Here is a 72,089-nt window from a genome sequence, read left to right as displayed (position 1 = left end):
ATCATCCAAGTCTTCATAGTGCGGTATGTCATCCAAAAATCATCAATAACATCATAGTACACAATGTAGGTCCAAAAATCATCAAAAATGATATAGTATTATATGGCGTTTGAAAATCATCAAAACCATTATAGTATATTATGTCGTTAAAAAATCATCCAAAATGTTATAGTCAAAAAAAATCATTAAAAATGTAGTCATCCAAAAATCATCAAAAACAATATAGTATGTCATCTGAAAATTATCAAAAACTACAAAGCAGAGTATGTTGTCTAAATCGACAAATCGTCATACTATGGTATGTTGTCTAAAAATAATAAAAACATCATAGTATAGAATGTCGTCCAAAAATAGGTCCAAAGATCATCAAAAATGATATAGTATTATATGGCGTCTAAAAAATCATCAAAACACATAGTATAGTATGTCGTCCAAAAATCATCAAAAATGTCATAGAGTATATCGACAAAAATGTCATTGTATAGTATTTCGTCCAAACATCATCAAAAACATTGTAGTATAGTATGTGGTCTAAAAATCATCAAAAAATTCATAGAATAGTATGTTCTTACATCATCAAAAATGACACAGTATCTCCTCAACCAAAAATGATCAAAAAAGTCAAAGTATAGTCTGAAAAAAATCCGAAACGTCATTATTGTATGTCATCCAAAAATCATCAAAAACAATATCGTATGTCATCCAAAAATCATCAAAAAACTACAAAGTAGACTATGTTTGCTTAATCGACAATTTGTCATAGTATGGTATGTCGTCCAAAAATCATCAAAAGGAATATAGTAATGTATGTCGTCCAAAAATTATTTAAAATTTCATAGTATAGGATGTCATCCAAAAATCATCAAAAACATTGTAGTATAGTATGTCATCTTAAAGTCTTAAAAAACGATGCGATAGTGTGTTGTTCAAACATCATCAAAACCGTCATGGTATATGGTATATATAAATCATCTGAAACGTCATTGTATAGTATGTCGTCCAACAATCATCAAAAACGACATCATATAGTATGTCGTCTAAAAATTATTAAAAAGACATGGTATAATATGTTGTCTAAAAATCATCAAAAAAGTCATAGTATAGTATGTCGTCCAACAGTCATCCAAAACGTCATAGTAAACCATGTCAAGTCAAGTCAAGTCAATTTTATTTATAGAGCCCATTATCATTTACAGTGTACAACATCCCTCTGCCCTTAGACCCTCACATCATCCAAGGAAAAACTCCCAAAAAATAATCCCTGTAACGGGGGGAAAAAAAGGAAGAAACCTCAGGAAGAGCGGTAGAGGATGATGAGGGATCCCTCTTCCAGGACGGACAGACGTGCAATAGATGTCGTAAATAACAAATGAAATACAATCATGGCAAAAAGGAAAGAGAAAGAGAGAGGGGAGGAGAGGGGGGGAGAGGGTGATAGAGGCACAACAATAATAGAAACAGATGCATGTCATATTAAAATAACGATAGGTGTGAAATTATTAATTGCACTCTATGATGATGTTGAGGGTGATGGTAAGAGTCTCATGTGTATATTGATAATATCGTCAAAAATGTCATAGAATATTATTTTGTCCAATAATCATCCAAAACATTGTAGTACAGTATGTAGTCTAAAAATCATCAATAACAACATAGTATAGTATGTCGTCCAAAAATCATCAGAAATTTCATAGTATAGTATGTCGTTCAAACATTATATTGTCCCAAAATCATCAAAAACAACACAGTATCTCCAATCATCTAAAAGTCATAAAAACGTCAAAAATCTTCGGAAACATTATTGTAAATTGTCGTCCAAAAATCATCTGAAACGTCATAGTATATAATGTCGTCCAAAAAGTCATCAATAAGTCATAGTATAGTATGCCGTCTAAAAATAATCAAAAACGACATTGTATAGTATGTCGTCCTACAAAGTGAAATTAGTGCAGTTAGCGAGGTCAGCCAGGGTTTCCTGTACTACAAAGGTGGCTCTCTAATAACTTGGCTGGATCACCATGGTTACTTAACCTGGTTGGGAGCAGAGTTTCAGCTTGAAATCGGCTGAAAAGTGTCTTTCACAGCTTCCTTGAGGTGCGCTACTCTATAATCAGTGTCAGCATGTGAGCCAAAAATGTTATAAATACACTTGATACAGGGCGGCACGGGGGCATCGTCGTTAGCACTGTTGCCTCACAGCAAGAGGGTCCCTGGTTCGAAACCCGGTTGGAACGGGGTTCGGTCCACGGGTGGGGGTCCTGCTGTGCGGAGTTTGCATGTTCTCCCCATGTCTGCGTGGGTTCTCAAAGACATGCAGGTCAGGCTGATTGGTGACTCTAAATTGCCCTTAGGTGTGACTGTGAGTGTGAAAGGTTGTCTGTCTATACGTGTTGGCCCTGCAACAGTCTGGCAACCTGTCCAGGGTGTACCCGCCTTCCGCCCAATGATGGCTGGGATTGGCTCCAGCCCCCCCCAACCCTTACAAGGACAAGCGGTTACAGAAAATGACTGACTGACTGACACTTGATACAATATATATATCTACAATATATATTTTTAATCAGGATGATGTTGATGTCACATTAAATGCAATATAATTCCTTCAAATCATTTCATACCATTACCACTTTTTATGTTTAGGATATGCTTGGTTCTGATTGGCTGAAGTCTGTTTTTACACTGCTGTTATATAATACAGCTGATAGATCAGTCTGCTGGTATTTATCACAGATAAAATTCAATGTGTAAAATTCATTTTACTTTGATTTGTCCATAAGAAACAGGACAGTGTCTGACCTAAATATAGTTCTTGATTAGAATGTTTAAATCTGCTGCATTAAGTTTTACATTTCAGAGCTGCAAAATGAGCAGCTGTCACATTAGAAATAACGGAGTGATATATCGCCTATACAGATCGTCTGTTGGTACTTGTGCTTTCACCATACGTCATTTTCTATCAGCTCTAGCCTTAATTGAAGCAACAGTGTTATTTTGCGCTGTAATACATTTTAATATTCTTCAAAGGCGGAAGTAGGCGGCATGCGATTGATTATTTATGAGTTAAATGATGCGTTCAGTGCGTCATTTGACTCGATTTCTGTGAATGCACACAGGGTTTGAAGCAGAAAGCTTGGATTAACAAAGAAAGTTGATAACCACCTTTGTGGTACCCTGTAAGCTCCGACTGAGGCTGCAGGGTTTGTCGAGCCAGCTCAGTCAAAGAGAGCCTAGCGCCGTTGAACTAGCTTCGTAATATACCCCCCCAGATTTCAGAAATGAAAACCGGGGAAATTTCCAGTTTGGCCATCGATGTATAATTAAAATATCTATTGTTATAATCTAAGAAAAAAAAAGGAGGACATTTACCGTTTCATTTGACCATTGTACATTGTACATTACATTATAACAAACATGATCAATTATTTTTTCATTCTTATGTATTAAGAATGAAAGGCTCCATCTTAAACAGACATCAGGTGAATTTAAGCACATTGTGCTGATAACCTCTCCTGACTGACTTGAACTTCTGCTGTGTGCTATTAATTGTTTTACTTCGGAAAAAATGTTTTGAGTAGGCCATCTTCTTCTATAGCTGCCAACAACCTGCAAACATTCCCAGTTAGAGAAAAGGTGAAAATAAGGCAATGTGCCTGTGACCCCAGGACCCCAAATCACTACATCTGCCCCTGGTAATAATCATGAGGGCTCAGTGCAAGCAGCTGGATTAGACATGTTTCTGAATAATTCCATCCAAAGTCTGACTAAACTTGAAACTAACACAAAGTAGATCATAGAGGTCTAAAGGAGCTACTTTGCACCGCTGAATGTTTGGCTGTTTCAGACACTTTGGTGCTATGAGGACAAGCTCCACTCTGTCTGTCTGTCTCTCTCACTGTGCAGCTGTGGGACCATCAGCTGTTTGTTCTGCGATAAAGAAGCGCTGCTCTGTTATCAAATACTCAGCTGTATTAGAGTCAAAGTCACTTCATTACATGATTGTTCAACACCTTTGCTGTCACAATGATTTGGCATGAGATTTGCTGGGGCAGCTTGAGAGCGTGAAACTGATGGTGAAGGCGTGTGTCACACGCCAGGAGCACGAAAACTGGCAACCCTTTACTAATTTTATGTAACATTAATTTTAGTTGACTCATATGAAAACAAATACATATCTTATCTACTCTACTGACATATTCATCTATGGTCCTTTTAATACAGCAATTAGGCGCTGCACACCCAAATACCAAAGCTGCTGCTGCCCCTAGATGGCTAGGTAAGACAGTTAAGAGATTCTAGAAAGATGGCCAAGTGACCTATACTGTATATTAACCAGTGGCGATGTTAACTTACCTTGTCATTGGTGGTGTTGACGGGATTTTGCTGACAGAGGCTGCATATCTTCATCAGCACACTCTGTCACAAGTCTCTTCACTTCTCTGGGTTCAAGCAGCATGCCAGACCGAGAGAAACGTATTGCTTTGTTTTGCCCGCGCAGAGGCATATCAAGGAAGTGGCCTGGGGTGGCACAGGCCACCCCTGAAATCTGATTGGCCACTCCATGTGCCACCCCATTATGACTGGCTGTCTGTCCAGCCAATTTGAACTGTTTAAAGAGAAAACTGAATTAGTTTAGTTTATAGGTGCAATTCAGCCTTAAACCTGACAAGCGGCATTGTGTCAGAGTGGTGTCTGACTTGACTTATTTTACATTCAAATAAATTGATTACACAGGCTTATTCATTTTAATTTTTTTTTGTACTTTAATTGTTTTGGTGCTTTGTACTTGCTATTGTACTTTTTTCTGTAATAACGTAAGGAAGAGTTATTTTACTTTTGTGTGGTGTCATTCTGATTGGTAGGTGTATTTATCATTTAAACTCAACCATAAACAGGAATGTAAGACACTACAATGTTAGTAATTAAAGTAGCTATGGGTAGAGGAGACATAAATTGTAAATTAAATCTATGCTGACAGGTGTGCCCTCAGCAACACCCATATTTCATGCCACTCCTGCATAAGTCAGTGCCCCATTTGGGCCACCCCGGATAAAAAAGGCTGGACACGCCACTGTGCCCGCGCTCTCGCCTTCCGCACTCTTTGTCTTCTCTAAGCCTGCCACTCTCTCGGTTAGCTTAGTGTTAGCGTCACACCTGTCCAGGTGTTTCTTCAAGTTACTGCTGCTATTTCTTGATGTAGAGACTTCCCTGTGTCCCACATAGATTGCACTTTACTATTATGTTCTTGTCCATCCTGCAAATGAGGAAACCGTCTCCGCAGTCATGTCAACCATCGAATTCCAGCAACAGGAAACACTCCTACTCGCGGGATTTTTTCCGGTGCTGGAATGCCTCGCGATGTTGGTGAATCTTAAAAAAAATTAAATCCCACTTAATTTTGGGTTAAAATGCATTGTAACGCGCGTTATATGAGATTGTAAGGGCTATGATATTACCGATTTTATTAGTAATGCGTTAGATTACTGCGTCACAGCAAAAAGTAATACATAGCCTATTCAAACGGCGTTACTTTGGTAATGCGTTACTCCCAACACTGGTCAAAACCCGTGCCACTATATGTTGATAAAAATATAGTAGGCCTATGTCTGTAAAAATGACATATAGGCCTATGTCAAAAAAAAGTCATAGTATAGCCAGTATGTCATAAAAAATGTTACAGTATATTATGTCGAAAAAAGTAAAAAAAAAAAAGTAAAAAAGTAAAAAAAAAATAAAATATCATATAAATGACCACACAAAAAAGTATAGCATAGTAGAGCATGTCATGAAAAACACAAAAAAATCATAGTAATTCGTTCGCTATCGAAATATGATATGAATATCCATAAAATATGTCGCTTAGTTGGGGGGTCATCAGTTTACTCTGTGACAGAAAAGAAGCCTTTTAAGGAAAAATGAGATGTAGAGGACGCCAGAAAACCTTCAAAGACTGTCTGTCTTCTATCAGTTCAGTATTCTCCAGATAGCCTATACAAGTTATTAAAAAGCAAAACTTTGTCCTGGACTGCAATGGCAAAGCTTTTTTTGAAAATATAAAATATCTAATTCCCAACAGCCTTTAGATACAAAAAGTCCAACTTAGAAGACTCTGTTTTTCTGATAAGATGTGATTTGCTGAAGCAGCTTGATTTAACAATGCACTACAACCGCCTGCTTTGCAGCGCACTGCGCCGTGTGTGTGTGTGTGTGTGTGTGTGTGTGTGTGTGTGTGAGAGAGAGAGAGAGAGAGAGAGAGAGAGAGAGAGAGCAAACTTTATCTAATTTTTTCCTTAAATCAAATTGTGGATATTCGATTTTCTTGGCTTCACAGTTAAAATTCTTGGTCATTATCAGACAATGCTGCGCCTCCACCATTCCCTGCAGGCAGCGTTAAGTCAACAAATAAATATTTTAAAAGTATTCCGAGTGATAACTTGTACACTCTTTCCTCTGCTGCTTAACTCCATCACTTGAAACTTGCTCTTGCCCGTCATAAAGCAACTTCACAATCTATAGAATCATCTTTAGAAAATAAATACATTTCAACCCTATCTACGGCAAGACACCCTGTTTAGCTCAGGCTTCAGAAAAAGATCAAAGGTTACTCAAAAACACCGCGACGTGACGAGTTATATTGTGAAAACCATTATTAATGTGTTGAGCAGTCTTAATTTAAATCCTTCTTTCCCTTGTCCCTAAGAGCGCCAAAATGATTCACAAGTGTATCCACAGAAGAGGAGGATCCACATTTTAACTATAAAGGTGGTCCAACAGCAACAAACTGAAATCCTTTGGAGAGTCATGAAACACTTCAGAGTTGTTTTCCTTCACTCCTCCTTTCTGTCGACACACACACAGCAAATTAGAGGAGAGTGTAGAGCAGGTTTAGTACATTAAATTTCCTCTCTCACACACAGAGAGAGAGACATTAGAGACACTGTTGCTTTAATTGTGCGATACATGTTTTAATGTAAGAACAAAAAACTTCTCCTTTCCTCTAAAGGATCAGGTAAAAAGAAGGCTCGTCTCCTGCCTTCCAAAACGCACTCGTCCCATGTCCATCCCCAACATCACAATTCTCCAACCCATGTTCTCCCTCTTTTTCTTTTTTTCTCCTGATTCCACTGATCTGAGCTTGAAATGCGAAGACAGCAAAGCACTAAGCCTTCAAACGTGTGATTTTTTCAAAAGATCTCTAGAAGCAATCTCTGCCTGACTGACCCCTGACAGCTGCAGATCTCTTTATTTCTCTCTCTGCTGGCACTTCATTTGGTAGAAAAGCTCTCAGATTCACACCTCTGTCAGGCAGCACAAGTGTTTATTATGTGCATACACACAGAATATCTCATATAGTGCATACCTCAAAGGCATGCAGGTTGCAGCCACAAACATCCTGGAAATTCAGGGAGGGAAAACATATAGCAATTTGTTTTTTTTCCCCTCAAATTTATTTATTATACAAAAAATTAGTGCTAAACTAAAAAGGAGTAAATATTGTCATAAAAACACTATTTTTTTATGTTCTTTGCCATGGAGTCAAGAAACGCAGCGTGATCCATGAAATATGTTCCCTTAATACCAACCGTGAACCTCCAATTTATCCTCTGGTTTATCTGCTCCACATCAATTAAAATAGCTTTGACTTCCTCCTCATTTTTTATTTTTTTTCTTATAATTTCACAATGAAAACCAAAAGATTTTACTCTTACAATCACTACAACTCCAGGAATAAACTGGCAGTGGTTTGCTAAATTTGCATTATTGCATGATAACATGGTGCCAAACAGATAATCTTGAAAAACACATAGGCCTCCATACTGTAAGCAGCAGTTACATTTAAATACACTCTCCAATTGTGACAGATTATAAATATCCACACCACAGCTAAAATTACCTGAACAATAGCATGTATTCTTATATGCAGTTTGTCTTGGTTTTATTCTGGCAGCTTTTCCTCCGTCACTCGGAGTGCAGGCTCTGCTGGTGCCTCCCTCTCTGGAAATGAGACTGCAGGCTCTATCATTAGATCGGATGGCAAGTCTTTATGCAAAGTGTTTTGCATAATTACATACCAAAGCCAGAATAGCCACCCTCAAATTTTATGGGTCACAAAGCATCAACAATTGCCGCATTATTGTCCACCAAAGTCCAGCCCCACCAATGACAAGGAACGAAAAAAGAGGAGAAGAAGAAGAGAGAGAAAGAGCTCGACTGCTTAATCTAAGCTTGGGGAGATTGAATTTTCATTCCAATAAAAAAGTAAAGAAGATTATTCCCAAACTGACAACTTGTTTACACATAGTTGTAAAGTTCAGAGGACTGGCCAAGGCTTTCAGGGAGCTTCATCACCGGAGTCCACAACGTTTGAGCATCATGAAGTGGCTCCAGTACAGTCCTTCATATTTCCAAAAGTTTTATTTAGATAAAGTTAGAATTTTGATAGAAAATTAAGAGTTTTTTTATTTATTTCAATTTAAGATTTATTTTGTAGGCGCAAACGCCCAAAAATAATCGAACAATTTTAGCATGAAGTGTGTTAATATGTAATACAGTGGCAGTAGTAATTATACCTAATATTAATTATAATCAAATCAGTTTTATTAAATATGTCGAGCCTGCGGGAGAGATTCGTTTTAGCACCCGTCAGATCAGATGCTCAAGGTTAAAAATATTATCACAGTCCTTAACTGAACCAGTTTAGGTGAGTTTGAAGCTTTAAATTAGGCTACAATCGTTTTTAATTTAGTTAAAATTAAATAAAATAAATAATTAGCTAAATTTTATTTTTAAAAATCCGATTACATTAATTGCATTACCATCTTTGGAGTCTAAAGCACGCAATTAAAAGCGAATTATGAACGAAAATACGTCATAATCATTAAATTTAATTTTCAGCAGTGCCGAATTAAATTATTATTTTAGCAAAAGGCTTAATATCAGTTTTAGGAATAAATAATATCATCGCAATGATTTTTACATTTTGTCAGTGAATATCCGTCGTTAAAAAGCTGTTTTCATTATTACCCCATCAGAAACACACGAGGACTAAAAAAAAAAGATAACCTTATGAAGAAAAGTAAATTAAAACAGTATAAGATTTTTTTGACAGCAGAACGTGTTTTTAATTTAACATAGTGGGAAAAAAGTGTGAAAAAATGTGAGATATTTCGATGCTTTTTGAGAAATACTCCTTCAGTGAACATATAAATTGCTCACCGGTGTTGGAAACGGATCTAATTGACGTGTAAAATAATATTCGATACTTTAGACACAGTCGCATGTGGAAAATCAAAGTGTTATCACTAAATATTTTTTCAAGAGCGTGTGATTTAAAAAATAAATAAATCGAAATATGACCGATAATGACGGCTGTGAAGACTGCAGAGTTTAATGTGCAACACAAAATAACTGGACTTTATTTTCATAGATACTTTTGCGTTTTGGTTATTATTTTTCCCACTAAAACATAGTATTCATTTTTAATGTATCACTGAATAAGTAAAAGAATAAGATATCTTCAAAGTGTACATTGTGAACCAAAATTGTCAATTAAAATATTAAATATTTGAGATCGAATTGTCTCACAGCAGCACTGCGTTGCCATTGCATGTTTGTGATCATTTTTAACATTTTTTTTTAAATTGAGCTATTTCTTAGAAGGACAAAAGAGAAAGAAAGATAGTTAGACGTGTAACACAGAATAAGCAGCCGGGGCACCGGAGCACAGCTGAGGTTAAATGTGCAGAATAGCGCCATCTCGCTGCTGCGGACAGATATTCCTGCACATTTCCCCCCTTGTGCTGAGACCCTCCGTGAAGATTTGTCCTCTCATAAGGTTGACCGATTTCTGTGTGCATAGCCAGCTATGACAACAGCCTGCATGCTGCTGTCTTTTGGCGGCCACCAGTTATATGTGTTATCGCTGTTCATTAGTGCAGGGGGTCCCGGAGCGGGTCCCGGGACCTGCGGGGGTCAGTGAGAGGAGGGAGCGGGAGGAGGAGGAGGAGGAGGAGGGATGCAGCACGTCCCAGGCAACTTGAAAAGTACTGTCATTTCACTATCTAATTCAACAAAATGATCACATGTACACTAGTTCCCAATCTGGGGTCCCGGGACGCGCGTTGGTCACCGAGGGAGATAAACAGGATCCTCCAGAAATCAGAGAAATAATTTAATTTCTCTTGTGGGTCATGATTGGTTTGCAGTTGCACATTTACAGGATGTATAAATTTGGTGATCCTGGATTTCTCGGCTGCTGTCTGTTTATGGACAGTGTGCACAAAATCCCATCTAGCCACATGTCAGATGTGGGACAAAAAAAATCTTATCAAGCGGGAATCCAGGGGCTGCAGCGCGGATCTGCGCGGGCTGTTCTTGACATGAGAAGGTGTGGGAGCTCATGAATTGGAAGCGAAAGAGGCCGAATATTATGGCAAGAGAAGAGTTGTTCACACACTTATTGTCTTTGTAATGCACCATTAGGTTGGCTCGAACATGAGAGAGAGAAAAAAAATATACTTTCTATATTATGAGGATTTTTTTTCCTGCAACAAGCGATTTATAGAAACAAAATCCAGCATTAGTGGAGCTGCGGAGATTCCCTGCGTACTATGAGTGGGTGGCGTTTGGATGTAAGGTCAACTATAAAGTTATTTATTTTACCTTTATTTAAACATGATGTATAACCATACAAGACTAAGATTTTTTTCAAGCAAAACCTGATCAAAAAGCAACTTCTTCAACAATTAAGGCCAGCAGGTCAAATAAACGCAACTAAATCGCGGTCAAAGACCGACAGAAGTTAAGATTTAACTGTATGAAGCCTTTTGTGGAATCTCATATGTTTTCATGTGTGTGTTGTGCGCGCTGAGTTCCCACTAAAATGCCCAATAAGCTCCGTTCTGTCCGTTCTGCAGAAATATCAGGCCATTTATAAAGAAACGGTTTTGTGTCTACGCCGAGGAAATAAATGAATACAACTTCTGATGATAAGACTTTTTTTGGCACACTGGAAAAAAATCAGCATGAAATTGCACATGAGGAGTTTTCTATTAATTTGCAGGAAAAGTTAGAAATAATTTTATCTGGGTTTTTTTCACCTGTAGAATATGTGAACGTGTAGGCAGCTCAATGTGTTGAAAATGATGATGATGAATAACAGTGATGATGATGATGAAGACAGGATGAGAGATAACGCTCAGGGTGTGAGTGTTTTTTGTGTGTGTTTTGTTAAAGCACCTTCCGTCTACCAACAGCATCGACCAGAATTACGCCAAATTAATTTCACACTTTGAGGGAGCTTTGCCAAGTGCGTGTTTGAAGTTTTGGTAAAACACTCACACACACACACACACGCGCGCGCGAAAGAGCGTTTACAGGGAAGAAAATAGAAAACATCAGCGGCGCGCGAGGGCAAAGCCGTGTGTGGAGTGACAAGAGCGAAGCATGGCAGACCTGTCCGCCTAATTAATGCAAAATTGATTAAACATTTAGCACTTATTTGTGCAATTTATGCGGTATTTTACATCCACATAATGTCCACAATATTATCATCACAGAAGCGAGCATCATCAGCGTGTTGGCGTGACGCACGCACGCACCTATGCACGCTCATGTATGTGCACGGAGCACATGAGTAAACAGACCTGCGCAATTGACACTGTCAATTAAGATATCATAATCAGCCATTTCTTAGTGACACACACACACACACACACACACACACACACACAGAGGGGGCGCCACGGCACGCACGTGATCTCTACCTTAATGTGTGCGTAAAAGCTGAGTTGTGGTCACGTTCAGGGTCCTTTCTCCAAGAGTGACGCGCCTGTAGCATTAATACTGCGACCCCTGGAAGACTGACAACTACTGCGGTGCACCTAATGGGGATCTTTATAAAGTATCTATGTACCCCAAGTAACAAATCGATACAAGATGTAGGCCTATATCGATCAATACCTATGAAGTAGTCCTGATGAAATAATGCGTTAGGGTTTTGGGAGGCTGAGGGGGGCTGTCTAATATCCAGGAGAGTGTTTGCGGTCTCTTCAAATCATCCCTCTGGCTCACCGCTCTTCTCGATCCTCCCCTCTGAGTGTGTGTGCGTGTGTGTGTGTGTGTGTGTGTGTGTGTGTGTGTTTGTGTGATCGTGTATATTAAGACAAATCAAACTGCATGTTTTAAAAAGGTGCTTCTCCCTGCTTTAAAGCTCTGGGCATATCGTTATTTCATTTCCACCCACACTTGCCGGCTTCTCCAGGAAAGTTTAGTCCTCTCTCGGCTTGAAATACTTTTTTTGTAAATATAATGCACTATAGCACCAGTGGCCAAGCTTGGATTTATTTGGCATGCAATATTCAAGCTATGATAGGAAATGTTTGGCTGCTCCACTGGCGTCGAGATAGGCTCACCGTGCGCGCGCCTGGGGTTAAAAGAAAACTGGAATAGCCTTCTTAAAACGGGGGGAAATTCAACATTGGGTATATTCACACTCTTTGCACTACATCAGCTGCAGTTGTCTTTATCTCCACCTATTTATATCATCACAAAGCGCTGCGCCCCTTTTCAAAGTCTGGCTGTGTTTTTTCTTTTTTTTTTCAAATGAACTTTGACATGTTGGTGTTGATTGGACCTTGTTTCTTTTTTTTCTTTAATTTTCTCGCAAATGAAAACTCCACAACGAGGAAAGGTTTCGTTTGATAGGACAAATCCATAATATTCATGTTATTATATAGCTATAATGATCACTAGTTTTATGTTGTGGACGGTGTGAACTTATGGGGCCGAGCTCAGTGCCTACAATAATTTCTTCACAGCTTTCAAACCAGCGTATATTCAGTATCAAGGGACAGAAAATGCGCTGATGTTGTCAACAACAAATTATTTATTTATTTATTTATTTTATTATTATTATTTTGCTCAGCGTTATAAATTCTAGCCGTGGGTCACATATGACGTGCAAAAATTTAGAGGAGAAAAAAAACAGGGCAAACCCGTAATGTTATTTTATTTTTAATAAAAGCCTCCCAAATAGATTCACGACTTTTTCCTGCTGCTTCAAACTACATCACATGTGGACTCCCCTCTCGGCAGAGGTGTCCAGTGGCCCTCCACTCTTCACTCCTCTACTCACACAGACAGACGCAGTGGGACGCAGAGTGGATGACAGGTGCTTAAAACACACATTACTTGTAAAGTTACAGCCTAATAGCAGTCGGCAGCTGCTGTCGTGGTTTACGCAAGGAGGCGCCTGCGTGTGCAGCCGCTGGTCGCTTTTCCCTTTGTGTTAAAGTGAGCTGAGGTCTCCAAGGTCTGGGAGTTACAGTTCCGGGGTTAGCGGGTAGATGGCACAATTTTCTTACATATATGGGCAGAAAGCAGGAAGTCTTGTGTACTAAGTAGAAGTGAAGGGCTATTTATTTTAATAACAAAAGATAAAGTGGAAAAATGTTGAGAAAAAATAAAAATAAGACTTTTAAAATCAAGGAAAAATGGGTGGTAATTCAGGCTTTATCACATTTATTGCCAAACTGATACAATAGAAATGTCAATAATAATACAAATATAATATTAGTTTTTTGTTGTTATTATTATTATTTAAAGGCCGGCGTACTAACATAAGGAACAGGTGGCCCATCTTGCTAAGCGTTTATAGGATACATTGTAAATGAGCTGCGGTGCCTCAGCCTATGTATGCAATAAAGCGCATGCTGTATGGGCTAATTTGTCATAGTGATAGTGCCAAGGTGCAAATAATGTGCATATTTGTCGCTTAACAGTGCGGGCGCGCGTGTTTCTGTGTGCGTGCATGTACGTAAGAAAAAGAGGGCCCGGAGGAAGAGCGAGACTGCAAAGCATATTCCTATCTTATTAAACAAATAACCCCACTAATAGCCCGTGAGCCCTGAATAAGTTCTCGGCTTCAGCGTGTAAAGCCCAACAAACGCAGAGCAGCAGCAGCACTGACTCTACTGTACACACGAAGTGGCCCCGCAGCATCCCCTGCAGCCTGCGGGATTTTTTTAGGGTGGTTGAGAGGTGGTGGTGGTGGTGGTGGTGGTGGTGGGGGGGTATTTCAATTTAAATATAGGGCTACCAGCTCGTGTGTCAAAAAGTTCTCACGTCACACAGACGTAAATAAAAGTGACGTCGCAGCGAGTTACACCTCATTAGTCTTTTTGTACAATGTTAATAAATGAGCAGAAGTACAAATTATATAGTCCAGCATGTAAATCACGCCCTGTCAACTAAAATCAGCCCCGGTCAGTGTCGAGATCCATCCAAACCTATTCTGAAGCTCCACTCACTGCGTTCTCATAAGGTTTCAAGCTCCTCGTGCTGAAGCATGTTGGAGTGAGGTTTTATTTTGATTTTTTTTTCTTCATGTAAATAGTTGTTCCCGTGAAGTCATATTGGCTCACTGTCCACCTTTAATTATCAATGTGGGGCTCAGATTGGCCTCAGTGTGATCTACCTCAGAGGCATTTTAGTTGGACAAGCAGTGGGAGTACCAGTGTGTGGATAAATAGCGCTTTCAAAGCAAAGAAGCCGGGGATAAAATACCATCAGCACCACATCATAATCATCATTTTCATCATTATCAACAGCAACAAAAGCACACACTAACACACACACACAGACAGCAGCAGCAGCAGCAGAAACCGTGGCGAAGTTGGCTTCCAAACCCATCCTGATTAAGCTTCTATACAGCAAGGCTAATTCTATTTCAGGCCTAACTCTCAACTAAGCCAATACTACTAATAATTAAAGATGACCCAACGGCAGAGAGCGTCACAATAGCATGCGCATAGAATATTGTCATTTTAACCCATCACATCCATTTCTTTCAGGATTTTCACATATTTCACAATAAATTTGAAAATGTGTAGCGTTCAGCATGTTTGAAGCCGTTGGAAATCAAAAGCAAAGCATAATAACGCAAAGAAAACCCAGTAATAAGCGATTTGATTTCAGAAAATATTTCCCCCCTCCTGTCAATATATTATTTGAATGCTACTATTTATATTATATGAATTCCATTAATATTTATGTGAGCGTCCAAAGGTGAAAGTGCTCCCCGCACATAAAGCGGAGATGACGCTGAGTTTCTCCACTATGTCGGGGTGTGGGGGGTTATAGTTATGAAATATTATTATCTGTTGAGGCAGGGCGCCTTATTACAACTGTTGTATCATATTTCTGAAGTTTAACTGACATCCCCCCAATTATCTTTCAAAGAGTCTGCTAGATTACTCATCGGTATTTTAAAAAATAGAAAATAATCTTAACCTTGAAGCAAAAAAAGTGAAGGCGTTGAGCGGACCTGTTGGCTGATTGATTAATTATTTTGTAATTCATTAATCACTTTCATGGGGCAAAAGGGCAACATCATGCCACAGCAAATTGACTCCACTCCCCCCCTCCAACCGACCACACACACCAAACGCGCACACAAACACACGCACATGCAAGGGCAAGTTTACACGCACGTTTGCGAAGTTAAAAAAAACAAAAAAAAAAACATGGAAAAACTTGTTTTCAAATTCATAAATTATAATTTAATACCAAGAACAAATTTACAGCAGAATGCTTGTTTACAATAAGCTAACACAAACAAACAAGAATTGTGTTCAACTATAAACTTTCACACACACTCACATATATCACTTGCAATTAATAATAATAATAATCATAAAAAAAGTATCTATACGTTATCAATACCCTGCAGTCATATATTTTTATATATTTATATAAAAACGTGGGTCAGTTTAAACTGTTCATAATTACAATCATGTATCATTCTCTGGTCCATATGTGGCCACGAACAGCCAAAGATCAGTGTTCAATCAGTGATCCCTTTTAATTCAACCACAACATGGTGTTTTTTTGTGTGTGGCGAAGAAAAGCCTCAAAACAAGGACAAAATTGCTAGCTTCCAAATACACACACACGCACGCACGCACACACGCGCGCGCACACACGCTCACGCACACCACGGCACCTGTCAAAGACCAAAGGAGCAATAACACTAAAGTTAAAATATCAACTCCTTTTTTTCCCCAAACCTGCTCACCCTGTTTAAGTCTGTAGCCTAATAATGAACGTCGTTTCTTTTCTTTTTTTTTGTTTCTTTAAATACAAGGGCTAGTGTACTGAATGCACAGATTATATCTATACAGTCAAAAAAGAGAGAGAAAACATTTACATTTATATATCAAAGGTAAAATAGGTTAGCGACCTGTGGCCATGCATTCACAGTCTAAATATACATGAAAAAGAAAACATTTGTAGTAATATGTATATACATTAAAAACATAACTTTCAGTGCTACTAGCTAAGTCTGCCACTCAATTTTGAAGACGTTGTATTACCGAGAAAAAAAAGGCAACCACAGATTTTTCTTAATCACATATACTTTGTATAAAGGAAAAACTTGTTGAAATGAATTGACCTATATTTACAAGAATACTGCCTCTAATCAGTGTTTTTCAAGTGAAATACACCACTGAAGTTTCAAATCTAATTGTGTTCCCCCAAAAATGTTGTAGGCCTACTTTAACAACGTTTTGATAAGAAATCACATCATGCTTGTCAGGCACTTAATGCTTGAAGTGAATAAAGGGTGACATTTCAGGGACACTTTAATAATACTGCTATTAAACACTACTCTGGCTAGGCTTCAAACTTTTATGACCCTTGACCTCTCCAAACATTTTTAAAAACAAGTCAGTTATGCTTTCAGTGCAGTTTGAGCCGTTGCAAATGCACATAATGCATTTAAAGCAACCTGTCTCAAATAGCCTAGCAGGATAGGCAACTTGTAAGATTTTATTTTTAAATTGTATCTAATTGGGGAAATAAAGCAAAATATTCAAAGCTGGATCTAATAGGGAAGACTTTTTTAGCAAATAATTTGGAAAATAAACTTCATATTAATAAAGAGCAAAAATGTTTCCGCATGGGTCATAAAGTTGAACATGAACTCAAAAAAAAAAAATCCCTTTTTTTCCAAGATGGTGTTGGTCATCCTAAAGAATATAAGTGCGCTTGCAGCATTAAGCCTAGATTATAAGCCTTTACTCCTATTGCTGTGGTTTTAATTCTTTTTAGAACCTTTTTTTAATTTTTTTTTTTTGTTTTTACACCTTTTTCAAAATAAATCATTGTCTTAGAAAATAACACCACCTGTACTACAGAAATCACATAGGCCGGTTTGGAACCAGAAAGGAGGAACAAAGAAAGTACAAAACACAGCTATACATGGACACAGGACAAGTCATTTGAGAAAAGAAAAATTCACGTTTTCGTATTTTCCCTTTCTCCAGTTTTTTTCCTCTTTTTACCCAAATTATCATTTTAAATGCACTTAATACTTAAATTTTCCTTGTAAAGGATCAACAAAATCCCTTTCCTTTTTTTCAGATTTTCTTCTTTCATTAAAAAAAAATGAATCGAAGCAGGTTGTTCTGCATGAACACTGGGAGCTTGTATCTGCCATTTTGAAAGTTCAGTGGATGTCTCAATTTTTTTTTCTTCTCGTTTTTGGAGTAGGGGGGAATTCACAGTCATTTACGTCAATGTCTTTCTTCATGAAAGCCAGCCCCGAGTAACAGCCGGTTGGTTTTTTATTCCTTCCACAAAAGCAGCTATAATCATTGTAGTCTCACAGCCCCCCCACAACCCCACCTTTTGTTTGTTCGTCTCCTTCTTGGTTTACTGAATTGACATGTAAGGCCAGTTAAAACTGCTCCCCGAAAGCAACATATCCCTGATGAGAGTTTCAATTGGGGTTTTACCTACCAATCGGACGAAAAATAATTGTTCTATGACCGAGGAAGAGACTGTGCGGAGGGAAGGCAAGCGGAGTAACAACTTCCCAAACCGTGTTGGCTGGTTGGGATACTGGCTCCGGACATATTCCTCCAGGGCGCACTGGGACTTCTCCTGCAAACTTTCCACATGGGCCACATCTGAGAGGCCACAAGCATCTGGGAGGGGGGAAAGCAAATAAACATTAATAAAGTGTAACCTGAAGTGTTTCTCTCGCGAGGAGTTTTTTTTTTTTTTTTACCCCTCTGAGGTGATATATGGCGGAAATGAATAGCCTGTCACATTTAGAAAAAAAAATGTTAGGAAATTATTTTCATGCCATTACATGTAAAAGTGCACTTTACTTATCCTGAGGCTTGTTTGAATAAACAGTGCAAATATAGTGTGGGAGAACTGTTTAATAATAACATTGCGCTTAAAAAATAACACCACAGTTATAACTCTGCACTTCTGCTTTAACAATTATATAATATTTTATATTTAAAATATATATAAATATAAATAAAAACTTTGCCACACTCAAGATGGAAATGTGAGTGCTGGTTTGCCACTATATCTTTATTCGCTGTCGCTTCCTTTAACGCGACTGTAAACTCGGGTATTTCCCCCGATAAAGCCACTTAAAAGTGAACTAAATAATTAAGCATATTCATAGCTAAAGACTGTGTTTGAGACGGGCCTGTCTTTCACAAGCAGAGGCAGAGCGAGGAGAAGGAGGGGGGAGGGAGAGAGAGGGAAAGACAGGGAGACCTACTGACCTTTAGTGAGCAGAGATTTAGCTTGGAAAAAAGGCCCCATAGCCTACGGAGTTGCCGTCATACTATACCACCAGAGACGCATAATCACTATCTATGCTGCTGCATGTGGGCGGCTGCTGATTATGTGCCAAAAACGCTTGTACGCGCTTTGGTTAAGTTTGTAAAGTTTATGCATAACAACAACCGAACCACCAAAGTAGCAAAGGCGTGTCATTCAAGATACAACACACAGCTCATGTTGGAGCCTCCGGGACTCAGGTATGGAGGAGATAAATGAAGACATCGTGGCTTCATAATAAAATTCAGTGACCTGAAATGTGACTTTTTTCCCACTTTTTGAAAAGACATCATCATGAGAACAACGGTGAGCTCAAAGAAATGCAGAGGCTAATGGCTTGCAGGATATGATATCATTTCAAAGACATTCACTCCACGCAAAACCTTGTAAATTTCTTCCACGTTCTTTCTTTCTTTTTCTTTTTCTTTTTTTTTTGCATTATTATTATTTTCCCATTTCTTATGGTGGAGCTAATGTAACAAAATAGTTGGGAAGTTTGGGTCATGACCTAATTCTGGAGCAAGTCCAGAGACGCCTTGAAGAATATTTCAGCAAATAAAAATGAAAGCCGCCCCTCCTGTCACTGCTTCATATCACACCATACTGTTAGATACTGACATGTTTGCAATTACAGGGTGTGCATGGGTCCTGCATGCTTTTGTCTCGGACATGTCTGTCCCCTAAATGACGTTGAAACCTGCGCTTTGCTTTTACTGTGTGCAAATGGGACATTAGGCTTGTCTTTCTTTTTTTTCTATTCCCCTCCCCCTCGGAGCCTGACATCATTTATATCTGTCATTCCCTACAAACAAGACGTGGGGTACACACACATTGATAAATGGCGGATAAAAAATATCAAGGTGTAGCAATTCATCTGTAAGCTATTTGGGTCTAAAAAGTGTGTTAATGTGATGCTTAAGGTAATTATTGTGAAGTAATTTAGCTGTAATATTTTAGTCCTCTGTTTTGTTGTAAAATTTATTTTAAAAAATTCCTAACCATGATTTTCTGTTTAGCCGTGTGTGTGTGATACATCAGTTGATTAAATTTGTTTTTATTATATTGTAGCCAATCAAAAAAGCCCTTGGCCATGAGGGCAGCGTGTACATTTAAACAGTGTGTTCATCTAAGACAAGCAACAGCCTCTATAGCATAGGTATATTTAGGTCAGCGTAGACTAAGCGTAGATTTCGCTGATGTCATTGAGCATGTTAGTGACATTCACACAGACTGAACTTGGAGTGTGCCAGTCTATTGTCTTACCTGTGGTGAAGAGCACAATTGCCTTTAAGCAGCTATATTCAGCAGAGTCAACGTGCAAAGCTTTGAGCTTTTCCACTTGTTCTTGAAAGATCCTAATGTGGTCCATAAAGGCCACCACTCTGTCCGCAGACATGGGGGAGGCGTGCAGGCCAGCCGCCGCCAGGAGTGGAGCCACATGCAGGGGCATGGAGCACTGCGCGGCGTTGAGCACAAATAACTCACTCCACGTCAACCTCAGCAGAGCCACCTGGTCGGTGATCTGAAGGTCTGGAAAGAAGGGAATATTCCTGGCCCACTCCACGGCGCTGAAGAGCATCCTGGCTGCTAGTTCACAAATGTTCTCGATGCCCATTATGTTGTTGGGTTGCATGCACTGACTGCCATACCGGGACGTCGGGTAGGGCTCCGCTCTCAACAGAAGAGAGATATATCCGGATAAGTAGGAATGGCAGTGCAGTGGGTCTCCATTTGTCAAGGCGAACTGACCGTGGTGTGGCTGTGTGGGTGGCACCCGTCCCCTTTGCACGGCTGCAGTAAAAAGAGAAACTACAGATATTGAAGCCTGAATTCTACAAATCATCTCACAATGTCACAGTGGACACACACACACACACACACACACACACACACACACACACACACACACACACACACACAGCTGACACACAGTGTAGGCTACATTTTAACAGTGCAGAAAACTGAGCGCTCAATCATAAGCTTACACCTAGATAGAAAATAAATGACACACAGTATGTTTGCTATATCACACCATAACATACGCGCGCGCGCACACACACACACACACACACACACACACACAAAACAAAACACACACATATTGTGTTATTGCATGAGTTTGTAACAATGAGGCTGTGGTGAGACTGAAACAGCAGAGGTGCGCTTTAAACAACAAGACATGCACTTGTCTGCCTTTAAAATGATGTTATTCGGCAACAGCAACATGAGCTGGCTGTGAAGGAACACAAAGAGGGCAAGGGAGACCTTGCATGTTTAACCCTTAACCTACTTAACAATTCATCTCGTTTTACCACACATGTAGGCCTATTTTCGACTAATATTCAGAGAAATTCTGGCGGCTACACGGAGCCTTTGTGTGCATCATTCACTCCGATGTCCAGCTTGAGCCCCAGCGAAGGAGACATGCGGGATAGATGTGGAGATGTAGCCTCAGCACGCTATCTCTTAATTCGATACTCGCCATAATAGCGCAGGAGGCTATATTGTATCATATTCAGTATACAGATGTATCCCGGCGCTCGCGGATTTATCTTAATATAAATTCGATAGCTTTAGCATGAGCAGGGCTCGGATCTTTTTTGTGTGAAATGCAGAGCTGTATAATGCGCTGGAGCTGCAGACTATAACACACAACGGCTAAAAGGAAGATTCGGCGAGCCCCGTCTCAACAGCAGCACAGAGCGGCTCCATGGCGTGCTCCTGCCGCACAGCCTGGGAGGGAAGAGTCGGGAGAAACAACAGACTGTGGGGGCGACATAAGATGGGTTTTTTTTTTCACGTCTTGAGAAGCCCTAAAAGCACAAACACACACATGAATAAGAAAACAAAAAGTCCCAATACCTTCCCGTCTCATGCCGACTTTGAGGCATTTTTTGAGGCGGCAGTACTGACACTGATTGCGGTGGTGTTGGTCGATTGGACAATTCCTGTTGGCACGGCATGTGTAAGTGAGGTTCCGTCGTACGCTCCGTTTGAAGAAGCTTTTGCACCCCTCGCAAGTAAACTGGCCATAGTGTTTGCCACTGGATTTATCCCCACAGACCACACATTCAATGTGCTGTGGCTGTTTCTCCGACTGCTGCGTCGTCTGGTTCGTCGGCGTGGACTGTGTGTTGTTCGGGGGTCCTTGGACCGGAGTCTGGGGGGCGACCTGAGAGGCTGTCAGATTCAACTGGCCTGGTTGAGGGGTGGGTATAGATAGTCCTCCTTGGGTCTGCGAGGAAAGGGTGCCTTGGGTGTCAGCCACATCGTCCTGGGAGCCTCTCCACACTACCATTGCCATATCTATCAGTCAACGTAAAGAAACTTTTTGTCTGCCGTTTTGGTGTCGCGGTGGAGAATGTCTCAAGGAAACGCGGTAAACTGTATTTAACAGCCGGACACACAAAAATTTCAAATCTAGCCTACGTTGAATCCACTCAGAATCTCCCGAAAACTGCCGATTTATTGCTCTTGGAGACGTTGCGAAGCACGTTTTCAAAACTGATGCGATGGCGAGCTGAGTCGCTGCCTTGCGCTTAAAGGCCAAGTCCAGGGGCGCTTACAGTCAGCCATCCAGTACACCCATCAATGGGAAATGTAGGCTAAATATTAAAAGAATCAACCGAGGTAGCATGGACTGTTCAGTGAATGATGGAGCAGGGTTGGTAAGACCGTGCCTGCAGCAGCAGAAAACAATTGGTGAGCACACTGTAGCAGCTACTATCAAGTTCCAGCACAAGTCTTGAAGAAAATCACCAACTGGGTAAAAAAAATGCGTCTTCTCCCTTTTCTTCTTGTGAGGTAGCGCCAGCAAGCGCGCAGCTGAAGCCAATGTTTTTTTGGAGAGCCTGGAATATGAAGACAACTCTCTCCCCAAAAAAGCGAAAGCAGTAAAAAACAAAAAAACAAAAAAACAAAGATCACAACCTACAAACCTCCTCCGTGCACTGAAAAATAATAGGAAAAAGGAGTAGAGAATCAAAGTGATCAAATATGTTAAAAAGGCGGAGGTTAGGAAGTGATTTGCGATTGGTAGGAGCCGGGCTGGCAGAATGCTTTCTCTCTGATCAGCTCACTGAGCTCTCTATATAGTGAACTTTGACACGACTGCTGCAACTTAGCACACGTTACCATGGAGATCAGCTGCCATATAAGGAAGGAGAGTGTGTTTGACTGGTCAGAGCTCAGGGACCTCCCCCTGAACCCCATTGGCTAGTCGGCACTTGTGCTACTTGGTACCTTGCCAGAGCCAGCATGGAGGTCGAGAGGGCCGCTTGGTCCTAAAAAGAGACGATTTTCGGAAAGAAGAATCATTACTAGTCACTCAAATCGCACCAGACTATAGAATATTCCCTGGTAAAGCCTTAGCAGTTGCAAGAAGAAAACAAAATCTTAATGCAATTCTTTGCCTCTGAGCAAGTTGCAGTAGAACAAGCTGAAATATCCAAAGAGATTTTTGTAGCCGGGACACAGGTGCACCTCCTGGACATGATCTCTACACATAAAACTGTCAATCTATTGTGCCCCAGTCTTTATCCCTCAGGTAGACACAATACACATATGCTCACACGCACACAAAGACAAAATATGAATATTGTCCGCGTAATTTAAAACAGCATACGAAGACTTATTTGCGCACATGCACTATACACACACTGAAACCAAATGCTTACAAGGGTCACAATAATAATCGTCTGAATCCCCCCCCAACCCCTCACCCCGCCACATTTCTCCAACTTCCTCTATTTGCGCACACCTATTAGCGCGTCTAAATGGCACCAGGTAGCATTCACCACAATCCACACCTCTTATAAAAATGTTATGATAGGCTACTGACATCATCTGGACACCCGCTGCAGCCTGCTAATCCCTCCCGGCCAGCAAATATCCCCAACACACTAGGTCACAGAGGCCACATCTCAAAAGTCAGAGCTTTTCTTTATGCTTAAAAAAACGCGAATGGCTTTAAATAGGGACTACATTAAAAAATGTCCCTCGAGGTCAAAGGCCGTGCCCTTCACATTAAGGTTAGGATGAAGCCACTTCCCGATAAACAACACAATAAAAGCTGCTTTATTTTTATGTTTTATAATGCATGTCACATGTTGCCTTGTTATACAGATAATGTATAGTTTTGGGGACACGCTGAAGGATGCCATGCGTGCAAAAAAAGGGTTAGTGGTTGCCCAGAGTTGCTGCCTACCTGATTTATATTGTTAATGCTTGTATCTAAATAAGACTGGTTTACTTGACGCCCCAGGCTATCAAAGTTGAACTGCAGGTAAAACTTGGAGATGAACCTATAGCCTGAGCTGTGTGTTAGTCTGCAGAGAGCGGCAGCAGCAGCTTGCATTGTCCCAGGATGTATTACAGTATATGGGTGCCCCCTAGCGTATGAAGTTTTTGCTTCAAATAAGATTCAATTTAGAGGAGCCATCCGACACGGAAACTGCTTCAGTCTCTTCTCCCGCATCGACCAAACTAACGAGCACCATTTTAAACTGATGACTGTTTGTTTAAATTCTGTTTTACATGACTTGGACGGCAAAGCTTTGAGAGTTGCCAAAGTTGGATTTACTTTTTTGCCACTTCAGGCAGTCCCAGCGGTGGTATTTAGACCAATTATGTCTTTATTCTCAAAACAAATGAGCCGATTATATTTTGTCTGCATGACTATTTTGTCGGTTTTATTTACAGAACGCGTGAAAATGGAGAGTCTATAAATAAAAAACACTCCGAAAGGTCTCCATTTATCGAGGACCGAGCCGCTCCAAACGGTGAGTACACATTTTTGCACACTTTATTCGAATAAATCGGCAAAAGTAGCAATGCTTTATTCCTCGGCTGTAATTAAATATAGTTTATATAAGCTGATAGACTAATTTTTTGAATTAAAAAGCATGTACTGCTGCAGACAGAGCATATAATAGCGTACATATACGACGTTTCTGGTGCGCAATGAATACGGGCAACTCTATTTAGTCATTTTCGCTCATATCACCCAAGTTAATTTATAGGATGCTCACAATAAGCTCAACTCGTTCACAAATACCCATTCATAAAGTTATGTGATAGTGATAGAGAGGCAGGAGGCTGTATTCTTATAGTAACAGACCTACCAAATGCATATGTTGCTTCGTCCGTAGCGGGATGCATCTTCTCTCTTATTCAGAATATATTTTCTCTTCTCTTTTTCGACACAGTGCTCAGAATCAAACTGGCAAAGCTTCCTCTCCAACAGAGCGGGATCAAACACAAAAAAGGCACGCTGTTTATTGGAAAATTTGCAAATGTCTGATCATGCGAAAACTTTGGAGAGCCGGAACAAACCAAAATTGATTCACGTCAATGTGTTGCTGAGCGAGGAAATTTGGAAATATAACGCTGAGGTGTCTTCCCCGAGCAGAATATCATTTGACTTGCCTCTGGAAATGACAAGTAGGCTTTACAGCAAAGCAGAGATCCTGTGCGCCTTTTCTCTCCTACAGTAATATGGCCAAAACGCGCTTGTACGCCGCTGCTTTGTGTGGGCTACTGAGGAGAGAGGGAGGGGGTGAAGTCAGAACAGACACCTGTCTTTAAGTGTGTGGCGAGCATGCATTGTTAGAATCTGCATATTACAAATTATATGGAGATAGAAAGTAAAGATGCAATTAAACACGTAAGCTAATTAGAGCTGTAATTTAAAAAAAAAAACTTGCAAAACTGAATTTATAATTTAAAACAAACACCCAGCAAGTAGAGCCTTTAAAAACAACATTGTATTATTCTTATTATTATCATGATAATAATTATCAATTAGCTTTGATTAATTTAAATAATCATAATATACAATTATTGTATCTATTTTATGCATATCAAAGATACAAGCGACTAAATAAATAACAATATTTTTCCTTTTTTAACAGCTTCACCTCCGGCAATTACAAATTACGCAGAGGAGAATAAGAAGGCCTTTATAATGGAATGATAATAGCCTCAGTTTACCTCGCATAAATCTTGCTGAAAATTTATTTTTTTCTACACATAAACATTCATCACCAACACAATTGATTTGCTACCCCCCCGCCCCCGGAAGTCTTGTCTATTTCTTGGGTTTAAAAGTTTCCTCTGTGTGATAAGTAGTTGTTTTCCCCTCAAGCTGGGGATAAAAGCACTATATGCTCCACGAGCCTGCGTGCACACAACAATAGTGGTGCCCAACGGGAGCTGTATTGATTAAGACGAGACAGAGGATGTCGCCTGCACTAAATATTTACTGATCACACACAAATAGCTAGATCTTTAACGATTTCCCATGCTCCGGCTGGGAGAAAGGACTAAATCACTTTATTATTGTTAGTAAAACAAAGCGCACGCGCTGGAACACAGGAGTGGAGATGTGCTGATTGGGATGAGTGCAGTTAAATTAATCGATAGTGAGTAGATAATAGTTGAGATTTACGGGCGTGCAAAGAGAACGCTTTCACTCATGTATCAGGTTAAAACTGACACGTGCACTGCGATTGGTAATTCTTCTTATAGGGCAGCACGCGCGCAATGGTTCAAACAAGGTAGAGGCAACAGATTGTAGACTAAAACACAACTATCATCGTGGATTGGGTTAAAAATTTCGCATGTTACTCAGATTTTTTTTTAAGCGTCGACAAAGATTATAAAAAGAAAAAGATTATTTTTCGGGTGGAAAAAAAATCTCTCACACTTGTATAAAAAGTCAAAAAACTGAAATGAAAGTTGACTTTAATCTCATCTCTGCTTTCACCAAGTCCTTCATGCAGATAGGGTGATACTGACCCCGGGGGTCTCCAAGTTCCCGGCCTGATTAACCCCTACAGACCCACGCAGGAGCAAATGTTGACCAGGCCAATCAACTTCAAGAGTCTGATTGAATTAGATGAGTGTGGAATAAGGACAAACACTAAATTGTCCCATTGTAAAATAAAATAAAAAATAGTTGTGATGATTAACTGAATTTGAATTAACATAAAATATTAAAAACAGTGGGATTAATTAAATATATTACAAGATATAATTTAATTCTTAACGGGCAACAGGTTTAAGCAACTTCCAACATTCAAAACTCTCCTTAACCGCCACAAATTGTTTCCTGCTTGATAAAGATCACTTGATTGATGGTGGTTGTGCCCCATATGTCATAGCAGTTTTATCTGCTGCATTGCATAATATCAATCAGTGCCCTTTAGCAAAGGCTCTTTCTCCTGTCTCTTTGTTGCAGTGCTTCAATGTGCTGTTGATGCAAAGATGAAAAAAATAATTAATTAGCTAAATGTGTGTGTGTGTGTACATTTGGCTTAATTTAGGTAAATAATATTGCCGACATATTTAAAGTTTAAAGAAATTATTTTATACTCATATAATGATCACAGGAAGAAATATAAGCAAAATCTTCTTTAGTTTAATATTTAATTTTATATATATACACACACACACACACACACACACACACACACACACACACACACATATTTAAAAGATTTAAAATTATAAACTCAAGAGCAGTGATATTTAGAGATTTCATCCCAATAATGTATGCTGTGTGCGTATAGTGGTTTTTTTTATTCAGCTTACTTTTTTCTCTGTTGTTGAAAAGGTGACTCTTAAACATGGCTTTACATAGGTCAATAACAAAACATGTCCTTTTAATTGTGTTTCTGTCTTTTTGGCTTCTTAATATGTTATTACAGAAAATTGCATTCCATTATCACAGTAAACACCGCCTTACTGTAAATTTGGTGTGTAAGCGTTCTGACTATATGCACGCTCATGTACGTTTTATCAAGGCATTTAAGAGGAAAAAGGTGTACAACATTTCCTTTTTTAAGCAGACATACATGTCTTAGATGAAACATAAAGAGTTCATTCAGTGGCGTAGATCACTTTCTTTCCATCTGCATGCCCCAAGGGCCGCTATCTAAAAAGGCAATAGATCCCAGATAGCTCACTGTGTTCAATTTGCCAATGATAGATTATAGTGCCAATTTAAACAGATAGGGATCAATTTGTCTCAATGATCACTCTTTAGGCTGGCTGCCAGCATGCTTTTAATGTATTTGTAAATGCTGGTTGTTTGAATCGCTGCTGTTAAAGCAATCAGAATGGAGAGATGATGTGAAAAATGCTAAATGATGTGTTGTTTCGGCTGCTAAAGACTGCATTGATGGAGCATGCGTGATGATTACTTGAGGCAGCAGCATTGTAGCAGCAATGACCAAGAGGTCAATGGTTTAACTCCAAGGACTTGCTGGGAAAGTCTGGGTTGGGGGGATTGTGTGATAAGTGCTCTCTAACCCTCAGGAACTACTGCTGAAGTACCCTTCGGCAAAGCAGCTTAAACCCCATCTGTCCCAGTGGAGCTGCACAGCGACCGGCAGGACAAGACTTGCGGTTGTACCGGGCACTTGTGAGATGTGTCTCTTTGAGTGTGACCTACCCTCCCTTTTCTCTTTTAAAAAAAGGGAGAGTAGGCAGTCCACTCGCCTCACACTTTTTTTTTCACATACTCAGACAGTGAAAAAAGTTTGGGTGAAGACACAAGAGAGAAAGATGTGGCAGCATTCGGTCCTGAGCCAGACACGGTTCACATGTGCCCCCAAAGGCAGCAGACGGTGTATTGAATTACTGTAACTCAAGGTGTAATGTGGTAGCAGTGTTGGATATGTAAGAATTACACAAACGGATGTAGAGGAGGCTTACGGTAGCTTCAGCTTTCTACTGCAGTTATAAAATGTTGATTTTTTTCTTCTTAAATGTCACCTTGCTAAAAAGAGAGCCAAACTTCTGAAAGTGATAATCAATGTTTTATTATCATTAAATTGATCAGTGATATCAAACTGCTACCATCATGTGAAAAACCTCTCTGTAGGTTTTCTGATTTTTAATTGGAAATAGTTTAGCAGAAGGAGGAACCACCTGAAACAATGCTGAATTAACTCATAAATGCATGTTAGTAAACTTAAAACATTAGTTGCGTTTCTCATGTACTGTGTATTATTGCAATTTGCAGTGTCACACCTGCCACATCTATGACTAATAAAGTGTTAAGACATCACATGAGCTGTGTTTTAATTGATTTTCTTGATGCAGTGCTGTGCTCTTATATTTCAAGAATTAGTTTTCCACCTGTATCATGATATCGTACTGCAAATGTGTAAAGAAAGCTTTTTTTTAATCAGAACTATTTTTTCAACTGTATGAGACATGCTGACAGTGGAGAGAAATTGTACACCTTAGCAAGTTATTGCCCCCCCCCCCCACCCCACCCCACCCAAAAAAAAAAAACCTGACAGTCTTGCTGTATAATGATAGCATGTTACTGTCGTGCAAATGTGCACAATTTGAAATTTGTGAGGAAGTTGTGAAGAGTACGATACTCAGGTTTCCTGAGATAGAAACATAGCTGTAGTTTACACTAAAATTAACAACAGTAACACATTATATCAGACACTTCTACCAGTTCCAAGCCAAAACACTTCAGGCTGTGAAAGCAATCAAGCTGAAATGTTTAACATAAGAACACATTCCTCTGTGAAAGTGCTGCAGACATAAATTGTATAACTATGAACAAAACCAGCAGCCTGTGAATATTGACAATGTTAACTACACCTCGACTTCCACAGGTACTAATTCAACATTTGTGAATGGAACATGCTGTATCATAGCAAATATTGCCATTTGGTGGTTTTCAGTCACCCAATCCACATGTGATCAATGGTCCTTATGAACTGATGGAGGGAATAAAGGCAATTTTGTAAGACAGGTGATGACTCCAAATATAAAAAGATTTTCTTGGTGCAAAGATGACCTAAAGGGGAAAGGTTATTAAAAAATATATATATAAAAATATGGAATAACTTATTCACAGTATGCTGGTTATTTTATTTTCATACGAGGATATGCAAGGGCTGCTTCTCGAGCTCACACCGTGAGAGTCAATACTCCCAGGATGATGTCATCAGAGTCAAATCTTAGACTTGCTCCACTGACAATACATGGAGAGGGGATTTGTGGACATGTGATAGTGCCCAGAGGTTAGAGAAAGACATGACATAATTTGCTCTCAAATTCATTCAGAGGAGTAAACAGTATTTGTTTGTAATGTTTCAGTTTGTAATATTAATTAATGCTTATTAACTATCATGATCAGAAAGGCATTCAATAAAAACTTAAACACCAATTTGTCTTTTTATGTGTCACATTATTATTACTGTCTCACCAACACATTTCTAAACTCACAATTTCAATGGCAGTTCTCATATCTTATAAAAACAACATTGGATTTTGTATCTGTTCAGTTTATAAAATGCATTTAACAGTGAGAATACCAGACTCTTCTCTCGCCAAATGTCATTATTGGAAAATGTTATCAAGGACAAATCAGGAGCGTTACGGCAGGTTTGCTATTTTGTTCGGTGCTACACCCGGGCAGAGGTCAACAAAGAGCACATGAGGAATAAAAAGTTTATTCTGTGCTGTACAGTAGACTGTGTTTCTGTTTATTTTCTTTAAAAGTGAACTGTTAAAAGAAAATGCAGCACAGCTCTAATGTGACTTGAAAGTAAATGTCCACAAAAACGTTTTCCACAAAGTGTGACTCAAATTCATCATCCCTCAAGTAGCCACAGCCTTTGGTGTCCATCAATAAGGAATCCATGATGGTTTATGTTCAAATGTAAAGACATTAAGAGCATGTGTAACCAGTTCTCCTCCCTGGTGTGTATTACAACAACAGAATTAAACACCTGGTGATGTGGGCTTACAAGAAACTGGGTGACAAGTGTTATCTATCAGTAACAACATGAGCATGAGGCTGAATAATTACATAACTTAAGACATAATATTCCTCCACGCTGGCCCCTTGACCCTAAAAATTATGGACTAAATTATCAGAGTTTTGAATGAGCTGGAAAAACCCTCAAGTTTACAGTTTTTAAGTGGCCAAGATTGTAATGATTTATTCTTTACATACCGACCATTGAGCTTGTTAGCAACATTACTGCAGGTGCAAAATAAAGAATATTAAGAAAATTAAAATGCCCCAAAAGTAAACCTATCTTTTCTTTATTTTTACCTTTTGTTATACACTCCACCTATGCTGTTTAAGTGCAATGGCAGTGTATTTTGATATGGGATTAATAATCTCCTCATACAATGCAGTCACATTTCAAGACCTTACACAATAGCATGTTTTTTTCATTTCTATACAATATGATCAGAAGCCAATCTCCAACAGGTTCTGTAAGTAAAACAGAGATGAAGAAATGCCAACTTAGAAGACAGAGCGTTGGAATCCAAGTCAATAAAAAAAGGGAACCCACAGAAAACACTTGTTGCTGAATCTACTCTGGTGAGTCACATATAAAGAATTACATCTGTTTGTGGATCAATCGACAGGCGTAACGGAGCTGTAAACAATAATGGTGGCTGCGGAGTGCTGCCCGTGCAACCATAGCATCTGGCAAAGTGAAAATTGAAGGCATTAAAGCAAACAAAGAACAAAATGAACTTATTAGCTAAGTGTTAACACTAGCAAGGGAAGACCGATTGGATGATCACCACTGTCTTTGTACTAAAAACAAACGCTATAAACTGGTGTAACATCCATGATGACAGCTGGCGCAGGAGTATGTGCCCTTTGGCAAAAATTGTCAAATAGAGAGTGGCCACACATGTTGTCTGAAGTTGAGAAGCCTCATCTGGCTTGCAAAACGAAATATCACAAGGGGGAAAAAAGCAACACAAATATTCAGTTGGTGCCAATTAAATGATTGTTTTTAGGAAAGAGAGGCTTGTGGCAGTGGCATACTGGTACTAAGGAGGTAGATACATAGTGCACAATCCACATTTTAGTCCCCTCATAGCTTTAAAATCCCTCTCTCAATCTTACGCCTTGCCTCATTTAAAAGTGCCATCATTTATGTTATATTAAGAAAAAATATGTTCTTTTAGTGGATTTACCTCAGGAATGATATCAAAGCAGGTAATCTAATGGCTTGTCCATTTAGTGTAATGTGGTGGTTGGGTTGATCATGTAGGTTAGTTCATTGCACTATGCCCTGCAGCAGCAGCTGAGTACTCCTCCATGATATGACTGGTTGGCCTTGGTAAATACAATAAGCATATTAAAACTAGTTTTTAGTTTCATCTTAACAGCTTCAACATATTTGTAATAGTTTTAATTAACATAATTAACCTTAACATATTGAGCAGGTATACACTGTGTTCATGTGTGATTGTAATTTGTCTGCAAAACTGATGAACTCACAGAAACTCTACATGTCATAATTCAGACATTTGCACTTTGGTTCAAACTGTATGTACAGTAGGAACACCCACTTACCTGCTAATGCACTCAGTCACTACAACACAACCTAAGACATTCCATTGCTTTAATAATCTGCAGTCTGATCATTTTTCAGCTATAAAGCCATTAACTATAATGGTTAAGGTAATAATCTCTCACCGAGCTGATTTCAGAGGAGGATTTATGGCTTTTCAGATCATTAGACTGCTATAGAGTGTTAACTAACACTAACTTCTGGCTCTGTTTTTGATCCAGATTTCCCTCTATGAAATGAAACATTAGTAAAGCTTAGCCTGTTTAAAAAAAAAGAAGGTGTGACTGATTGCTTCCAAGAAAAATACAGTGGAGGACAAATCTGTGCAGTCAGGTTGTATAACTGACATGGAAGTGAGCCCACAATGCAAGGATTAGGTCCTCAAGAGGGAAACTTTGAAGCAAGATGGAAACATTGGCTCAAATAGCAGGTTTGTGTCACTTATGAGAAGTCATTACATGAATGTTAAAATATTCGTCTGTAAGCATAAAAGGTTAAAACAATATGCCAGACACCTCATGCACAGGTGATTTTTTTTCTATAAAAAACAGTTGTGAATAAGTAAATTAGTTTGTTCAGTACATACAGTACATGTATAATTATTAATGGTTGCAGGTTATAATAAAACATTGGTATGAATGAATACCAAGATGAATTTAAATCATTAAATATTGATAAAACGACTTTTCAAACGCCTGTGCCCATGTAATTGCCATTTGCCAGAAAAACTGCTGTGATACTTGTCACCTTTCTCACCTAATACTTCAACTACCTTTGGACTTGTTCTGCCCAAATTTGAGCTGTGTCTGCGTTTTAATACATGGGGGGAAAAAAAAACTACAGTTTGTTTCAGCACCTTATTGTTTGCAGCTCAAGGTGAAAATAATACTATAAACTATAAGGCTGCCCATAATAATATGGGTTCACATATCCAGGCTGTGAAAAAAAAAGTAAGGCCCATTTCATCAAGCTAATTGCCTGTTTGTGAGAGGGAGCAAACTTTTCTACCACCACTCTATTACGGAGGCTCTTTCTTAATCATAAATAGAGCCCTTGTATCCCAGAGGGACTTGCTATTCTAATTTACAATTGAACTAAAGACCAAAGCTATCAATCTTTCACAGACACTTTATTTCTGCCCCCCTTCTCTCTTGTAATTGTGGTGACATAACCATAAACAACAGAGAAAAGGCTGCTGTGACTGATCTGTGGAAATGACAGCATTAACACATGAGCTGCACATAAGCACTCCCATCCAACGTGCATGTGATGGTGAGCACACATGCTCACACAGCAACACACATCAAGGAGGAATGAACAGTCAGGGCAAATTTAACTGGTGTTATCAAGACCTCTTCGGCATGTGGCATGTGATGATTATAAGGCTTAATATATTAGTCTGGATCAAAATACTGCAAAATACTTAAGTCTTGGGGCCACTTTTTTATGAGAAAGAAAGTGGTGACTAATGGCATTATTTAGGGTCAGTGTATCATTTTCTAATGATTTATAAATCAGTTTTTAGCAGTTTATAAGAACTATCTACCTTTGCATTTGGTAATAACACTGTAGTTCAATTTAACTTTTCAAGTGAAACTGTAATAAGGGCACGTGTCCACATAGTAATTTTCAACAGCAGAAAAGCTGTGGCCCAGTGCTGAGGAGCACTTTATGACAGTGCTTCATTAAAAAAGCGTTATGAATGGGTTTTGTTTCTACTACCCTTTTCCACCAGATTTATTGCATGTGTATGCGGGTATTTTAAACATGGAAAAACACAAAAATACTCCTTCTCCTTTCCCATTGCCAGTAGACAAGAATTGTGTACATGGCTCTGCAGCAGATGAGTGTACCTTTCTGTGTGTGTGTGCGTGTGTGTGAAAGTTTTTTTTTTTTCTTCTGGTGTATCATGTTTGGAAAACCAATTAGAAGAAATCAGTATAGCATATCTCTCTTACTTGTTCAGTCTCTCTTTCAAACTCGATGCAGATTAATTTGGTATGATGTTTGGAACTACTTGAGTGGAGATGAATGGTATTGTCTGGCAGCCCGTCATTGCAGGGCACTGGCAAAGGGGCTAAAATTAGTGCGTCCACCTAGGTGTGGTATTTAAATCACTGCCGATAGGAAATTTAAGAAAAAAGAAAAAAGAAAGTAAAAAAGCCAGATGTTAGCAGGTGTTGGTGGGTTTTTTGTGCAGAAAGAAAGGGGCTTTAAAGTTAGCAAGGCAGCTAAAGCAAGGTAGCTAAAAAAAGTCTAAAGAGGGTTGACAACATATAACAACAAGCTTACAACACATACGGCAATAAAAGCACAACACTAACTGGCAACATCTGCTGGCAGATCTGCTGCCACATATGTGATTTTTTTTGTCTTTGTTGTGATTATACAGCTCATGTTAGACACTTAATGAAAAGTTCAGAGATTTTCAACTAAGCACTCGGAGTGGCCACAAAGAAAGTGCCCTGAAAAAAAGGTGCTGGGTGCATCGTTTTGTCTCTGGGCAGCTTCGTGTGACTGCATACACTCTCTCCTCATAGGGGAACAACAGAAACAAGATGCTAGCACTTAGAAAAAACACTATGTGGACAAAGGTTGGTAGTCCAACAATTGCTTGTGTTTCTCACCTTCTAAGAGGCCATAAATTCTATAGTTATGAATTATACTTAAGGGATCGTAAGGGTCTTACTTACTAATAAGCCATCCAATCTGTAATTAATAAGTTGCTGAGAAATGAATTTTGTTTCAGAAATTGAGGAATCTGATGGTCTTTCTGATTAATTAAAAGCTCACTAAAAGGGCAAAGTGTCATGATGTAAGAGGTGTTTATCATCCTCAGCCAAAGAGATTTTTCACAAACTGGCAATCCAAATATTGTTTTGCCTTTTAACTGATCTGTACATGAGTTAATAAACATTTATGAAGCTATTTGTTATAACTTTAAAAAAAAACAACTTAATAATGGGTGCCTTATCAGCAAGTGGTCAGATATCATGTTACATACTCTCATATAAATCTACCACACGGTGTACACATCTACGAGAAAAACATGTCTCAACAGCTTCAGGTCTTCAACAAAGCTCTGCCAAGGTCTCATGCTGTCAGCGTGTTGCTGTAGAGCTGCAGACACATTCCTGCTTGCAGTGGCGGTGCAGTGTCACTGCCACTGCACTGTGCCTCCATGATGCCTTTAATGATGAGTCTTTTCATTAATGAGTTAATGCAAAAACTCTCAATGTCATCTCAAAGATAAGCGGGGAAACAGCGATGCATTGTACACATAATGACAGACTCCCTGCCTGCCCCCGAGATGTCACGGGTCAGCCATGTTAAGAATGTGTGTGCCCAATCATCCACTGATCTTTATCTGCTGGGCCTGCAGCTAACCATGACATGGGCCCAATCAGGGGTGCTGATGAATGGACAAAGGGGCCCTTGAATTGTTGAAGCTGCCACATGACTGCTTCTCTACTAAATCATGATGACATTAGCAATCAATATACCAATTACTGAACAAGATATTAAACATGTTCTGCAAAGCAATGATCTTTGCAAACTGTAAACTGTACATTTCAAAGGTTTTTGAAGTTTTGTGTGAATCATAATGTCACAGACAAGATTTACAACCTTGTACACTGATGTTTAAAAGACTGTCATGCTCAAAAAGACCAATTTTAACAAATAACCACAAACCAATTATCTAAAAAAATAAATGTCATTCGAATATTGGTTAAATATGACCAGCTGAACAAAAGAGTCATCCATGCATTTAAATACAAAGATACAATTTGTGTTTTAAGTGAGTTTGTGATGCAATCTACATCTATTTATGCCATTTAACAGAACCCACCAATGACTGTTGTACAATGTGACAAATTGGGACCATAGATGGCTTTGGATAGCACAATGAGGTGGAGTATAAAAGGTTGAAGAGATAAATTCCAGCCGTCACTGACATCATAAAACCTGACAAATTGTAATAACGGACTGTGTAATCCACACCACTGTCATTCTCATCTCTTGGAGCTCTCCCTGACACAGTTATAGTCTCAGATTCAAGTCTCTGGCCAAGTTTAGACAAAAAGCCCCATCCGGTCCGGTGGCATTTGTCTTGTTCTACATTATCTGAAATCAAATGCTCTATTCCACTCCCACCATTCCATATAGAACAATCAGTCCGGCTCTAATGTGGGAATGTCTGTAATCCTCACAAAAGGACGCTGACATTTATACCCAGCAGAAATGAATTAGACAGGGCCTGGATTCCTCCAGTGGCTTTGTGCATGGGACACTAGACTGGGTGGATAGATAATGGCACTTTATTACGGACTCATTATGGCAGGTAGCTCACAACGATGAAAAGGCAGATCTAGTCAACACAGACAGCTGTGAGACAGGTGACCCGGCATGTTAACAAATATGACAAATAGGCATTATGGGACTAGTGAATTCAATAGAAGCTTGGGGGAAAGATCAACATAATAGCTGGGCCCGTCTGAGGACTGCCAAGAAAGATAGACATCTTAAGGCTCGTTTAAGGAACTATTCTCAACTGTTGTGACCTCGCTTTCCCACAGTGTTGGAAGATGAGAGGTGGAAGAATCTGAAATATTACAAATAAAGTGTTACACATGCTTCTTGACTCTGATACTTAGATTTAGTGTTGTCTTTGTCTCTGCATTTCTGATTATCAAACTATCAGCTTTCTATTAATGGTGTTGTTGCTTTTTGTGTTTTATTTGGTTTAATGGCTTACAACGGACGGAACAAAACATGCAAACATGCACCTATTATACAGCCAAAAAAAAGTTAGTTTAGTACTACATAGTTCAGTGAAAGTATTAATACAATACACAAAATTGATACAATCTTATTTTTACACTCATATCACATCCTTCAGAATGAATGTATTGATCATAGGGCTGGGTTTTGTTACTTGACATCTTTTTAGGTATCAACCAAACTCCCTAAAAAATATCTGGTCAAACAATACCTGTATTCAATCTTTTTTTTGTACCTAGATCTAGAAAAAAAATCACTATTTGTTTTGTTTTGCTAACGGCCAATCACGACAAGCGTTCTTTGATTTAATGGACATGTGATTGGCCCACTGCTGGGGCCACTACAACCAATACAGTCAGTGGAGTGGTGAAGTCGAGCACAGTGTATTTTGACATATTTGGCAATTCTGTGTACCAAGATGCCACCACCATATCTGCCTGTATCCTCAGGTCATTTTATGCAACTGAATGCTTCCATTCACATGAATGAAGTTAGAAAAAAAAGGTATCAAATAAAGTACTCTATTGGTATCACTTCAAGGGCACTGGTATTGGTACTGGTATCATCATTTTTAAATAATACCAAGCCCTAATCATAACAATTTTTTTGTCAGCACTCTAAGGTAGGATATGATACAGCAGTCATGGTCACTGCTGTAGATGACATGAGGCTGAGAGAGAAGTCATGAACTTAAGCAATGGTATTACCTTGCCAAACTCAAGTTTAACACTGTGCTGAAGAGGTTGGAGAGCATTTTATCCAGGTCCTAATCTGTACAATTCATCTAACATCTACTGTAGGAATCTGCCAGGTCCAGAGTTCGGACCAATTTGGCAGTCATACTGAGGTAATACTGTCCCCCTCTACAGGGGTTCCCTCCACAATTTATGTTTAAAATGATAGCTGCCATATTTCTATCAAACATCTGTAATGCGTCTCACTGAACATGACATGGAGCCGAAACAAAAGAAACCACTTGCATGCTAAATGTTATTAAAGCCACTGGAAATGTGGATTAGAATAGTAAGAATGCACACATTTCAAAGCTGAGAGTCTCATTAAGTATCTACAAAAATCTGAGTAAAAAGAAATGTTCCCAACTATTAGAAAACTGAGGTGAAAACAGCTAATTTTGAGGATAATAGCATTTCCCCAGACTGTGTGGGCGTGGCAAATCACGTTTTGATTGACACCTCCTTGGATCCCACCTTTGTCAACTGTCTCGTCTCCACGACAACTATGGAGAAAAGCAGAGTCGGTGTGGTATGAGCCTTTCTGTTTCAGCTAGTGTTGTAGTCAAGATCATACTGAGACCATATAGTTAGTATATTTATCTAAATACATACCTATCTACATCTACTACTAAAATGTTCGTAGTATTGTATAGTGTTGTCCGAAGCCATTGGGAGTTTTATTTCTACATGAATTAGCCAACGGTTAAGTTCATCACATGTTCACTCCGTTTTGCATTTTGCTGCTCCTTTTCCCGGGACAGGGTGCCCAGAGTCGCTCTGCCACTCAAAGAGTGCAATATTCTGGATAACCGAACCATACATTCCAACAGCGCTCCACATTTATCAGCGGTCCAGTTTGTGCCAGAGTGCGCTCCGACACTCAGAGTGAGGGTTTCTGAATGCAACCTATTGAAAGGAGCATTGAGGGATTTCAGTTCGGCATGTTAAATTAGTATAAACTGACACCTGACTTTGAGTTTTTGATTATCTTTATTCATATTACATGACATGGATCAGGTATAACCACGCTCAAAACAACCCAGTTTCAGGAAATGGATTTTGTCTGACCATTTTTGGTGCTTTTTATCATGCATGTAAGACCCAAAATTACATATCAAGAAAATGTTGGGTGATTTGGGTTCCCAGAGGCTTTAAGAAGTTAAACTCCAGTGTGAAGTGAAATATAAAACTGGCCACATCTGTATCTGCTCTATTATAGCCACACACGGGGTCAGGTTGCTGTTGGTATATCGATACTACTTACAGAACTTGGATGCTCCTCCTGTTCTTTTGTCACTGTGCCAAACGTTTACCCAATGAGATCTGTCTAGGTGGCTGCAAATCCTATAACATGAGATTAGCCCTTTTGACTTCACAGACAAGATAATGACATTAGCTAATGTATGAACAATAGAATACCTCAGTGTGCATTCTGATACCTCACTGAGACAGACACACGAACACTTTTTTCTGGATTCAGCCAGTTTGCTTTGAATTCACTGTCTCCACCTGATCAGCTAAAGGCATTCACCACCATCTCCATCTAACATGCAACCTGTTTTTCAGGGCAAATTAAAACAAAGGCTTGTTTGTCCTCTGGACTGTAATAGTGTCAATCAGTTTTCTTGTGCAAATTTCTCAAAAGTGCTCACTGCAGCAAGTGATTCTCATCACGTACAGTATGAGCTATTAGTGGGTCACACTTGATGCACAAGTGGCTTAACACTGTACCCTGTAAATAGATGTTAACCTGACAATGGGTAATCAGATGGTGGTACCTTCACCTGCAGTTTGTATCATTAGGAACAACCTATAGTTGTTACTCTAATGTTTCAAATTGGAGACCACGTGGGGACATATTAGACCAGTGATCATGTGGCAAGCGGTCCAAGATAGGATTTTGATGTGTAGCCTATACTAGTTAGTGGACTGTTTGATGGTTTCATCTCTAAAACTTAAAAAAGGAAATTTAAGCAACAAAATAAAACTTTTTTGCATTCATTTTTATTATAGCATCACGTACATAAATGCAGTTTATTTGATCTTTTCTCCAAGGTCTTGAAGCTGTTGCACTTGCATCAAAAATTAAAATGAATAAGAGAAACATCTTAAGGCACTGTCGGCAGCATGAGGACTTGATTCAGTTCAGTTGAGTTATTTGACAGTGTGATTCATTCAGCTGGATAACAACGAAGAAACAGCCTCAGATCTCTTTGAGAAGTGTCTACATCTCATAGCTATGTAACGCACATGTATCTGCCAGTGATTATGTTCAGTGGAAACGGACTAAAATGATACCATGATAGCTTCATAATGCAATTATACATCATAACCTTATGTGAATGAGAAAGGGCATTAACGTGATGTTATCTCACAACAATTAGGAATAAAGACCAGAGGGAAGGTTCAAAGCATGACCAAGGGTGAAAGTCCGTCAGCCAGTGAACTTTGTGACCTGTGGGTTTTCCATGTGACCCCACCAATAAGAAATGCCTTAGGTAATTTAAATCAAGTGGAGGTGTGTCACTTTCAAACAGACTCAGCTGAATAACTTTGCCAGAGCAGCACGCTGCTCCCCTGACCAGATGTGTGGGTCTTTTTTTATTACAAGAGAAGGAGAGGCTGATAGTTGCAGGTGCAAGGCTGACATGAGGGCCAGCTTTGCAGGCCTTCATAAAGGGGATATCCATTGCCTGCGTTTAATCAGAGCCAGTGGGACGGGATGGGATTCATTGCTCTTTGATGGAGAGCACTGTTATGAAGATGGACAGTCACTTTGCTCTCTAAGTGAAACCATCGTTTAGCCTCAATTCCCAGAGAAAAGGCCCATTTGTTATCCACAGGGGAGTGCAGCAGGGGTGGTTATGCTAGGTGGAGGCTGCATACATTTTCCACACAGTTACCGTGCATACAATTATGGTCAGAGAAAACTGACTATGCCAAAGCTAAAGTGACATACAATATAGACTTTGAATATCTTTCCTTGTTATACCAACAGAGTGAAACTGCAGCACAAATACACACAAACACCTGTTTATGATCTGTGTGCGTGTACACCTGTGCATCTGTGCATACATGCTCGTGTGTTTTTTTATCTACTGTTGGTGTACATTAGGCGAGTTTCCATTTCATCAGAGATTTGCACAAAACTTAAGTGATATTTTCAGAATGTCAATAAAACACAATTTTGAGATGACTGCGTTTCCACTGAGTGATGTTCTGCATCTTCTCCTCTGGCGACAACATTCCAAGAAGCATGGTGATGGACGTTCAAAACATCAGCAGGTTTACTTCTATTATAGCCACTGCACCAGCTGTCATTGTTTCTGGTGGAAGGCGACGCAGGCATGTTATGCGAATGATAATGGAAAGGCAAGCGCCTTATGAGGGATTTCTGGGAGGTGATAGTCCACGATTTTACAGAAAATTGTGGATTCAAAATTTAGGGATCATCCACTACTCTTTTTGAAGAGTTATATGATGCAGTAACACTTCTGCATCATGCACAAGGGAGCCAGTTGCGACCACTTTCATGTAACCTATAAAAGCAAAAACGGGTTTTAATCGCAGTTTTGTGAAATATGGCTTTTTTAAATCACCCGAAATACCACCTCATGACAGAAGATTGCTGTAACAGCTTGTTTACTAACAACAAAATTCCATTAATCTTCCAAAACTTTCAGTGATTTTTACTTATCCCATGACTTTCCCAGGCCTGGAAAATGTGATTGGTAAAGGCCATGACCTTTCCAGGTTTTCCACAACCATGGGAACCATGGAAAACCCTGGAAAACCCTGACACAGAGTTGTTTCATTCCATATTCCATGCTTCAGTTTGGCTACAATTGGGCATAGCACACTGGAGTTTGTGCCTGATTACTGGATTGTATAATCTAACAATCACCTATGATTGTTAGATTAGTTTATTGTTCGATTAGTTTATTTTAAACTTCTTTGGGAAAAATATTACAGAGAAGCTATGGAAAAGTTTGAAAATTATTTGATGAAAATGTGTGGAAACCCTAATAATTTGTCCGTGTGATGGGACACAAACCCCGGTCTCCTGTTCTGATGGTCAGGAACACTATACACACTGTAGACCTGTGCACCTTACCCTACTTACTGCATCGACACTGTATGTAACTCAAGAGGAGTATAATCATCCAATATGAACACAATTCCTCTGGAAATTGGGCTAAATTATCACCACTTTCCTAAACTCAAGGAGCTGATTTGATGCCTTTAAAAAAGTGGTTCCTATTAACAGTCTGCCCACTGTTCCAGTCCTGACCTCTATGAGTCTGTTAAGATTCATTTGAGGACAGGTTTATCAAACAGTTCCTTCTCTAACAGGAAAAGAATGAGCCTTGTCAAAGGAAGTGACACGCTGAAGAAGACAAGTCTATGTGTCGCCTTAATTCCTTACTCAGTCATCCAAGAGGATGAGAATTACACCATGTATCATTCTGATAAAGACGCTCCTCTCACCTTGTTTGGAAATTTGGACTCAAATTCTAATATGCTAAGTGGGAGTGTGTCTGAAAGGTTAATATATAGGAGAAAAGGCCTTTGATTGGACATGAGTTATTGTTAGTGATATTAAGTAATCAAATTAAAGAGAATTAATTTGCTGAATTAGATATTGTGCTGCAGGCCAACACCGAATAAACACAAAGATACACTAATACAGAGTCACAAAAAACTGTTATCAGGTCTGACATGTTCCTAATTTTCTAAATCTGGCATGATGCCACAGCTTTTAGTGATTTTAAATCTTGCTGCTGTATCCACTTTCAGGAATTTTCCAGATCCGTTGTTTTGTTTCTAAATAAGCGAGTTTGACAGGCTTGCCTTGGACTGCTGCTTCATAGTATCAGCGTATCTGTGCCTTTTCAGCCACATGTTGTATTTCACACTTGCATTGCCCAGTCTCAGCTATCAAGCCTTTGTTATGTTTAATGGTATCTCCATCCTTGGACCACTGATACCAGCTGAGCGGTCAGAGTGTTAGCACTCCTCAATATCTATTACAATTAGTTTTTGATTAAGGAACCCTGCGCGGCTGTTTGAAGCCTTTAATGTTGTGTCAACTGGATGATGATGGAGAGAGCAGCATGGACGCCTCCCAGTAACAAAGCGGCCAGTAAAAGGCTCCGAGTGAACCATTTTATCTTCTTAATGGAAACCAGATGACCTTTCTTTTCCTTTTTTTCTCGCTACATTTTTTAATGTTGAAGTTTTTCTTGAGGCGATACCGACTCTGAGTATTCTCTCACTTATGTAATGTATGCCAGGGATTTTTGGCAGCTTAAATTCACCTTGCCTACATTGGCTTCAGCCAATGGTTTTGACACATTGTTAGCCTTGGAGCAAAGATTACATATCAGCTAAGCAAGATGCACAGCAGATCAGCTCCTCTAAACATCAACATTTATTCAAACAAATAAAAAGAAACTTTGAGAGCTTTATAATATCTGGATGTTCTAACGTGTGGAGTGTAGAGGAGGCATTTCTGGTACTTTAAAAATATCTTTATGTGCAAAATTCTAAATCATGACCTTAAAGACTTAAATCAACAGATGTTTTTGCAAAGTTTATCTTTGGTATAGTGTTGCAACAAGTTTACTTTGAAAATTGAAGTTGGAAAAGATCAAATTCTCTATAAGAGGTTCGACTGACAAATATAACAGTAACTGGCAGCCTCTGATCAACTATGTAGCGAGCCTGACATCTCTTTCCCCAGAGTGACTACCTGGCTGAGATGACGGTACATATCGCAGTTGAATCCTCTACTCTAGCAGAATTTTGAACATCAGCTTACTATATACAGCAGTGACCCATATGTATAGATTTTCTCCTTTATTTATTATCACTTATTTTATTTTAAACTTCTTTATCCCTTTTTTTCTTTTCTCTCTATTTTACACTAACATACCTCAGTCATTATTGTCATTATTAACTTATATGTGTTGTTATGTGGTAATCTTAATCCTCGTCAGTAGGAGGTTTTTCCTGTAGAGTTTTCAAGCTTAAACCGGTTTGATTTTATGCAAACTAGCTGAACTGGCCTTTTTCATTAGATAGAGAGAGACAACTTTAATTATCCCAAAAGGGCAATTCTGTTTACAGACGACCAATCGCATAAAACAGTAAAGACAGAATAAACACACACAATCAACAGCAGCATTCAAACATAGCCATGTCAGTGTGACAGATTAACAGATGGACAACCTGAGCATAGTTGCAACAACAGACAGATCACTACATGGGCAAAATACTCAGCCATAAAGCAACCCTACATGTACAGTGACAAGAATAAAATAAAATAAATAAACCATGCTGCTCCCCAGATTTACCGCACTGACCCTTATGATCATCAGTTACTGCTGTCAGCAGCATTTAAAAGTCTGATGGCAGAAGGAATAAAATAATTCAAATATCTTGTAGTTTTCCTTAGAATTCACAAGAGAGAATATGATCAGACGGACTAAAAATTCCCTTAGCCTTCTGGACAACTTGTCTCTTCCAGAAGGAGCTCAAGTCAGTCAGCTGGACATCTATAATCCAGTTGACTGTCTTGAGCTTCCTCATTACGACATGCTCTGGCATAAAGTAGCCTACATCAGTAACCTGTGCTGATGGCATCTCTGCGCTAAATCCAACATGTACTGCATTAGTAATTAGCATTATGACAACGTAATTAACATACATATTGATGCATTTATAAACAGACTAACAGAGCTACAAGTGTCTGACAGACTGAGCCTACTGCTGAGCAACATGAAGGAGATCATATTTAAGTAGCGGTGGGAGAGCAGTCACACCTTGTATATTTATTAAAGTTGATGTGTTTTTTGGGGGTGACAAGAGAAGACATGGCTGGGTAAGTCTCTCATTAAAACTAAAACTGCACCAAAATGACAACATTTTTGATTTGTGGCTATAAGCGCTGTTTTGAGCTAAACTTTTGGCAGACATTGTGTTTTTATTTATATCTGTTGTTCGCTTTGAAAGAGCAGCAATAGACAAGGAATGACAGATTTATAAAGTTGATATGAGTAATTTTCTGTATGATGCTGTCTTATTGTACCACAAAAAACAAGTTAAGGTGGGAGCTGGCTGGAGGGAGATCGCTGGGGAGCTGAGAGTTACTGGTAAGCAGTAAGACTATCACTAATAACAAGCTGGACTACTTGTATATACTGTATGTCATTTCCAGTAAATGTCTCAATATAAAACATGTTTTCTGTTTTAAAAAGTAATGTTACATATGTAGGAAGAAAACATGTAGGCTACTCACTCATATTTGAATTGGTTACGCCTCCAGTCTGATCTCAAGCGCAAAGCTGATAGCTACGTGGTTTGTTCAAATAAAGTAAAAAAGGTGCATAATTAATGGTTTCAGTGTGGACACAAAGTTCTGATGTTACACAATGCTAGGTGGTAGTCAGATGCTAGTTTTCTGCTAGGAGACAGTGTCATTGAGTCAAATAGGACACCTGGTAAAATAAGATATACTGGTCCGGTCTGGTGTTTGGCTTAATATCAAAGCAGTTTGAACACTTTTTTCACTAGCCCATCCATATTTTTAAGACCACAGCCATTTTTGTTCTCTAGTCAGGTGTTTTACAATTTAGTTAGAAACCATTGGAAGTCTTATTTTGTTCAGATAACATGAATTTATGCTGTGCCTTTTAAAAAATTAATAAAAACAATCTAATAAAGTTATATATAAAGATGTAAACTTCCCTCGGTGGTCAAAGTTAAATTTTCATGGAGATGTATGTAAGCATTTTAGAAAATTTTAGTGTAAATTTAGTGTAATTTTAGGGAAGCAAATCACTGGCTTCTAGAACTGCTTTTTATTAATTATTCTGTGGTCCATAACCATTTCAAAAATATATGCCAGATTATTTATTTATGATAGATCATTTACACAACTTCTTCTATGATTGTTATGCAGCAACAACCATTATAAAGTTTGGAAACTAAAGCAAATGTTGCCTACTGAGAAATTTCAAAGTAGTCAAAGGTTTTCATAAATAATAATGTCAAAAATTCCAAAGGTCAAACAACCACACTGCCTTTCTGTATTTTAAAAAGCTGCAAAATATTGAGGATTCGTGTTTGCAGAACCCTGGTGGTTTTTGAGTGATCACATGTTGAAGCGATTCACAGAGAGATAAGTTACCAGAGGAGTGTGAGAAAGCAATAAAAATAGTCTCATCCATTTAGTCCAAATAAACAAAATAATTCTCACAAAAGCTTCAGATGTTCTGTTGAGATGGAGATTTAAAGTGGCGTTTCCTGTGTGGCCAAAGCTTTGATTGGAGATCATGTTCACTGTTAGTCATTCTGACACTGAATAACCAGCTAAGTTGCCTTTAACACACCTCTTTCAGGAAAAAAATGATAAATCAGTTGGGTAATCAATGACTGATTTAAAGAAGAAAAAAAAAAAGATTTGAGTGCTGGAAACAAGAGATCCAAACAACACATGACTGCAAAAATAATTATCAGCCACAGCTCTGATGTGTAATACAAACACTGGCTCTTCCCTTTGCAATTTTCCCACAAACTGTAAAATCTATAATTCTTTCTAAGGAGAGAATATGAATTCTCAGCATACTGAAGGTCTTTCCAATGTTTGACGCTGCTGAGGACTGTGAGCCCTCTCTGTCACACTCACAAACATGAGGGGGAGATAAAAATGTCCTGGCATGCAAGCGGTCTGATAAGTTGCAGCTTGTGTAGTTTTGTTTAGTTTACTTAATCCCTGAGCTGGAAATGACCTTGTGAACTTATGCTTGGTTGAGTTTTTTTTCTTCGTCTTTTCTCTTTTCATTTCACTCAGTCAGCAGCTATCTCTCCACACAAAACCTTCATTACACTTTGGATGGCTTTCAAATATTTAAGGTAGAAGAGGTGTAGCTACAACCAAGTGTGAGCGCACCTCTGCTGTTTTACCAAAAAATGATCTGGAGTCTTCTGCCTGCTACATTCACACATTGTGGGTCAAAGATCGCTGTTCTGGAACAATTACATTCACTCCTTTAGCACCAGCTTGAACCTGCTTTCATCCAACATGCTTTTGAGCACACATGGCCTATAACCTTGCCAACCTTGGCTTAATCATTACCATGACCTGTTTATCTGATTGTCATGCAGGTAACCATTAATAAGTGTTTGCCTCCCGATGACCTCTGAAAATGTGCACGCCGCCTTTGCCCCACAAATATCAGCCCTATCTGACAAGTTGGCCTGTTTTTTTTTCTTTGAAAGTGGCTGCACCTTGGACTGCAATAATTCAGCTGAGCTTGTGTATGATTAAACCCTCAATTTATAGATTTGATTCCCTTTAAAATTGTTTCCAATTTCTGTTGAAAACAGCTCACTTATAGTTTGGCCTCAAATGCTGGGATTGCTTTTTTGTTATTACTTATATTACTTGACAATTTGGGACAAAGTATGGAAAAAAATGAAAGAGAAGAAAATAAAAGAAAAAATAAAAGAGAAGAAAATAACTAAATAAATAAAATAAAATGATATAAAATAAAAAGAAAAGGAAAGAAAAGAAAAGAAAAGAAAAAAAAGCAAAATGGCAAAAATGAATCTGACTGAGATTTCTATTGGCTTTGAGAAATCCTGCCATTTCCCAGTGGCCAGCCGCATCGCCCATCTTGTGTTTAGCTGATGCAGAATGATAACTCACCAGTTGTCTTCCTCAGTGAGATGGGTAATATATAGCTGAGAGGTGTCCTGACATAGTTATAGCTGTTGGTGTCCTCGAAAAAGACAAGGAGAGTCAATTACAATGGCAGAGCAGAACGCCTGTACGAATGTCAACTCCCCGCACAGACGGCTGTGATAAATAACACCTGACCTCACACCAGGCGGCGGTTTCTCTGCAGGGCCCAAGACAAGCCTGCACGAGGAAATGTGAAATCAAGGCAGAATGTGGGGCACTTTAGGAGAAAGGTGTAGGGCATAGCACGAGAGGACAGGGGACGTCTGAATGAGCAGCAAGACATGTCAAGAAACATGGTGCAATTGCACTACTGGTGTTTACTTTATGGCAATGCTGTGAAGATATGAAACTTCACTCGGGGGGTGTTGTGGCAGGCCCTGCTGTTATTCATACCTGCCTCTGACAAGAAAAACAAAGCTCCAACCCGTCCTGCTCATACTCTATTTGTCCGTATGAGACATAAAGCAGCAGGTTGGTCTGCCCGGAACTCCCATTGCGCTCCTCTGAGTGTAATCTTTGTTGACAGAAAGCAAGTGTGGGTATCAGGTCACTTTCTCTGGCTTCCAGTAATGCACCACCGCAGTGTTCTGAAGCCAGCAGAGACAGCGTGCAGATTGTTGATGCTCTGAGAGCACAGACCTCTGTGCATGGTCGTGAACAGACTGGATTATTTGGGCCCCGGCAAAGCTGACAGTAGCAAGGTGAGGGTAAAGCATTGCAATAGTGAGCGTAGCTGAATGTTCTTATCCACAGTCTGCACGTGCATGTACTTAGTGTATATGCATGCACACAAGGCGCGTGTGTAAGGGGGCAGAGAGGGGCAAGTGGGGGAGTCCCAGGTCCCATGGGAGACACGCTCGCTGAAAGAAGGGAGGAATGAGCAACAGGCAGACACAAGGGCACAGGCAGATGTGTGCAAAGATAAATAAGGAGATAAATCACTGTGTGTCTGGGCCAGAGGCATTTGCATTCCTGAAATGAAACTCCAAGGAGAAACATTGGTGCATACTGAGCTTCAGTGACTTTAAATATATACAGTATGTATGGTGTATGTTCATGTGACGTTTGTGGGAGAGAGAGACACACACACAGAAGATATTTTAACCCAGCAGCTATACAGAAAAAATGTATCACATTACTTCATCAAAGAATGTGCTTTGTGCAACACTAATGAAGTCAAACGACTGTTACTAAGTGACAACAACTCCTAGTGGGGTTTAGCTGTTATCGCACATTGTTGTATTTAAATGAAATAATGGACGAGAGCAAATTGGAGGTAATTTTGATAACAAGCATTCCTTGGTCTGCATGCTAAAATAAATGGTGGAAGGGGTCACCTACATGTGGCTTATTTTAGGCAGGCCATGTTTGATCTATGGAGGTCCTGTGTTGTCTCAATGTCACAAAGAAGGACACTCTTCTGGGATCACAGCACTCCACAAGTAATTTTTCATGTCCAAAGAACAGACAGCTAAGACAAAAGTGCGTCTGAATTAATTTCCTCAGATTTTTACCACTATTATCAGGTTTTAAAGGTGCATTATGTAAGATCTGGACAGAATTTTAGTTTAAAACATTCAAAAAATGAACTAACCCTATCATCAGAGTTTGAAGAAGTAACACCTTTGACATTACGTCCAAGATGCCTATGAACTGTGCCACAGAGATATCCACTGCTAAGCAGCCAGGGACAGGCTGTCCCTTCTGTAATAAAACATCCTGACCTGAGAGACGATAGTGAGTCTCTGTAGCTTCTATTGAGCTGCAAGAGAGGAGGAAGAAGATGAGCTAGCTGAAGTCAATGGATACAGTGTACAAGTTACAGTCTCAGTGAATTTGTTAGAATTTGAAAATGCAGGATTACTTGTGGTTCCCAAAGTTTCCAAATGTAGGATAGGAACCAGAGCCTTCAGCTACCACGCTCCTCTCTTATGGAGCCATCTTCCAGTTTTGGTTAGGAAGGCAGATACCGTTTCCACTTTTAAGGGTAGACTTAAGACCTTCCCCTTTGATAAAGTTTAGAATTAGGGCTGGCTCGGGTTGCCCAGACCAGCCCATAGTTAGGCTGACATAGGTTTAACCTGCCAGGGTACTTTCTATAGGGGTAAGAGAGCAGTGGGGACTAACACTGCTCTCTGACCTTTATATTTAAGCCATAATAGCTGTGACCCTAGTGACCCTAGTTTCGTTAGTGTGTATATTCCTGAAGCACAAGTTTCTTGTGCTCAGTTGAAATCCCCGTCCATGTGACGTGGAGGAGGGGGAGGTGGCAGAGCTTTCTGCCCCATCCGGTGGGGGTGGTTTTGAGTCTGTTCAGACCTGCCACTCTGGCTCTGCTTCCTCTCTCTTTCTTTCTTTTCTATTACTGCTCTCTGGCATTCATATTCAAGTCGTAATCGCTGATCAATGACTCTAGGATCCTCACTGAGTGCTTATCCTTTTTACTGTTCACCACCTTGGTTCTGTAGAACTGCACTATGCTAATCTCGTCGCCTCTCCAGAGCATTCCTGCCATTGCCTTTGGTTGTGCTCGTGCTGTGGCTGCACTGATACTGTACCCCCCGCTCACCCTGATCGTGGTCTTGGTCCTGGTTGCGCCGATGCCGTGATCATGCCTTTGGACACCTCCCTATCAATATATGCATGAGACTCTTATCAACACCCACGATATCATCATAGAGTGCATTTGATAATTTCACACCTATCATTATTGTAATATGACATGAGTCTGTTTCCATTATTGCTGTGCCTCTCTCCCCATCTCCTCCCCTCTTTCTTTCTCTTTACTTTTTGCCACAATAAACAATTTCATTTGTTATTAATGACATCTATTGCACGTCTGGAAGAGGGATCCTTTATCATCCTCTGCCGCTCTTCCTGAGGTTTCTTCTTTTTTCCCCCGTTACAGGGATTCTTTTTCGGGAGTTTTTCCTTGGGTGATGTGAGGGTCTAAGGGCAGAGGGATGTCATAGACCTGTAAAGCCATCTGAGGCAAACCATGTTTTGTGATAATGTGTTCTATAAATAAAATTGACTTGACTTGACTTGACAAGTAAGAAACACAGCAATGGCAAAGGAAAACAACCATTCTCGCCTTCACAAGCAGCTCCTGGAGAGAAGCAATGTTCCGCAGCAAAGAAAAGAAGCGATCTAAGAAGAAGCAAAACTAGAGCAAATATTGGTGTGGCTTTCCATGGCTGGAGACAGCTCTAGGAGAGTAAAAAGATACAGTTCAATACTGAACTCCCAACGTTTCTTTTAGACTGATGAGTAACATCTAACGTTAGCTATTTACTGAAACATATCTTCAGTATGTTACTGTTGTTATAACACAAACTGTAGGCTTACAGTTCGCCATAAACCTTTCAGGAAGCGTGATGTGACTATAAAGCTATAAAGTAAACTCTACACAAACACCACACGTGAAGATCAGAAGATAGCAGAGTTATTCAGCTGTATTCTTGCCCTGTTGTCAGTTAGGAGTAGCCTTTATTTACAGGTATAACTGATAACTGTAAATTGTGGTTGTATGGACACAGAAGTGGACAGACATTTAAAGGGTGAAATACTGCCCCCCACTGGGTTGGACTGGGTCGCTGGAACTTACATAATGCAACTTTAAGCATCAATAGTTGGAAAATTGAAAAATTGCAATGGAATAGCCCATGTGCTTTCCAGCAAAGAGTTATAATGTTATAAGAAAACAATAAAAATGTTGCAGGCTTTACAACTTATTCAGTGCAGTCAAGAATGCAAGTATATTTTAGTTTGGAAAGTGGTTCTAGTCCTCTACTTGAGTTATGCGAATATAAAACACTGAAACTAAATTTTGCCGTTCCTACATAATCATTCACCCTAGTCATAACTTTACCAGCACTGGGACTTTCCCAGGAACAGAGCAGGCAGAGAACTGAGAGCACTCATGGTGGGAGGCTCAGGGTGTGTGGGAGGGAGCATGAAGGAGAGACTGTCATCACTAATTCCTTGCCAGGCAGCCCAAGAAGTGTTGACTAACTAATGACCGTGTTTAACAAGTGAAGTGTATCATGCTTAAGGAAACACAGCTGGATATGGGTCCTGTGCATTGAGTGACTCAGAGAAAACAATTCATTGTCTTAAATGATATCCACCCACAGACAGTTTTCTCAAAGCAAGGAGGATGCGTATTCATGAATGGACCAAAGAGGGAGTTAAATTGGCGAAGGGAAACAGCTGGATTTTTAAAGCTGTATGGTTGGCGGTTGGGTCACAAAGGCATATCTCTGTGGTACTGTGGTGGGAGTGGAGGATAAAACAGTAGTCCAAGACTCGTAAATGAGGGATAGAAGGATTAGGATGTGAGTGCAAAGAGAAGGAATGCAACTTATCTGAAGGATGTACAAAAAGGACGGGAGAAACGGTTTCCTTTGTAAATCATACGTGCTGTCATCTTGTGCAACAACCAACAGCAGCTCATTTAGAAGAAAGATGCCATCTTTAATAACAGGTCAGACCGAGTTTAGAAGTGTTACGTGGGAATAACATAAATTAGTCTGAGAAAATGAAACCACCTCTCTCTACCACAGAGCACCTCAGAATTACATGGGATTTAAACATATGTTATCAACTTGTCTGACAATTATTTTAACTCAAATTTGGCACCTGGCAGCTACACTAACATGTGTTGGGATGATGCGGTGGAGCCAAGTTAATGTTTTATATTATAACTACAGCACTCCTGGCCAGACTAAGACTCATGCTGTTTTGTATTCCTCTCAAGAGTGTGTTCATAACTCATTTCACATGCCAAGATTCTGTTTGCCTATAATGAGGCAGAAAAAAGGAATTCCATTTTACAGCAGTGCTTTAGTCCAATGGTGAACCAGTGTTTCCCTAAAAAGTCCTACTAATGAGCTTTTTTGTGTGCTCAAAATCATTTATGACCGGGCTGTAGTTGCCTTTTGACCAGGCGGTCTAAAAAAAAATATGGCCTCTCCATTACCTTTTTACCTACCCCATATGCGTAGTCAGGAAAGATTTTACTAACTTATTTGAATATATTTAGAATAGAATAAGAAAATATTTCAACCCCGTCTCCTAGAATTATACTTACAAACTGCTGACGTAACAGTAGATGTGTTTGTAAGGCCATCTGAATTATGTTTTTAGCAATAGTACGGATTGAGATTTTTCTACAACTCTTAGATGGATTGCCACAGATGAGTGTACCGACATTAATGGTCAACAGAAGATGAATCCGACTGACTTTTCCTCTAGACCTACTGTAATTTTTGTGTGAAATGTTTTGACAGCTTTTTAATGGATCACTGTGAAATTTGTTACACACATTTATGTTCCTCTCCAGCCCGTGATCACCCCAGGTTCATAAATATGGATGAATTGTTGAGCTCCTTGATGTTAAATAGCGACACACAGGCTACACAACTGAAACGCATTGTAACACATGGTTAATGTTGTGATATGGCCACGATTAGATGTAGGCAACAAAACGTCTTGGCAAAATTTGGAATTAAGATCACGTTTTGGGTTTTACATAAGTATATTGGTTACATTATGTAATGTGATGTTAATGTGTCATGAGTTACATCAGTATGTAATGACTATGTAAATAAAGTTGCATTTACCCTCAAAGCCCGCTGTATTATTGCACACACTTGTATTGCTCTGTGCACAAAATGCGCTTATCAAAACCAAGCTTTAAAAAAATATTACACATTAATATTATTTTATACTTCCATTGAGTTAATTTTTTCAACCAATATCAAATATCAAATATACATTAATTTTGTTTTAGAATTTTAACCCCTTGAATGTCAGGTTTTTGTCATGATGCCAATATGTTTTAGATGAAAAAAAAAACACAAAAAGGGAATTATTTTAAATATTCTTTGTGCAAAGTCGATGTTTTAAAAATCACAGCCTGGGATATGTCAATGATTTGCAGCAACACTGATTGTGACAGTGCACTCAGTGGAAATAGCATGTATTTTGTCCGCCAAATATGGTAAAAAATGATATCATCAGGTGGAAAATACTAACAATGACAAATTCAAGGCAAAAGCCCAGAATGACACCCAGAAATAAAACACAATACACAATTTTATCTTAGTTTTTATGCAATATGAAACTTTGACATTTTGCAAAACTGCAATGGAAAAAACTTCAATGGAAACACTGTTTTGGCTTTTCTTGGTCACATGATGCTATGGCTGTGTGCTTGTCAGTAGGAACTGGCTCCCTCATGATGCAGCAGAGGTGTTACTGCATTGCATAACTCTTTAAAAGTTGAGCGGATCATCCCGAATTTTTGAATCCTCAATTCCTCTGTAAAATCGTGGACTATCATCTCCCAGAAATCCCTCAGACATGGCTGCTCCCATGTTTTAGGGGCTCGCCTTTCCATTATGGCTCCATAACATGCCTACGTGGCCTGGGATTGGAAATAATGACAGCTAGTGTGGTGGCTGCAATAGAAATAAAGCTGCTAATGTTTTGAACATCCATCAACATGCTTCATGGAATGTTATTGTGAGAGGAGAAGTTGCAGAACATCACTCAATGGAAACAGAGTCATCTCGACATTTTGTATTATCCACTTTTTTAAAAAACCCAAATGCTTAAGTTGTGGGCAAATCCGTAATGGAAACCCGCCTTATTATGTTTCCAAACAAAACATACTTCGGAAAACAAGTGCTGGTACACAAATGTAATTTTTGGAAGACAGGGGTACAAGACTGAAACACTTTACTGTAATGAAGGTGCAATGGAACATGATCCAGGCAGCAGTTACGGTGCCTTTAAAATACATATGACAAAACATTGAGTGCTATGAGGCAGGGCTAGGTATGAGTTAGAAAACTGCCAAAAAAACCCCCCAAAAATTAAGAATTCAATTACAGATTGTAGGAGTTTAAATCAAGTTGCCACCCGCCTTTCCCTGAGCCAACGACATACACATACACACGCACACACAACAACAACATTCTGTGAGGAAGCTGTCCTAAGCCACTTAAATCTGTGCTACTTGATAGTGTTTGTGAAACGTTTACTTGTGACCTGTGCTCTCAAACTCCTTAAGCCATCCACATGACTGAGGGAAGTGAAGGGCCTTTTAAGGCCCTAAGTATTGCCAGAGTCCTCCTTATATTACTGATGATATCTGTCCTGAGGAGTTTGCTGACAAGAGCCCAGGGATCAGAAATAGCCATAAAGCAGATGGGAAATTACATCTTATCCGACACATACTGAAATGGCCTGTCTGTTGATAGAAAAGGCTCACTACGGTGTCTTTAAGCGGGGATTTAGCCTTTGACCCCTCCTCCTCAAGCGCATGGACACTACTACATCACTTCTTAGTTGCCATAGATAGCTTTACACTGCACTGCAACACACTATGCTGTAATACTTGTATGTCTGAGTGCTAAACAGGACTCAGGGAAATCCTTAAGCAAACCATCTGGCAGAACTATGTAATATGTTCTTGTACAGACTTCAGCAAATAGATGTGTATTGTTAAACTACAGTGATGAGGCATGTTTGTACAATTTGTGCTTTATGTGCTCTCACAGTGCAGAGTTTGATTGAATATTGGAGAGACAGAGTGAGAGTGCGAGACAACATTAATCCCTTAAGCCCTTCAATGATGGCCTCTGACCAGGCCATATGAGATCCACTGCCCTCTACTAATCTGCTCCAAACAGTGATGAACTCAGAAAGTGGCTCTTGCATTTAACAAACTGTTGACAGCAGGATTATCCAGTTTGTAGCAATGCAAACGTCAGAAATCCCATCATAAGTGCATGTCTCTTCACCCCCCCCCCCCAACAAAAACCTATGCTGATATTGTTATTGTGATATGTATTATGATGCAGTTTGATCACCTCTGTGGGATAATTACAGACAGATGTACAGCGGGACTACAACACCACTGCTGTCTAATGCATCTACAGTCTGCAAATAAAACTAAATATTTGTGGTTATGTATAGGCACCTCACCCTTTGAAACCTGGAGGGACATCACTTTTCTTGTGCTGCTTTCAGAGGTCTTTCACAAGTATTTAAACCTTTGAATCCTGGGCAAATTGGTGCTATATCTTTCAAAAACATGTAAAAAAGGCAATGAACAACTTGCTAAGAAATGTTCTACATGTTGCATGAAATGAAAAGTTAGGGAAAAATGTGAAGAGAAAAAAGCAAAAAGCTAGGAATTTTTATAAATAACAATCTTTAATAATTAATAATAATAATAATTTGAAGCACTTTTCCACATCATTTTTTTAAAAATTCATTTAAAAAAAACAAACTAATTTTAGGTAATTTTGTTTAACTTTTTGCTATTTTCTTACTATTTAAAAAAAAAAAAAAACTTATTTTTTTAGAGATTTATTTTTTTGGCAGTTTTGACCATTAGTAGATAGGACAGAGACAGATAGTGTGGAAGGGGGAGATAGAGGGAACGACATATAGCAAAGGGCTGTGAGCCAGAATCGAACCCACAGCCCCTGCGGCAAGGACACCCTCATAAATGGAGTGCCTGCTCTATCCACTGAGCCACCAGGCACCCCATCATTTCTTCTTTTGATGCTCCTTTTCTGTTTCCCAATGTTTTTGAAACAAATCAAGCCAATTTGCTCAAGTTTCATCAAGACAAAATGCTTGTGCACAATACAAAACTCTGAGAAAAAGACACTTTACAACAGTCAACGTGAGAGATTTCTATTGCTTTTTAACTTATTGGAGAAATCCATTCATCTAGGGGCTTTTAAAAAAATGTATTTAAGTTTGGAGATGCAACAATATTTGTGTATTTCTACTCAACATGGTCAAGGAAAGGGCAACAATTCCCTTTAAGCAGAAGCAGCTCACAGCCATTACGTCTCTGGTTCCAGTTTTGGCCTTGGTCTTTTACTGTGAAGTCTTCTGTGTTCACGCTGGTTTCTGTCTTTGTTCTTGTGCTCTGGTTCCCTCCCAGAGGCAAAATTTTATGGAAGCCAGAATTGCCAGAATGTTTGTATTTCACTTTAACTTTACTTTGTTATTCTTTGCAGGGTCCCTACAGCTTAAGGTAAGTTAGATATTGGACTTTTCAAAACTTGTTTAATGCCAGTAGGAATGAAACTTAAGAACAATTTTTACCATAGCCAAAATTAAGGGAAAAGACAAAAAAGACAAATTATTTAGGGTTAAGGGCAGTTTTCCGAAATGTTAATTGCAACACAAAACATGACTTTTTTGGTGAAATACCTGGTGTTGTTGGCAGGTGTTCTAGGTGATTTTGTGTTCATGTGCATCACTTTGTACTGGTTTAAGCCGTGCCACTAAATCTTTGTTAGATAGCCAATTTTCTCTAAATTATCAGTTTCTCATGTCGGCCATGTCACAGTGACAGCTAGCTAAAAGACGTGATGTGTGTGACATCAATGTAAGAGGAATTCGGATTTTTCTTTTTTTTTTTCCAAAAAGAAGTTATTAATTATTTAGGGATTTTACATTGACACGTCAAAATAAAACCATTCTTTCAATTTCTGGTAATATTTAAGACTTAAAAGACTGATTTTATACATTTTAAAACCAATAAAGGCCTATTTTTTGATAAATTAATTTAATGCATTTTAATACTTTTAAAGGATCTGTGGTAACCTTGCTTGAAGTTGTTGAAGTATATAAATAGCAAATATTTTCTTTCTCTCCCAAGAAACCTCCAAATGCTGCATGCTTTACTTCTGAAACAAAAGCAACTTGCATTGTTTAAGCATTGTTTTTTTATGTATTGCACACACTGCAGACTGTGGTTGTTCTGTGGACACAAAACAGCAGCATTAAATATAGATTAATCAAATGTTTAAAGTTAATTTAATGAACTCTCTTTAGAGAATACAGAGAAAGTATGATCTTTTAATTGTTATCTGACCTGTTTTCCACTAACTTAAAGAGAGTGTTTGATTCAGTGTGGGTCTTTCACATTTAAGTTACAATCCTTAAAAAAGTTTGTCCACATTCTCGTTCAGATTTATTAATGAAACTGACAAATGTTAATAATTCAAGGACAAATCTGATAAGGATCAAACTTTTACAATCATTTCAGACACTGGGGTTAATCTGCAAATTATTTTCCCCTTTATTTGCAACTAATGTCTTTTCTTAAAACTTTACTAACTCCACTTAAAGAATCAGCACCATACACTCACATACAGATACACAATTAAAGGTGCTTTTAGTTTGAAGTGTGTGAGCACAAATCAACACATAACTGTGCCACCTAATTAATTAATGCTTATAGTGTCACCCCTCATCTGATAAAATCCTTGAAGGTTTGATTGACACTCTGAGCCATGCTGACACTCTGCTGATTGACATGCATGAAGTACACAAAGTCGCCTTGTTGGGGTTAAATGAGGTTGTTGTTTTTGAAAAGAGACAGTGTCAAACAAAGAACCTCTTGAAAGATCTCACAAAATTTGTCTTGTCGCTGTCTGGACCTTGAACTGACAGACAGCAAAATACAAAAGCATAAAAAAGTCATTCATTCACATAGCAGCGACATTTGGAGTTTTTACATTGTGGACCAACACTTATTTTCCTTCTTCAGTGTAAAAAAAGTTTACTTTATTGGAGAAGTGATTGGTTAAAGTAAAATAAATATCTTGCTCTGCGACATTGACCTCCTCCAGCAGTAGATTTACTTCACACATGCAGTTTGTCTGAGAAAGAAACTATACAGGTGTGCTTCCATCCTGGGCATGAACCTGTCCTATTGTTTTATTTACTACAGATGGCATCCTCTCACCCAGATGAGCTTTGCCTCTTTATCAAGTATATGGACACCGATCATTTCCATACATGTGCACAGCTAATGAGTCCATTGAATCCTTCAAGCAACAGTGACAAATGATGGCTCAATCAGGGGGCTGTAAAAAACTGTTCTATCCCTGCAGCGTCTTGGTTGCTACAGTTGACCCGTGCCTCGTTGTTGAGCATGATGCTGTCCATGGAGCTTTACTGTAATGTGAACATGGCTTAGTGTGGCTGCGGCTTTCCCAAGATGCCCCTTTCCTTGCATTGTCCTCTGCATTAGATCCGAAGCTGCTCGTCTGGACGATGCAGAGATTCCATGCTGCTTGGCGGCAAATGTGATGCCATCGCCTTCTCCCTCCTTGTGGCTTTTCCAACCAGAGACGGAAGAGTGACTGGGCTGACACTGGGGAGTTCTTACTGTGCATCACCCACGATAAACCCAACGAAAACTCATGGTAAAAGGCCCCCTTCCCAATTTTGGGCTTGGAGAGTAGAGTTGGTGATGACAGCGTCCTGTCACAAAACAGTTTGGCAGCCATCAGGGACCAAATCTAGGCCCAGTCGGTGAGCAGGAGGCATAATCCTGTTTTTACCCAGACTGGCAGCTTAAGGGAAAGTCGGGTCCACCATTTGGATTCGCAGATGATGAAGCTGTCTTCCCAGCTGGCCTCTAATCTAACGGCGGGTGAGAATACGCCATGTAGCGATGCTGCCACTCTCCATAATATGCAGTCATCCTGCCATACAGTGAGCGAACACGTCTGGGGACAGCCTGCTAAATTTAATGTTTAGTCCACCAGTTTCTCTCATTGTCATCATGTTATCTCCTTTGCAGCATGTGGAAACGTTAAGGATAACTCACAACACTCTACATACTAGCTGCCTTAAAAAAAAAAAAAAAAAAAGGCTTTTTACAGTCTTTTTATTGGCTGGACAGATTGGTGGAGGAGAGTGCAGAGGTGGTCTCTCCTGGACTGATGAGTCATAATGTGCAGAGATGCCCTGCCCCTGACCCACGCTTGTCCAAGTAGCATCCTCGCATGTTCTCATATCACAGGGTCAGCACAGAGTGAGGTGACTTCTTCCGGAAACAACCATCCAGCTAGCAGGCAGAGTCAAAACTTTTATTTGTAGTTTTGTAACTACTATACATCCAAGAGTCTGGCCCATTTGCAGTTTTGTTTCATTCCTTTGTTAATATTTTTATCTGCATTCAATAAAATTCTCTTCTGTCATTTGAAACAAAATTGTAAGTCTGTTGATGCCTGCTCTGACTCCGAACTCATCAAATATGTTCGCTCTGTCAGTGCTTTTGGCATATGAGTGTGATGCCAAAAGCCACCTTTCGCGTCTAACCAGAATGTGGCTGGACGGCATCAGATGAGAATGCGCTCGGACAGAATTGGTGGTGTTGTTATTATATGTTGGTGGACAGCTGGATGGCACCGGGCGCATCCACATGCAACGAGCATGGGCTGTGTCACTTGAGACCACGACCAGAACTGGTAATGTGCACATGAAACATTGAGGGACAGCATTGGGTAATAATGTTACTGGTAACCATGTAAAATAAGGAGTGCAAGTGTACTTATAGGAAGGGGAGGTGGTTGGGTCTCAAAAACAACTGACTTTTGTGTGGGAGTCCAGATTATGGATGTGTGGGTTTTTTTTCTGTATTTTACCATGTGTCTCTTTAGCCTAAACCTAGCAATCCATGATTTTGTTGCCAAATCCCAACCAGCGTAGCAGTCCCATTGTGTAAACATAAGGACCGTGTTGTGTCATTGTGTCACGCGCATTTGTTGACAGCAAGGTAACTACATCCCGGAGCGTAAACAGCTGATGCAGAAGGAGACCTTAAACATCATAAGTAGATGCAAAAGGTCACTGGCCGAGTGACACTATGTGATGAGTTGGGATTAAATTTTGTTGATCATTCCCTCGAACAACATTATGTTCTGGAGTGTTATACATATGGCACCCTATAGGGGCAGCTTATTAGACTTTTTGAACACAAATGTTGAAAAATGCAATCTTGCATATTCTCAAAAAAAAGGTGGAGCTAAAAGCTTGGGAGCATCTCATAGCTAATACAGTGGATAAGGTTGCTTGTAGCTAGTTTCTTTGATTGTAATATATGCTGTTCATGCTACCTACATATGTCATTATGTTTTCTCTCTTTCTATATTTTGTCTTCCAATGTAAAGCATTTTTTTCTTATAGTGAAATGTACTTTATAAATTGCCATTGCAATGAATTGCCAATAAGGGAATATTTTATTGGAACTACAGATGCCTTCAGTAAAGCAGGGTCATATAAAATTGGATGGGAAAGCTTACATGATGTCTTCCTCTGTATTGAATTCTTTTCTGTCATTGTAAAAGTGGTGCAATTAGTCAGTCGTGCAAATGTGTTGAAAACATTCAACTTTATTTTGACTGTATCGTCTTTGTGATCCTGCTTTGTTGCTTAATTTATTATTACTATTTTTTAATGTATAGCACTTTGGTCAAAAGCACTGTTATTTTTAATTGTGCTTTATAAAAAAAATGGATTGGAACTAATTTTAAGTTAATGAAAAACCATGCTGCAAATGTTTTTTGTATTTAGGGTTGAATTTAAAGATTGCAGCAATTCCACTGAAAGTGACTGATATCATAAAATTATTGTGATGGTCTAAATGCTGCTCTAACAGGGGCCCTAAGTGCTGTCTCTCTTTACACATTTCACAGATCAGATTTTAAAGTGCATGTGACAGAGAAAAGGAAATGTAGCAGCAGGTTTATGTAGGCTAAAGGTAGAAAACATGCATGGCATATCACGTGGTCACTCTGCACTGGAGGCAAATATATCATTAACATTTAAAGATCCACGAGAGAGGAAGAGCAATGAAGTTCTAACTTACTGTTTGTGAGTTTTTTCAAAGGGGAAACATAAAGTACCAAAACACAAGTGAATTATTTAGACTGGATTTGAAGAGCTTAAATATTATGCTAAATTGCACAGACAGGGAGATTTACTTACACACACACACACACACACACACACACACACACACACACACACACTGGTTGGCTAGGAATCAGACTTTGGTGAAAGAAAAATCCCTCCAACTCCCATCCTGATAGAGTCCATTGAAATGCAGACCCCACACCAAGACTAATAGCAATGGGAATCAGCTGAAAATATGTGACATAATCACATTAGTGTCCTAAAGAACACAAAGCGCATAGTCAACTTTCCTTGATCAAGGCACATCTGGAGGGGAACGGGACTTGAAACAGAGTCCTGCCTTTCCCCTACTGAAATGAAAACAAGCTGTTTCACTATGCTTCCAGGCCAGAGCAGAACAAGAACTTTGACACAGTAATGGATTGCTCCAGCCGCCGCACAGCTTAATGTGAAGATGCCAGAAAAAAAAGGAAGATCTTGAAAGGTTTCAGAATAACGCCCACTGCTTTCCCAGTGCGTTTGAACCCTGACCTCAAAGACTCCACATCCAAAGTTTTGCTCTTTCTCCTTTTGAAAGTGACTGTAAAGCTTTATTGTCCCATCTGATATCTTATTGTTCTGATGTTGATCATGATGATCTATGATCTGTATTTAATATGTACATTTTTGTAATAACAATTAATGTGAAAAAAAGTAAATAAAAGGATTTGAAAGTATTGAAAACAAGAGAAATTAAAACAATATTGAAACTCATAAAATAAAGAATTATTTTTCAGAGTCCCAGCATTGTGTACACCAAGCTGCCAAAGAGTTTCCAGCTGAGCACATATAGAGAGGTGACAGTCATTAGAACGGCCTTGTGCTTCGGTCCAAGTGTTCTTTTAAAATATGAATGCCAGTTAATATTTTCCAGAGGTCCTTCTACACACTTTTAATGCCCACTTTTTGTCTTCTCTCTATCCAAGGAACAAAGACTGGTTTCTGTTTCTGCTCTCAGCCTGCTGTGCGAGTAAGGGCCTGGCCAGCCCATTAACACCCACCTCAACATGTTCCATTCCAGCATTGGGAGCTAATTACAAACACTGGCTAAGCTTAAAAACCTCTTATAGACAGCAAAGAAAGAAAGAAAGAAAGAAAGAAAGAGTGAGAGTGAGGCGTTTGAGGGCGTTAGAGAGAGAGGGGACAAGAGACATTGACAGAGAGTCGGTGGGGACTGAAGAGTGGGGAGGCCCCAAAGAGGCTAATGAATCCATAGGCAGCTCAACCACTCTGCTGCTGCGTAAATAGTTGTTCACTATATGCACTGCACTGCTACTTGGGCTTCAAAATGTTCGGCTTTTGTCGCTCATCAAATTCCTCAAGAGCACAGGCGCTGAAAGGTGTGGCTGTGTTTTATTCTCATTGTTCCTCTCTCTTTCTGTTCTTCCTTTCAAAATCTACTCCTGTGCAGAGGGGGGGGGGTGGGTTAGTGAGTAGCAGTGGCCATAACCCCCAAAATAAAGCTGTTCACATCTGTATTTTTTGTGAGATAGAGAGGGGAGTGAGTGTTAATGATAAAATTCACCACGAATTTGATTAATTGAGACAGCTTGCATGACAAAAATTCAAATCTGTTTCAATTTTAATGAAGGAAATTTGGTTTAATGAGAGGTTTTATTATCTTATTATTTATTTTTTATCATTATTTATTAGTGCTATTGTATTGTTCTACAATTATTTAATCTGTACTTGCATGTGTGCCATTTTACAAGAGCTAATTTCAAAATGACCATCCAAGCATTAAAATAAAAGGACATTTTATCATCCACTGAAAGCTTTAGCTAAATAGAACAAAAAAAGTTTTGCTTATTAAATTCTCGTTTTTTACAAAGAAGTACATGTTGTGTAAGTACAAAAGGATGACATCCTTTCAAGACACCGAATCTTGTGTTTGTCGGGATCAACTCCTTAGTGTCAGAAAATGTATTCTCAGAGCTAAAATCTTGAAAGAGGAAAGTCAAAACACCTCGTGAAGTGACTGCCCCTCTTACCTTTGTAGTTAAAACTACAAAAGATACTGCAGTCTCCTGCTGCAGATCTCATCCCAATAAATCTTAGCAGAAGACACATGACATGCATGCAGCTGACATTCGCTCCGAGCTGTGGTTAGCGCAGTAGTTCCCACATGTAACTGTCTCTAATCAAGTCCCGTGCCTCGACGCCTGAGGCACAGAGATCAGACAGATCTCAAAGTGTGCCATCAACCACAAATTACAGCCCTTGATTTGAGGTTAACTGAGAGCCACTCCTCTAAGAATAACAGAGACAGTTGTAATACCTAGATTGGCAGAAACCTGTGACAGAGCTTAGGAGGAACACTTGGTATCAAATTTGGCATGGAATCATTGTTACAGAGAGGCTGGGGAGCAGGGACACTCTTCCTTTGGATATTGAGTATATCATTAAGTTGGATTTGAAAAGCTGTCTGAAGAGGGGAGAGCTGGGGGTCTTGGCCAAACACCTTGACTTGCTGATAGTCTGGTCTATTTCCACATGCATGTGTAATCTAAATTCTTTTGGACTTTTTGGAACAGTAAAGCCCTACACAGGTTATGTCTCCTGCCAAATACCTACTAAAGAAACCCGTAAAAATAAAGACTGTTTTATTTCTCCTTGCAAGCAAGGTTTTATCATGTGTACTTTTTGGCACGTAAATAAACAGAGCAGGGGTGAGTGGTAGCCTCATAACAAGCAGCACAATGACATTTGGGGTGCCAGAGCTTCACTTTTTTTTCAGCTTACTTTGCAGTCACCTTCTTCAGCGCCTTTAGTTACCACATCATAAAGTTGAGGCAGATATTTTCCCCTGCTCCTGCCACCTCCTGCTCCTAAATCTACTTTTCAAGAATGCTTGAACTCGTTTGTTGAGATGCGAGCCAAAGTAAAGCAAAAACATTTGTCATTAGTTGGCTGTAGCGGAGGGGTGCCCCAGATGTAGCCCTCGTGCTGGCTTAAAGTGTGTGTGTGTGCGCGCGCTAACCAGCTCAGCTTATGTGGCTCGTAGGCAAGCGGCCAAGAGAAGGCGGCCTCCTACTGTTTAATGACAATAAATTTACTGCCCCACTCCGTATTGCTCTTGTATTTTGTAAACAAGGTTAATGCTCCTCTTAATTGAGCACCTGGTGACAGAATATGACCTTGCTCATGGTGACACTTACCTGAACCACTCCGTCCAGCCAGGGGTCAAGCTTTTTGAAGGCTAAAAATATAAAAATAAATAAAAAATGCATACGCATTTGCAGTCGCTGCTTCATCTTTTACAGTTAATGGCGGTCGTATTTTCGTTCCCGCGTGCACGCATCTGCAACCAATTGTTTTTATTTGGCATGTTTCTCAAGTTATATGTCATTTCACAAAGAAACTTCTCTCTTACTAGATGAATAACTCCACTTCTCCTTTTTTTCTCTACAAAGATAAGAATTATGTATTTCATCTCACTTAAGGTGGTTCTTATTCTATAAGTAAAAACTTAAAACCCCTTTATTAACACCTCAAAAGAGGGATTATGGCTAATTGAGCATTGTAGCCAGATAATTGGGCCCGAGGACCTATCCACATGGAGAGAATAACCCTCCTAGTCTGATTCTGAAAAAGAGACAAAGCCAGGGGGTGGAGTAATGTGAGTTAAGGGATTCTCACCAGCTCTTGTGAGAGCTTGTTTCACATACACAGCTCAAAGTGGAGCTAATAACTTAACGCTAGTGTGTTTTCACTCTTGAGGGGTCTTTCTCCTTGGAACCTAGAACATTCTCCCAGATCCTTTGGTAAGGACTCTTGAGGGACTTTGTTGAGCTTGCCAAATTCTTTACAAAGGCTTTCCCTCTCTTTATGCCTCTGTCTCTCTCTCTCTCTCTCTCTCTCTCTCTCTCTCTCTCTCTCTCTCTCACACACACACACACACACACACACACACAGAATGAGAGAGAGAGGAAAGAAGACATAATTATAAACTAATTTTAAAAAACAGGCTAAAGTGAGGTACATTTATCATCATCAAAGCTAGATTTGCAATCCTGTATTTCTTAAATTAAGGCAGCCATCATTAGTGACATAAGAAATGTAAACATACTTATATTGGCAAACAAATCTAATTGTGATATAGATGCCACTTTTTTGGTTCAATATGTAAAATACAGGCTATAGCTTCTCTAATTTAAGAAAAAACTCAATAACCAATGGTCTGATAATTACATTAAAAATGTTTTTTTAGTTTGACTGAAGAGAGGATCATAGCTTTGCGCTCTAAACCTGAACTTCTTCTTATAATGCTCAGATAGTGGTTGAAAGTTGTTACATTCACTTCTTTTGGAGCCAATTCGTCTTTGTTGGCAACAGGATCATATCCCGCCCCAACTTTCTCTGCTTTTATTTTCCCATGCAGGTTTTTAACTTTTTAACTAAAATGTTGTCTATAAAAGTCCATCTATGATCAAATACTTGAAAGTTTACACCTTGGTAAACTAACGTACAAAGATATACAAATATCTAGCAAACAAATACAATCCACTGGGGTGTACTGTACAATTGGGAAATAGCAAAGTTTTGTTTAACTTTTTAACTCAACTTTCTTTTGCAACTTGTAATGCCAGACACAGTTTAGTTGCCTAAATTGAGGACACGCCTGTTTTTAATTCCATGGCAGCAAGTTCTTCTCTCATCGTCATACAACACAGAAACTACATTATAAAATCTGACAAGCTGATTTTACTTTAAAAAACAAAAATTTAAAAAAATCAAGGAAACAGATTATCTTGAAAAAAAATGTAAGTAAATATAACAATTCTATCTGTCTAATTGTTAATTTTACTTAAAATGTTGTTATATTTGCTTAATTTTGTGAAGTTGTTGCAACTTAAAAATGACAAGAAAGTCAATCTTTCTAAATTTTAGCAACTTTAGTAATCCAAGTATAATGTGCTATATCTGTAATCCACTGGTTGCATCATATTTTTGTATTTTCTTAAACATGTAAATCTAACAGAACTTGCCGATCTCATTTGCAAAATACTCTTTGTGATACTCAAATTAAGCCAGACTAACTTGGTTTACTGAGGTTGCTAACACAAGTTGCAACAACTTCACAAAATTAAGCAAATGCAGCTAAATTTAAAGTAAACTTTACACTTATGTTTGATATAAAACAAAGATTTGATATAAAACAAACATAAATTAAGATTAATAGTTATATTCACTTTTCTTTTTCAAGGCCATCAGTTTCTTATATTAAGATCGTGGAAACTGATGGCACAGTTTAAGATTTTAACTACAAGTGACAAAAATCAACCAAATCACAATTGACCAATCTCACTATCACCTTCTACATGCACAGTGCATTGCTGCAGAGTCAAGATATCCCACTACCTCATTAGTAAGTAGCTTATTGGAGGTGTGGCCCACACACTCTAGACCATTTCTTTGCTTGTAAAATCTATACAGTACACAAATACATTTTGTGCTTTTTAAAGGGTTTTCCTCCATTTCCTCCAACAAAACACAAAATGAGTAAATTCAGTAAGATTTTCACCCAGAAAATTGCTCTTTAAGTCAGGAGCTAAGCTAGTGGAAGTAAATGTAACACTGCTAATGGGGTCTCTATCCCTCTGCAGTGACCCTTACCCCCTCCCATCCTCTTTCAAGACAAACAGTCCATGACTGCCCTTGACTCCTCCTCTGGTGCAGCAGCTTGATGGGCACCGGCTCTCTCTTACTGTGACCCTCGGTCGACAGTTCTCTCCAAGCTCCGAACTTAAGCTGCCTTTTGCTAAGCCTGGTCTGACGACAGGGGCATCAAATGATCACTGGTCTCGGTATGAGAGCACGCCCCCCAGTGGGAGGCTTGTTAGTGATCGTCCATTGCTCTTATGAAGAAATGGCCTTCCGATTCCGCTGTCTACACACTGCTCTGAAAAATGACGCTTTTTGACAGTGTGACAGCAGTTCAAAGTCAGTCTCTCTCCTCTACAGGCATCTCTGCACAACATTTAAATCAAGGCTGGATTGGCTACTAAAGAGTCAAGGCTTCATTCATTGCTAAGAGTGAATTATGAGAGTGTCAATACTGTAAACATGGAATTATCCAAAACCTTGCACTGATGGTAGAGTTAATACTATTAAATAATTTCTCTGCAATTACACACTGATGTTGGAACACAGATCAATTAAATGTTTTCAATAGTAACAGGCTTTTTTAAATTTTAAAATAATGCAAACATCTGCATAAAACTACATAGTGATCTTTTTTGACATCTATTCTCAAAGAAACTATAAAATCAATCAAATTTTTGTCTTCTTTGTGCATCAAGCACTGTGATTGGCTGTTAAACACTATGATGTCACCGCTGAAATTAGAACCTACTCTCTCTGTGGCAGCTACACATATAAATAAAACTGACGTAGTAAAAACAGAATCAAACATTTTCTAAAAACTTCCAATATTAATGGTCCACAGTCCTTTGCAGCATTGCACATGTTTTCTTAATGCTGATATGACACTGAGGCAACATTCAGACTGAAGAAAAAAAATCTAAATTTCTAAATTCAGATCTAAAGACAGACAGTGTCCAGATATCTCCAGCCTATCTTTATGGGTTGCTATTGTAACGACATGACAGTGACTACGTAGCTACCTTGCAGCTTTCCAACAGAGAAACATGAGAAGTAGAGGTCCATCAGTTTGCCCTCCAAACAGTCCCGCTGTCAAGTCCTGGTGAGGAATTCCTCTGTTACACTGTCCATGTCGTCCTCCATATCGCTCTGCTGGTAGCAGTATAGATTCTGATCTGCGACTCTGTTGCTCTGGATTTGATGTTGTAGTTTGACCCACTGTGAATAACAACTGAAAGCTGTAGACTGGAATCGTATATCAAACAATTTTCAAATGTGGTTTGGATCTAATTTTGTAAATTCACATTTTATGTGGTTTTTGCTGTCCAGATTTCAAAAATCATTCTGGATACAATCTGGATATGCCAAAAACCAGATCTGCTGGCAGTCTGAACAAGGCCTATTAGTACGGGCTGTGCTCATCATCAAGGCTTCATATGAAATAATAGGTATAAAGGATATGATAGTTTGAATTCTCTAACTGAGCTACAGGAAAAGGTCACAGGGAAACATATGGGGAATAATAGCTAAAGGAACATCACAAGTGGTTTGTTGCCTTCTGTTAATATCACATAGCTTGTATCGATGGTAACTTGCAGCGACCCTGGGATGAGGGCCAAATCATTCTAAAAAGGTCAACGATTTACCTTATGTAAAGTTTCTCTAAATGCGACTTAAAAAAAACCAAACAATTTACAACTGCTCTGTCTGAGTACATGAGGACATAAAGCATTGCCTGCTGTCAGTGGGAAATTAGCCTGGCCAATAGATTTAAAGCTAAAATAAAAATACAAATCCTGTGGAAAAGTGACTGAAAATAGTAAGAATGCACATATTATTTCAAAGTGTAGTGTCTCATTAAGTATCTACAAAAATCTGAGTGAAAACAAATGTTCCCAACTATTGGAAAACTGAGTTGAAAACAGCTCATTTTGAAGATAACAGCATTTCTCCAGACTGTGTGGGCGTGGCAAATCACCTTTGGATTGACACCTCCTTGGATCCCACCTTTGTCAGCTGTCTCTCGTTTCCACAACGACAGCCATGAAGCAAAGCAGAGTCTGTGTGGTACAGCTCTATCTGTTCAACCCTCTGACTCTGGCTGCGTTCCTAAATCCAATCTGACGCTCTACACTAACATGAGAGGGTGAGCGAGAGAGCTGTTGTTTGAAGCCACGGAGTGTTCTGTTTCTCTATGAATCTACGATTGGTCAAGTTTATTACACATTCACTCCGTTCAGCGCTTTGCTGCTCCTTCTCTCCAGGCAGATTGTCCACAGTCGCTCTCACACTCCCAGAGTGCACTGCTCTGGATAACAGAATGTTACATTCAAACAGCGTTTCGAATTTACCAACGGTCCAGTTTGTGCCGGAGAGCACTCCAACACTCAGAGTGAGTGTTTCTGAACACACTCTATTGACAGGAGTTATGAGGGACTTCAGTTTGGCATGTTAAATTAGTATCAAGTGACAGCTGACTTAGAATTTTTATTCATATTGTGTGATATGGATCGGGGATAACCACGCCCAAATCAACCCAGCTTCGGCAAACTATGAAAAAACTCAAAAGACAGTATGTCAAATTTGGATTGATGCTAATGTCTGATCATTTTTTACGCTTTTTAATTATGCATGTAAGACCCTAAATTACATATTGAGAAAGTTTTTGTTGATTTGGGTTCACAGAGGCTTTAAACCTCAGAGTATGCTGAGGAGGTATGTTCAAATTAAAGTCAGAGTGTGAAAGTGAAAGAAACTAAATCTTAGAAAATGATCATTTGCAGTGGTATTGCATTAGTGTTGCATCATGTAGACAAATGCTTAACCTGGATTTACTTCAATGAATGCTCACATCGTGCAGACCTGCGATTGTGCAATGGAAAGTACTCTCAGCAATTACAGCAATCTCAAATCCCCATTTCACTGACCTATGTGCTATATCTGAACACAGACTTTAGTTCTTTTCTGCAACAAATCTAAAAACTATTCTCCAGTTCCAGATGCTAAATTAGTTGATAGAGGTCAGAAACTAACCAGATAGCCATTTCAGTGTGTAAGGAAATAGAAAAATCTCTTTTGAATCCACTTCCCAGTTAACCCAAATGAGAACACACGGCTGGTATGAAAACAGTTTAAGCTAATTTGATTAGATAACAGCAACATCTCTTACTTGCGTGGTAAAAGTGCTCAGCGCTGTACAGAGGGACCAGTGGTAGCAGTCAGCGGTTAAACCACAGTAGCAGAAAGGTTAATACACTCAGCACATGTTGCCTCTTACAACAGGTGGTGCGCACGATCGGCGGCTCCCAGCATTCCAGCTTTTCCATGCTGGTGGCCCCTGGTATTCTGGGATTTACGCTGCCTCCCCTCCTTTCAACCACAGAGGCCTGACTGACAAGCTAATCGTTGGGCTGGGATCCCCTCAGCTATTGATTCCACTGCAACACAACACCTCCCAGTCAATGAAACTGCAATATAATGCTTGAGCTGCAAAGAAAAGGGGAGTATTAGCGTGTTGAGCAACTGGAAGAAATTTGCTGCTGCTTCCTCCACTGCTTGCTGCTCGCTGCAGCTGCTGGTAGGTAGAAACAGAGCGGCACAAATAAAGTAGGGAAAAATGTGTCTCAGGGGGTAGAAGCTTGAAGGGGTAGGTTATTAAAAGCCACAAAGTGGAGCCCATGCTGGGCATAGAGAAATAGCCGCAGCATGGTAGAGGCACAATGGAAAGAAGGGGGTCTGCTTTCTAAATTGTTCTAATCCTTTGAGTGTTTTATTTCATTTGGTTTTGTAGTTTAAAAATGCTGCTTTGGATTGTATGCATGCTTCGGCTCAACTACAAGACACCCAAAAGGGCAGAACAACTATACATTTTTTAAAGATAAATGAGGCACATTTATTGTTTGATAAATGCAGTTAATTAAAAAAAAAGAGGTATATTTAAAAAAAAATATTTTTCTAAATTCTTGAATAATAATTGGAAAAAAATTCTTACAGATGTTCTGTATAGAAAATCTGTCATTAAATTTCACCAAGTTATTTGATCACTCCTTTTACTTTGTAGAATTCAATACCAAGCTACTCTAAATATCGATCTGTGAGGCACAACGGCTGCAACAGTGACCGCAATTAGTCGTATTACTGTTGGTTCCAGTCATTTAGTCAAGTATCCAATTTCCATGCTGTGTGAACACTTAATTAAAACAAATGTGTTACAAATATATATTGGGGATCAGCAGCCTTCAAAAAGCCTCTTGTGGCTTGGCAAGTCAATGCAACGAGGAGGATAGCAAATCAATGTCGCTGGTCACTTATGCCACAGGGATTTAGTCAAACGTGAATACTGACAATAATGCCCAGAGAGGACAGTGAAATTATGGCTAATAGCCTCTCTGGGAAAAAGACCAAACATGCTGTTTATGTCCAGTAAGACTGAAACACAACTGTCGCCCATTCTTAACTGTGGATGAAATTAGAAATGCTGAAGCTCTTCTGAAAAGCATACAATGCTCGAACATTAATGAAAGCTGGCAGGGATATTCACATCAGTGTTTGATGGCTGCTCGTGCTTTTAAGTGTTTTCACGAGTGTCCTTTTGCATTTCCATATGAGTAACAATGTACTTACTGTAGTGTCAGTGTGACCTCTTGTGTTATTGGTGGCTTGTTTATATTTGGTCTTAAACATGTCAAGATAATTGAGCGGATCATATTTGGATGCAGTCAGTAGGCTGCGTTACTTGTTTGCCAGCATGACATGCAAATCAATTATTGGTAGCATGGGCGAAATCTGTTGTTGCTGTACGGCATATAAGCAGAGGTCAGGGAAGTTCATGCAGACACACAAACAAGAACTAGCCTGCAAAGCAACCTGATGCAAACTGAGACTAAAATGGCATTTTATTACCAATCGATATGGTGAAAACAATAACCCATGTGCCAGAAGAAAATGTTGGTATTGTATGTTTCTGCAGAACACAAATACATTACATTTGTGCATCTAACACATATCATGTCAACAATCAGGTTTCCATTACCCCTCAATATATAAAATATGCCCACTGGAAACACATCAATAAAAAAAAAAAAAAAAAAGTAACATGACATCACTCAATATAAGCATAGTCATCTCGCAATTTATGTTGCGCCTGCCAAGCTGCAGACTCTTGTTTAAGACCACAGTTTAAAACCAACAAGTTTTTTTCTAGTGGCTTACATGGGTGTTTTTTTGAGACCTATCAATGAGGAAAGTGCCACGAAAAAGGAGAATTTTTCACTATGATGTTGAATTTTCTGCCAAGATAATAGTAGTGGATTGTGCCCCCTAAACTGGGTATTTAAGCCAAAACATCCTTTCCTAACCATAACCAAGTGGTTTTTGGGTCAAAACCTAATCATACTTAAACCACATCGCTGCTGAAATGGAAATATTCAGTGT

General features: G+C 39.2%; 1 protein-coding gene and 1 long non-coding RNA gene across 3 annotated transcripts; one reads left to right on the top strand and one right to left on the bottom strand.

The window, feature by feature from the left end:
- Positions 1-15,531: 15,531 nt before the first annotated feature.
- On the bottom strand, positions 15,532-22,771 carry nr2f2 (nuclear receptor subfamily 2, group F, member 2). Of its 2 annotated transcripts, none has more exons than XM_042495617.2 (3): positions 21,508-22,771; positions 19,909-20,454; positions 15,532-17,987 (listed from the first exon to the last, which is right to left on the bottom strand). In XM_042495617.2, exons 1-3 carry the CDS (start codon positions 21,947-21,949, stop codon positions 17,713-17,715), a joined length of 1,263 nt encoding a protein of 420 aa, XP_042351551.1. In that variant the 5' UTR covers positions 21,950-22,771; the 3' UTR covers positions 15,532-17,712. The 2 variants fall into 2 exon arrangements, with proteins under 2 accessions (XP_042351551.1, XP_042351552.1); XM_042495618.2 differs by having other exon boundaries at positions 19,909-20,436; positions 21,508-22,762.
- A 773-nt stretch (positions 22,772-23,544) lies between these two features.
- Positions 23,545-29,842, top strand: LOC148189251 (uncharacterized). The gene is made up of 2 exons (XR_015777101.1): positions 23,545-24,257; positions 24,346-29,842. It is a non-coding gene; the product is annotated as an uncharacterized LOC148189251 (long non-coding RNA).
- Positions 29,843-72,089: the final 42,247 nt, after the last annotated feature.

The sequence above is a fragment of the Plectropomus leopardus genome, chromosome 7 (genome assembly GCF_026936395.1).
Source record: "Plectropomus leopardus strain MGB_pleo_1.0 chromosome 7, ASM2693639v1, whole genome shotgun sequence".
Taxonomy (NCBI): Eukaryota; Metazoa; Chordata; class Actinopteri; order Perciformes; family Serranidae; genus Plectropomus; species Plectropomus leopardus.
Note: the sequence above shows the minus strand (reverse complement) of the source record. Positions and strands in the feature narration are given on the sequence as shown.

Bases quoted from the DNA above. Each gene is read 5' to 3' on its own strand.
- nr2f2 (XM_042495617.2), bottom strand. From the start codon at position 21,949: ATGGCAATGGTAGTGTGGAGAGGCTCCCAGGACGATGTGGCTGACACC. The intron at 20,455-21,507 runs GTATTGGGACTT...CAATATCTGTAG, and splicing joins AGTCGGCATGAGACGGGAAG to TTTCTCTTTTTACTGCAGCC. The intron at 17,988-19,908 runs GTAAGACAATAG...CCCCCCTCCCAG, and splicing joins AATTGTGCTCTTCACCACAG to ATGCTTGTGGCCTCTCAGAT.